The sequence below is a fragment of the Phyllobates terribilis genome, unplaced genomic scaffold, assembly GCF_046119375.1.
Source record: "Phyllobates terribilis strain yellow unplaced genomic scaffold, ASM4611937v1 Scaffold_2__4_contigs__length_985480577, whole genome shotgun sequence".
Classification (NCBI taxonomy): Eukaryota; Metazoa; Chordata; class Amphibia; order Anura; family Dendrobatidae; genus Phyllobates; species Phyllobates terribilis.
Window position 1 is genome coordinate 661,529,329 of NW_027362762.1, and position 72,089 is coordinate 661,601,417.

General features: G+C 43.7%; 1 protein-coding gene across 1 annotated transcript; it reads right to left on the bottom strand.

Moving 5' to 3' along the window:
* Nucleotides 1–2,305: 2,305 nt before the first annotated feature.
* Nucleotides 2,306–33,418, bottom strand: LOC141223199 (gastricsin-like). The gene is made up of 9 exons (XM_073666804.1): nucleotides 33,261–33,418; nucleotides 22,731–22,884; nucleotides 22,541–22,658; nucleotides 13,117–13,235; nucleotides 12,774–12,973; nucleotides 12,544–12,651; nucleotides 9,874–10,021; nucleotides 5,030–5,128; nucleotides 2,306–2,551 (listed from the first exon to the last, which is right to left on the bottom strand). Exons 1-9 carry the CDS (start codon nucleotides 33,314–33,316, stop codon nucleotides 2,399–2,401), a joined length of 1,155 nt encoding a protein of 384 aa, XP_073522905.1. The 5' UTR covers nucleotides 33,317–33,418; the 3' UTR covers nucleotides 2,306–2,398.
* Nucleotides 33,419–72,089: the final 38,671 nt, after the last annotated feature.

A 72,089-nucleotide genomic window follows, 5' to 3' on the forward strand; every position in this document is an offset into this window, starting at 1 on the left:
GCCGGCATACCTGGCATCTGAGCAGAGTCCTGTGAATCTCATCCTACCTGCCGGCATACCTGGCATCTGAGCAGAGTCCTGTGAATCTCATCCTACCTGCCGGCATACCTGGCATCTGAGCAGAGCCATGTGAATCTCATCCTACCCGCCGGCATACCTGGCATCTGAGCAGAGCCCTGTAAATCTCATCCTACCTGATGGCATACCTGGCATCTGAGCAGAGCCCAGCAAATCTCATCCTACCTGCTGGCATGCCTGGCACCTGAGCAGAGTCCAGAAAATCTCATCCTACCTGCTGGCACCTGACCAGAGCCATAAATATCTCATCCTACCTGCTGGCATATCTGACAGAACCCTCGTCCTACCTGCTGGCATACCTTGCACCTCACAGAGCCCTGCGAATTTCATCCTACCGGCATACCTGGCACCTCTTCTGATTAGTAATCCGAGAGCAACACCATGCTTGCGTTGCTCCTACTAATCAGAAGCTCCATGGATGCCACGAAGTAGGAAGAGGTACACATGGCTCTGATCAGGCAGCCACGAACCACTGACATTGCCACTGGATCAGGGTCCTGTGAATCTTTTTGTGTTAAGGGTATGGGGAGTCTTTCAAGTGGAAGATGCTTCAGGAAATGCCTGAGTTTTTTTCCTAAAGCCTCCTTTTTACCTTTTTTATCCATTCTTTTCAGAACGCTTTTTCAATTCTTTTGACCGTCAGTGGTTTTTTTTTAGCATTTATCCAGTTATTTTGTGGCATCTTTTTAACTAGCATTTTGTGAATGTTATTTTTTTTTACCTCCATTCAGCAAGGAAGATATGGCTAGTGGTTTTTCAAGCGAAAACACTCAAAAAGGCACATGGGCGTCTTCTGAACCTTCCCATTGACTCATAAGGTAAGAGTAGTAAGAATAGTCAGGTCTCTTTTTTTAAATGATTGGTGTTTTTAGAAACCTGAAGAGGTTAAAAAAACGCTCAAAAGTCTGAACATATGACCAGCAAGTCGTTTTTATATAGAAATACATCTGTTCATTCTTTTGAGCATTTCCTGGTTTCATTTCCATGTACCATGCCTAATTATAACCACTGCAGTCAATCACTAGCTTTAGAGTTTGCGTACTGCAGAGGCCAGTATCCATGGCTAACATTAGTCATTGGCTTTAGCAATCACAAGAAAGATGTGCAGCATATGATTACTACAGCAAGCGAGTGGAGACCAACAGGCACTGGCTCAGGAATGGTGCCGCTAACCCCAACCCCAGAACAAACAGCAGAGTAGGCCTTTTCTGGTCTGTGAAGTCCGCAGCCTGGTGGAGATGGCGCAGTACTCTGATGTCATTATACCTTCTGATCTGGGGCACTGATTGCATGCTTAACTTAATTGCCCACATCAATGCCTCACACATCATATACCATCCCTCACCTTGTCCCCGCTGAACTGTGCTTCCTGGTTCTGCCCTTGACACACTGGAAATGCCCGCTCAGCCAATCATCTGCTCCAGCGGGGACCCATCTCGGCTGCTAATTGGCTGAGCAGGTGGACATTTGAAGGCAAGTTGAGGACAAGGCCAGGAAGCACTGACCAGCTAAGGCCGATTGAGTGCTGGAACAGACCTGTTGTGAAGGAGAGTATCACTTTTAAAAGGAATCTGTCACCAGGTTTTTGCCACTTAATCTCAGAGCAGCATAATGTATGGGCAGAAACCCTGATTCCAGCGATGTGTTTATTACTTAGCTGCTTAATGTAGTTTTTAGAAAACCCCTGTTCTTTCGGCAGAAGACCATCATAAGAGGACTAGTTAACCTGCTTCCAGATAGTCCAACCACGTCCCCACCTCTGATTGGCAGCTTCCTGCCTATGCACACAAAAGCAGCCAATCAGTGGTGTGGACGAGGTTATACAGAGCTCAGCATTCAGAGAACTGCTAGATCTGCAGCAGGTAAAACCGTTTTGAATCAATACTGTAGCACCCAGTAATGTAAGTGGTACATCGCTGAAACAGGGTCTCTGTCCCTACATCATGCTGCTTTCTGATGGGTTGGCAAAAACCTGTGGCAGATTCCCTTAAACATTATTATATGTAGGGGTTCCTGCAGCAGGTATACGTATTTCTGCAAGCTCTATTCAGATGAATAGGATTATTCCTGACATATTATCAAGAAATGTACAGTGTGTGAACAGACCTTTATTGGACTTCTGTTAGTGAGCAGAAATTGCTCTGATTCTGTGCAGGCAGAATTGTAGATGTGTAGCTCACATCTAACCTTTTGTTGAGATTCAAATAAGGATAGATTTCAGAACATATTTCAATAAAACAATTTATTTGCATTCATGGCTTTTGTAAAATTTGTTGAAGGATTGAAACTTTCTTCTGAAGGATGTCAGTTCCTGGCTCTTTTATGCTGCCTGAGCGAAGCCCACCCTATTGTTGCTCATGTCATAGACAGAGTAGAATTGCCGCAGGAATACATCTCCCAAGATCCACAGGGGCTGACCATTCTGAGATGGTAGGTAGGTTTCCTCAACGTCAACGCTACAATAACCATTATACTAGAAAAGAAACAGAAAATGGTATGAGTTTCTCAGCCACTTGTGGTGACATGAGTGAATAATGCTGGCCATGCACTATATGGACAAACCCTACATGTGTATGGCCAGACTGATACAAGTGACCTACTCAGACACCATTAATGGTCAATTTCATTTAAAGAACCACTTATCTGTGAATTTAGTACAAGCATGATTTCCCTGATCATTTCTAAAGAAAATGTTCTTAGCAATTTTAAACAGTTCTTGAATCCAACGGAAAGACCTAATTTTTCATTCTTCAAACAACTGGGCCACCTGTAATACCGCTTGTGATATATGTTCTACCTCTCATTTCCCAGATTTCTGTTTCTTGAGTAGAAATACGGTACATCCTTCTAGCTAAGCATGTAAAATGGCTTTTACCCTGATTGCAGCCAAAAAATGTCCTTTGCGCTCAATAATATTTTTCTGGGTCTAGGTAACCAAAAATTGCCTATAAAGGCTCCTGTGCCAAAAAACTTGTGAAGTGTCGACAGGCAGCGGAATAAATCTGCATTGGGAGTGTGGCATTTAAAGCAGTTCGCTGTAGTATACAGCCCCCTTTAAAGGGGTTAAGTACGACTTATGGCACACTTTGAATCTCATTTCTAAATACTGAGATAAAGGAGATGAGCTTGGAATAAGGAATTAATTATTTTTGGGCAGGTAAGAACATATTCCTAATTTGCACATCTGTATGTCCATTGACCTTAGGTAATCTATTTCTTCTGTAACCTGATGTAAAGAAGCGCCACAGACAGAATATCCGTATAATATTATATATATATATATATATATATATACAGTACAGACCAAAAGTTTGGACACACCTTCTCATTTAAAGATTTTTCTGTATTTTCATGACTATGAAAATTGTACATTCACACTGAAGGCATCAAAACTATGAATTAACACATGTGGAATTATATACTTAACAAAAAAGTATGAAACAAATGAAAATATGTCTTATATTCTTGGTTCTTCAAAGTAGCCACCTTTTGCTTTGATGACTGCTTTGCACACTCTTGGCATTCTCTTGATGAGCTTCAGGAGGTAGTCACCGAAAATGGTTTTCACTTCACAGGTGTGCCCTGTCAGGTTTAATAAGTGGGATTTCTTGCCTTATAAATGTGGTTGGGACCATCAGTTGTGTTGTGCAGAAGTCTGGTGTATACACAGCTGATAGTCCTACTAAATAGACTGTTAGAATTTGTATAATGGCAAGAAAAAAGCAGCTAAGTAAAGAAAAACGAGTGGCCATCATTACTTTAAGAAATGAAGGTCAGTCAGTCCGAAAAATTGGGAAAACTTTGAAAGTGTCCCCAAGTGCAGTTGCAAAAACCATCAAGCGCTTTAAAGAAACTGGCTCACATGAGGACTGCCCCAGGAAAGGAAGACCAAGAATCACCTCTGCTTCTGAGGATAAGTTTATCCGAGTCACCTGCCTCAGAAATCGCAGGTTAACAGCAGCTCAGATTAGAGACCAGGTCAATGCCACACAGAGTTCTAGCAGCAGACACATCTCTTCAACAACTGTTAAGAGGAGACTTTGTGCAGCAGGCCTTCATGGTAAAATAGCTGCTAGGAAACCACTGCTAAGGACAGGCAACAAGCAGAAGAGACTTGTTTGGGCTAAAGAACACAAGGAATGGACATTAGACCAGTGGAAATCTGTGCTTTGGTCTGATGAGTCCAAATTTGAGATCTTTGGTTCCAACCACCTTGTCTTTGTGCGACGCAGAAAAGGTGAATGGATGGACTCTACATGCCTGGTTCCCACCGTAAAGCATAGAGGAGGAGGTGTGATGGTGTGGGGGTGCTTTGCTGGTGACACTGTTGGGGATTTATTCAAAATTAAAGGCATACTGAACCAGCATGGCTACCACAGCGTCTTGCAGCGGCATGCTATTCCATCCGGTTTGCGTTTAGCTGGACCATCATTTATTTTTCAACAGGACAATGACCTCAAACACACCTCCAGGCTGTGTAAGGGCTATTTGACCAAGAAGGAGAGTGATGGGGTGCTACGCCAGATGACCTGGCCTCCACAGTCACCAGACCTGAACCCAATCGAGATGGTTTGGGGTGAGCTGGACCGCAGAGTGAAGGTAAAAGGGCCAACAAGTGCTAAGCATCTCTGGGAACTCCTTCAAGATTGTTGGAAGACCATTTACGGTGACTACCTCTTGAAGCTCATCAAGAGAATGCCAAGAGTGTGCAAAGCAGTCATCAAAGCTAAAGGTGGCTACTTTGAAGAACTTAGAATATAAGACATATTTTCAGTTGTTTCACACTTTTTTGTTAAGTATATAATTCCACATGTGTCAATTCATAGTTTTGATGCCTTCAGTGTGAATGTACAATTTTCATAGTCATGAAAATACAGAAAAATCTTTAAATGAGAAGGTGTCTCCAAACTTTTGGTCTGTACTGTATATATATGTACAAGTGACCATTTACCTGGCTTATGTATCCAGAGGGTGGAATAGAAAACTGGTTTCCATTGATGGTAAAGCTGATAGATGGCAGGTTTTCCACATTATTACAATCAACCAGGAACTGAGAAGGACAAATATGGGAGATTTTTAGACAATTCAGTAATCAGGAAATTGTTTTTTTTAAGGATATGCACACATTTGACAAAAAATATATTTGTATATGCTAGTGATTACCTTAAAGGGGTTTTCCAGAGAAAGCATCTTATTACCTAACCATAGTATACTGTGCATGATAACTTGCTGATTGTTGGTTCCCAACGCTGAGACTTACACCAATCAGCTTAATGAGGAATTTTTATCCCTGTTATAAAATGGAGCGGCAGGTTGGACATCTGACAGCTGCTCCCTTCATTCTCTATGGGGCTGCTGAAAAAACATGTATAGCACTGCAGCCCCATACAGAATGAATGGGGCAGGACTTGAGCATGTGTACTACAGCTGCATTCTAACAAGGATTAAAGTTCTCCGTTCTGCGGATTGGTGCAGTTTTCCAAGCGTCAGACCCCCACTGATCAACAATGTTTTCACTGGACAAACCCTTCAAGTAAAAATGTTTGCACTCAGCTTCTTGCTTTGACAGATATTGTGCACACGTCATATTCTGATCAATGGAACTGGTGCATCATACCTAATAGTGTTCAGAAGACCAGGTAAGAGCCAACTGTAGGCACATCAGCAGCTCCTTTCACCTTCAAATGCTGATGTAAGAGCCACTGGATAAATTATTTAGAAGGGGATCGCACAAATAAAGTACATTTTAATTAATAGATCTTGGAACAATAAGTTTCACTATTGGATATTTTGGGGACTCTGGGTCTCCCGTGGGCTTAATACCACTCAGACAACACAGGGTGAGACAGACAATAAACATATAGAACAGTCCCAGCAAATACCCAAGTTGGTGCAAATTACAAAGTTTCACCCACTGACTCACCGGGATTAGAGAAGCTGCTACTTTGGGGCTTCCAGGGCAGACCACCCCCACCAGTGGCACTCTGCTATTGGCAGACACCCACAGAAAGGAGGTAATGACAAGCTTAGGAAGCTGACAGTTCATTGAGGTACGTGGCCAGGAGACCCGAGGGTCCCAGCCTGGCTTCTCCGAACATATCCATGGAACCAGGTGACCGGAGCATTCCAACCTGGCTTTCTCCGACCGTATCCATGGGTTCAAGGTGACCGGAGGGTCCCAACCTAGCTACCCCAAACATCTCCATGGGACCAGGTGATCGGAGGGTCCCAACCTGGTTTCCCCAAATGTATCCATGAATTCTGTGATAGTCAGTGGAGCAGATCTGTATTCTTTCAGCCAGGGCCATGGTCCCTAAAGCTGGAATCCTGTAGTATCCAAATCTGTGTCCATCTTGATGAAGCCATGTGTCCTAGCTGCTGTTCTGATGAGTCTCTCTTGGCTGTGGTTTTGTAAAGTACCCCCTGATACAGAGGCATATCCCTTTTATATAGTTCACAGGTGTCCTTCTTCAACACATCATCCACAGGTCCAGGATCAGGGATGATGGTCTTAACTCACATTACCCAAGTATCTACAGCTCAGCCCCCAATGTTGACTTGCAAACATTGAAGGCTAAACTATAACCACCCAAATAATGCAAATCAATAAGCTGCATAGACATATTCAATGGTAATCAGCATATTTAGCAAACATCCATTGTTCAAGGACCCTGAGTCCCTGTCTTACAAAGCTAGCTGACAATAAGTTGCCGTAAATATCAACTGAAGTGTCAACATCCAGGCTTATTCAAACAATAGTTTGTGTTGATCAACCAAAGAAAAACATTTAAGGCTATGTACCCACGATGCAGAAATGAAACAGAAAATTTCTGCAGCATTTCTGCATCTCCCTGGCAGAAAAAACGCATGCGGATTGACAAGTGCTTTCAAAGCGATTTTAGCATCACTTGGAAAGTGCTTGACAACTAGGTCACACTATATAAATCCATGCAAATAGCATGGATTTATATAGTGTGACCTTTAGAATGGTTAAAAATAAAAAAATAAACCTTGATACTTACCTTCCGATGGCCCGGCGTGTGTTGCTGCCCTCCTTCCTGGCTGCCAGCTGATCGCGGGACACTGCACTGAAAGACCTGCCGTCACATGACTGTGACGTCAGCGCAGGTCCTTCAGTCTGCTGGCAAGCACAGGGAAGTAGACCGGGGGCCGTCGGAAGGTGAATATAATCTTTATTTTTTATTTGATTCTTTTTTTTACAGTTTTTATGGTACCTGGGTGTGGAGGAGAGTCTTCTCTTCTCCACACTCGGGTACCATCCGCACATTAGAACGCGCCAATTACGCAAGTACAGATGCAGTCTTGCGGAATTGACGCATTCTAATGCAAGTCAATGGCGGCGAAAACGCAGCGCTTCCGCAAAATTAATGGACATGCTGTGGATTTTTGAGCGCAGCATGGGCATTGAAAGTGCGGAATTGCATAGGGGACCATGGCAGAAGGCTTACCATGCGTTTCCCAAGCGTTTACGCTGCGGAAAATTCTGCAGCAAAAACGCTTGAAAAACGCATCGTGGGCACACAGCCTAACAGTCAACATAAAGATAAAAGCATATGGCTCCTGACCTACTGAATTTATGTCTGGATAATTAAGATTAAATGCTGTGTTGTCATAGATATGTTAAAAAAAATTTAATGTGCTCGAATAACTTTATAAATGTGCCCGTGCTATGTACTGTGTAACGGCTGTGTCTGATAATACAGAGCTGCTCCAGTTGATGGTCAGCACATACCACATCTCCTGGCCAGGGAAGGACACATGAGTCACTTGTGGTAAGTGAGTAAACATACAGAACAGCAAGGACTCACACATGCTACTTTCTCAGGTAACACATTTCCATGTCTGTTATATCCCAGGAGTGAGTGTGCCTGCTGCATCTCCAACCCTTTGAGCTCATCATTAATTAAGTCAGTGATGTAGGATCTCCAGTGGCTATTGACCTTACATGTCACTTACTTGATTTGTGATGAGCTCAGAGGACTGTTGACTCTACAGAAACACTCACTTCTATTATATAACAGACAGGGAAATGTGTTACATCAGAAAATATCAGCTGCAAGCCCCTGCTATTTTGTCTGTATGCTCACTTATCATAAGTGACTTAGGCTTTCTTCCTCCCTGGCCAGGAGCTGTGGTATGTGTCGACTATCAACTGGAGCAGCTCTGTATGCTCAGACACAACCATTACACAGTACATAGCGGGAGAACATTTATAAGATTATCTCAGCACAGGAAAAATTGTTTACACATCCAATTGTGGAACTTATTATTGTTCCAAGATCTATTAATTAAAATGTACTTTGTTCATGGGAAAACCCCTTTAAGGACTGTGGATCCAATCTGTGGAATGATTTGTCATGTATATTTCCAGATTCCCTAGATGTCTTCAAGATTTTGCAGGTGCATCAATCTTGACATTTTAACCGATTCACAACATATGACGTACAGTTACCTGATTTGTCGTGTTCCTCACTTTGATGCGGGCTCGCACACTAAGCCCTCATCTTTCCCGGCAGATGATGGCTGATTTAATCAGCCATCATGTGCCTTTACCATCTCTGCTCCACCCACAGCTGTTAACTTGTTAGATGCCACTGTCAACATCTGACAGTGGCATTTTATGAGTGTCGGAAAAGGGGCACGTCATTCCGGTGAGATCATGATTTACACTATACATATCAGTGCTAATGCACTGCTATGTAGAGTACAAGCGATCAGACGATCGCAACTTCAAGTCTAGGTGCAGTAAAAAGTTTTAAAAAATATAAAAACAACACAAAAGTTAAAAAAAAAACTTTTTGCCCCATTAAAAATAAAACAATTTAAAAAAAAATACACATATTTGGTATTGTTGCGTTCATAAAAGTCCGATCTATTAAAATATAAAGTAAATGAATTCAATCGATAAATGGCATAATGAGAAAAACATCGAAACTCTAGAATTACAGGGTTTTTTATCAGCCGCAACATTGCAATAAAATGCAATAAGAGGCGATCAAAACATTGTATCTACCCCAAAATGGTATCAGTAAGACATAACCCCTCACACAGCCCCATATGATGAAAATTCAAAGCGTTACAGGTATGGCGACACAAGCAAAGGAAAGGTATTTTTTTTACAAATTTCCAAACTTTTTTTCACCACTTAAATTAAAAAAAAACTATACATGTTTGATATCTGCGTAATCATACTGACCTGAAGAATCATATTGCCAGGTCAGTTTTACCATATAGTGAACATGATAAATAAAACAAAAACAAAAAAAAGGTGAAATTACACTTTCTTTGCAATTTCAACGCACTTGGACTTTTTTTCTCACTTTCTGGTGCATCACATGATAAAATGAATTAAACTTTTTTCTCACTTTGCTTCCTTTTGCAACTTTTTCAATTTTTCCTGGGTAGAGGGGTGTTGCAGGCTACGCTATCCTGGCTGTCCAGAGCTATGGGAATCTCATGGAACTAACAATACATTACCATTCGAAAAATCCCATCAAAAGCAATGGGGATGGTAAATAAAACATTCCTATATTTTTCTGAGCAGCTGCAGAATGTACTTTATGGGGCAAAAATTATATTTCTGTCAAACTGGTGATGTGATGATCATATCCACTCTTGAACTTATGTCTTTTGCCAAGTACTGTAAGTTCGGATACATCAAAGTCAGACACATACAGTGCACATATTTCAGATATCTATTTAACATTTTTTTTTAACAGAAATCCATATTGACTTGGTAGAATTAACTATGTAAGTAAATTTATTCAATCTTACCTGTCCATTCTGCCCCTGCTCGGCTCCAAGGTTTTGGAGCAGAGTGCCCATATACTGCTGGGGAATTGTCAGTGGTGAAGTTCCTGTATCCACAATAGCCTGACAGCCGTCACTGCACCATCCTGTTGCTTGTCCATTGATTGCAAATCTGTAAGTAACAAGTGTTAAGAAGATTTTCCATAATTCTCCATACCTCACAACTCATAACCCTGCATATGCATGAATCTCTGCAAGCCTTATTGTATTTTGAAATCTAAGGTCTCATTCAGACATCAAATTTTTCTTCTACGCTAATAACGGACTGATTTTCATCAGTGTTTTATCAGTGTATCAGTCAGGTAACGAGTTCAAACAGGTGCAATTAATACAGGTAATGAGTGCAGACTAGGAGGGCTTCTTAAAGAAAAACTAATTGTAAGAGCCAGAATTCTTGCTGGTTGGTAGGTGATGAAATACTTATTTCATGCAATAAAATGCAATTTAATTATTTCAAAATCATACAATGTGATTTTCTGGATTTTATTTTTAGATTCTGTCTCTCACAGTTGAAGTGTACCTATAATAAAAATTACAGACCTCTCCATTCTTTGTAGGTGGGAAAACTTGCAAAATCGGCAGTGTATCAAATCTTATTTTTCCCACTGTATGAATTAATCCTATGTCGGAGTTGGAACATTTCTACTGAATCCAACTGAGCTCAAAACTGACTCTGACTTCATGGCTCTGATTTATAAAGCAATTTTCAATCTGCTTGAAACGTCCCAAAATTTTAGCACAACTTGAAGTTGCGGAAAAACTTTGCAGCTTTTAGCAGTTTTACTCCAATAGTGGCCATCTCCATCTATTTTTTTAAAAGTGGGTGAAGCTTAAGCGGGCTGGGATATGGCCTAGCACCCCAGACAAATTCATTACAATTTACCCCACAGAAGGGACATAAATTATTATAGAAATGTGCACACATTTCTAGCTGTGACACATGACTGTTGAAAGATGCTCCAAATTCTTTAAAGAGGCACTCGTTTCTTAATGAATACGGCGCATCTTACTCCAACGCTCCCTTCATTAAGAAGGCACAAAGCGCCAGTCTTAATGAATGGAGGCCTATAATTCTGAATATGCGTAGATTGCTTCGAGCCTATTCAGATGAATAAAAAGGAATCTAATTTAAAGGGTTTCTGGCACTAACTACTTAAATTCTTTATAACCATTCCTTAACAAGATGAAGTCTTGGTAGCATACTGTCAGTACAGCTTTTTTTTGCAATATTTCTGAAGTAGTGATCTGGTGAACACTTTCACGATTACCGTACGTGCGTGATCGGATATGACAAGCATGCATGTCTATTCACAAGGAGTAGGGAATTTTGGTGGGGGTATGTTAAAATCCAACATTTTTCCCCCAATGACAAGTGGTACTATTAGACTGCCTCCATACACATATGGATGTTAGCCAAACCCACTAAAATCCACCACATTGACCTTATTTTATCTAACTGTGCAAAGGTGCTTTTCTTATTAACGAGTAGAGGCATTAAACAACTGCCGATAGGTAAATGTTTGCTGATTGGTGTTCATTTAATAGCCTGTTCACACAGGTAGTCTGCGCTTAAGATATGCACTGTGTAATCCGTAATAGGTCGTTCAGCACACTCAGGCTGCCATTGTTCTCCGCAGCACAGGTCCTGTTTACATAGGACGATGTGATGCCGAGAACGATGATCTTTTATTCAAACCAATAGATCATTTCACCCATTGAGCAAGAGTTTTACTCGTTTGTCAGGTGATCGGCAGCCTGTTCAAACTGCACGATTATCATGAAACAAGACTTTATAGAAACGCTCATTCAAGATAATCATGGAGTGTAAATGGACCTTAAAGGGGTATATTAAAAATTGGGAGTTATCCCTTACGCTCATTCAAGATAATCATGGAGTGTAAATGGACCTTAAAGGGGTATATTAAAAATTGGGAGTTATCCTTTATCTATAGGACAGGGGATATCGTCCTGATTGCTGGATGATGACTTCTAGACCGTCACCGATCAAGAAAATCGAGGCTCTGAAGAGCACACTGCCGCTCCAGTCATTTTTAATGGGACCGCTGGATATTATGGTGTTCGATGTTCCTACATTGATAACCGCAATGTATCCATAAAAATCTGATGCTATACAGATGATCCATATGGGAAACAATGATTTTGCACAAGCATAGACTTGAAAGGGCGAATACGGAAGAGACTAGTGCATGGTACGATTTTTTTTATGAAACGGACTAAATGTCATCTGAACAGCTTGATCAGTGTGCTGTCCATGTGCCATCAGATTTTTAATTAGACAGCAAATGTCCATATAACACTCTCTTCTGAACGAGGCCTTAGGCTGCTCTTTTAATTGAGTGGCTGGGGTACTGAAAAATCTCCTGTGCCAATAAGCGCTCATTCAGACTGGGTGCTCTGTATGCAAAACTATGGGGTAGTTCGCACAAACATTTTTATACACAGATCAATGGTCTACTTGTAAAAAAAAATTGCAGCATGTGCTACTTTCATCTGTCTTCCGGATCGGACTCACCCATTATGAGTCAATGGGTGCACAAAAACAGGTCCCATGTGGGTTACCATCCGTATGTCATGCGTTTTTCACGGATCCATTACAATTATTAAATAACTTACTCATCAATTCCAATTTGCCAGTAAACTTGTTGAGTGACAGGAGCCCAAGCAATCTGTCCAGAATATAAACTGTTGTCCACTCCACCAAAGATCACCTCTCCAGATTGACTACAGAAAAATAAAAATATATTATTATTAATATTGCTCAAAATGTCACAGTTCCATTGACATTTGTGCAGTTTGGAAAGCACATTTATAATTTTGTAGTTATGAGTCCTGGTTTTATTTACCTGCTCATGTAGACACTAAAGATGGGGTAGTTGAGCAAGTTCTGCTGCAGCATTCCTTGCATAGCTGTAGTTGCGCCCCCTGCAGACATGGCAGGGTATGCCATTCCAAAGATCCCATCAAATTTAGAGTAGTAGAAACTGCTGCCACTCTCTGAATAGGTCAGGCCAAATTCCTGGTTAGAGATGGTTAGTCCTTGAACCTATATGGAAGAAACTTGTATTAGAAAGTTAGAGAATTATCACAATATATGCCACATTTACAGTAAGACCAAATCTAGTACTAAATATAATAAACTGCTAGCTACATAAAGTAAGTCATTAAAATCAATCTTGGTTTACTCACAGAAACGGTGTCATAGCCAAATACACCACTGACGCTGCCACTGCCGTAAGACATGGTGAACTGTTGTCCATTGGATGTGTAGGTAGAGGACTGGCTGGGGTTAAATACATTGTGATTGCCTGTATAAAAAAAGGAAATGAATTATACAATTTTGAAACATCTCAGAAAAATGCATTTTTATGAAAAAGATGGACTCTTCCACTAAAAGGGGTTTTAAGGCTTCAGAAAAGTTGTGTCCGCAGTTTGTTGTAAAAAACAAATTGTGCATCATTCATCCAGCGTCCAGGGCTGAGTCCGCGCCACTGTCCCAGTACTTGTTGTTAGTCAGAGCTGACGTCACATCGACAACGCTGCAACCAATGATTGTGCTCACCGACTTGTGCTGTCCACATTGGCATAGCAGATGACTTTGGTGATTGGCTGCAACTCAATCAATATGAAGGCAGCGCGGCAGACAAACAACAGAGTCCATGGCAACTGTGGAGACTTGTTGCCGGACCCGGGAAGGGTGAGTAAAGCAAAAGTTGCTTTTTACAACAAACTGCACCTGAGAACTTTTCAAGAACTTGAAAACCCATTTAATGAAAGTGTTTTTATTAGGGTTATTATCAAGTTCTTTAATGGTTAAAGGTAATTTGTCAGCATGACTTTAACCCCCTCTCCTCCAAACTATTTATATGCGCATGTAGCTCTTTCAAAGACAAATCCATCAATACCTTTACATGGTCAGTCCCTTCCTCCATTACTGAGAAATCAGTGTTTGAATAATTGTGCAAATGAGGCTGAAGTGCTATTATAGATCTAAAGCCTCTGTCACTCCAGCTCTATTCTCCACCCAGCGTCGCCTCTTCCTGACAGCTTCTTCACCTAAAGTCACACAGTTTAGACATCATCAGTCAATTAGGAGGAGGTGGCACTCGGCATGGAATAGCACTGGAGTGACAGAGACTTACATCTACCATAGTCCATCAGCTTCATTTGCATATCAATTAAAATGATGATTTCTCAGGAATGGACTGGCCATGTGAAGGTATTACTGGACTTGTCCTTGCAAGAGCTACATGCGCATATAAGTAGATTGGGGTGGGGGGAGGGGTGGGGTGAAATCCTGCCGACTAATTCACTTTACAGTTGCAAACTGCTTGTAAAAACAAGCTATTTTGCAATTTACTTGTTGTTAAAAATCCTCTCCACTCTTAAAAACGGAGGGATTTTTAAACCTATTTTGTACTGCTTGTTATCTAGGTTATCGACCACCACTGTTGTCTGACATCGTAGGGCGCCTCCTAGGAAAAGAACACAGCACTTAGAGACTTTTTGCTATAGAGTTTGTAAACTGCCTAGAAGATGGCCAGATTAGTGGATCTAGTCAAATCCAGTGTCCCTGTGCCCCTACAGTGCTGCGGAGGCAAAGCTGTCTCTGCTTGCAGCATTGTGGAGCGCACAGTAGTGCAACCATGCTGCTCGTCCGGACTGTCAATCAAGCAGGAGCGCACCTTTCCCCAGCAAGCAGGAAGCCAAGAGGCCAAGAAGTTCTCTTGCTTGAAGGTTTGAGATTTTAATACACCACAGATTTTTTTTTCAAAATTTTTTGGTGACTGTTCAACTGTTAAATCTATTTGCTGGCAGAAACAACCCCATTCAGCTAAATCTGAAACAGATTTTCAGTTTCAGAAATTTCTGAAACATTCCTGCCACATATGAATATTCCCTAATACAGAACTTGTTTAAGGCATATCTCTCATTTAAGATACCCTTTCAGAAAAAGCTATGATGTCCAATCGCCGCTGTTTAAGCCCCTTAGATGTTGATCACTGATAGCGGCAATTAAGTCACGCCAATCCGTTGTTTTGGGAACCTGTTGGCACTTTGAGGTTCTGATTGGTTGCTATGGCACAAACCACGGGCTGGGCTTCATAGGAGACTATATTGAAGCTTTGCACTATATAGTACCAGTGATCTAGCAATCTCAGGTTCAAGCCATCTATGGGATCTAAAAAAGTGTGAAGTTAAAAAATGATAAGGGAGAAAAGGCGACATCACTAGAGAGAAAACTTCAGATTATGCAAACGTGACTGAATAGGTGAAATTCATAATATAATATAAATAGAAAAACAGCCTTGGTGGAAGTATTACAAATGAACACAAGAAGGCGCTACAACATCAAAAGTGCAATGTCTGTAATAGCAGTAAATAACAAGTAATGAATGCTGGAAAAAATACAGATACAAGTCTCAAACCTTGCCACATGACTTAGAATATGAAGCCAAGCTAACCAGCTATTAGATGTAGACACTACCTAAGTGGCACTAGAGTTCCAGTCCTCTTCTTGTCTAAAGATGCTATTTGAATATTTAAATTCCCAGAGGAGTATTACATAGCCAATAAGTCTCCTTACAACAGTTTGTCACACTCCTCAAGAAGAAATGTTACTCCATAGACCCCATTTCAGAGGGCACTCACCTAGCCAGTTCAGATTTTTTGTTTTGCACTGATGACGAGCAAACACCCCAAACAAGTGTCTGCAAATGGAGTTTCTGGTTTGGCATCTTATCCTAAATCATGTGGCAAAGCTGTCATTCATAAGGTCACATTGGGAAATTAATAGGGATTATAGAATATTAAAACTGGTACATATGTATGTATGTATATATATATATATATATATATATATATATAAGAATAGCTTAAACCGCCCCAAAATGCACAGTAACGTGAGGAAATAGACAAGAACTGCCAGGAAATAATCCTTGAAGTCAAAGTAGAGTACATAGTAGAGCAAATCTTTTGAAATTCGAATTTGCCGACTTTACTGACTTTTCTCCTAAAATTTAATTTGCAGCAAATGGATTCTCGCCAATCTCAATACTAGTAAGATTATAACTGTTCGTAAAATACACATGTGGAAGAGGAGAGGAACAGAAACAACCCGCTGATCAAAATAAGAGATTACATTTTACAGGCAAGACAGAAAGAGGACACTGCTGACCATAGGAGTTTACACTCTACAGGAGAGAATGAAAGGACCCTGCTGACCATAAGAGCTTAAACTCTACAGGAGAGAATGAAAGGACCCTGTTGACCATAAGAGCTTAAACTCTACAGGAGAGAATGAGAGGACCCTGCTGACCATAAGAGCTTACACTCTACAAGAGAGAATGAGAGAACCCTGCTGACCATACGTGCTTACACTCTACAGGAGTGGATGAGAGGACCCTGCTGACCATAAGAGCTTAAACTCTACAGGAGAGAATGAGAGGACCCTGCTGACCATAAGAGCTTAAACTCTACAGGAGAGCATGAGAGGACCTTGCTGACCATAAGAGCTTACACTCTACAGGAGATGATGAGAGAACCCTGCTGACCATAAGAGCTTAAACTCTACAGGAGAGAATGAAAGGACCCTGCTGACCATAAGAGCTTAAACTCTACAGGAGAGAATGAGAGAACCCTGCTGACCATAAGAGCTTACACTCTACAAGAGAGAATGAGAGAACCCTGCTGACCATACGCGCTTACACTCTACAGGAGAGGATGAGAGGACCCTGCTGACCATAAGAGCTTACACTCTACAGGAGAGAATGAGAGGACCCTGCTGACCATAAGAGCTTAAACTCTGCAGGAGAGAATGAGAGGACCTTGCTGACCATAAGAGCTTACACTCTACAGGAGAGAATGAGAGAACCCTGCTGACCATACGCGCTTACACTCTACAGGAGAGGATGAGAGGACCCTGCTGACCATAAGAGCTTAAACTCTACAGGAGAGAATGAAAGGACCCTGCTGACCATAAGAGCTTAAACTCTACAGGAGAGAATGAAAGAACCCTGCTGACCATAAGAGCTTAAACTCTACAGGAGAGAATGAAAGGACCCTGCTGACCAAAAGAGCTTACACTCTACAGGAGAGAATGAGAGAACCCTGCTGACCATAAGAGCTTAAACTCTACAGGAGAGAATGAGAGAACCCTGCTGACCATAAGAGCTTACACTCTACAGGAGAGGATGAGAGGACCCTACTGACCATATGCACTTACACTCTACAAGAGGGGATGGGAGGACCCTGCTGACCATAAGAGCTTAAACTCTACAGGAGAGAATGAGAGGACCCTGCTGACCATAAGAGCTTAAACTCTACAGGAGAGAATGAGAGGACCCTGCTGACCATAAGAGCTTAAACTCTACAGGAGAGAATGAGAGGACCCTGCTGACCATAAGAGCTTACACTCTGCAGGAGAAGATGAGAGGACCCTGCTGACCATAAGAGCTTACACTCTACAGGAGGGGATGAGAGAACCCTGCTGACTATAAGAGCTTACACTCTGCAGGAGAGGATGAGAGGACCCTGCTGACCATAAGAGCTTACACTCTGCAGGAGAAGATGAGAGGACCCTGCTGACCATAAGAGCTTACACTCTACAGGAGGGGATGAGAGAACCCTGCTGACTATAAGAGATTACACTCTGCAGGAGAGGATGAGAGGACCCTGCTGACCATAAGAGCTTACACTCTGCAGGAGAAGATGAGAGGACCCTGCTGACCATAAGAGCTTACACTCTACAGGAGGGGATGAGAGAACCCTGCTGACTATAAGAGCTTACACTCTGCAGGAGAGGATGAGAGGACCATGCTGACCATAAGAGCTTACACTCTACAGGAGAGAGAGAGAACCCTGCTGACCATAAGGGCTTATACTCTACAGGAGAGAATGAGAGGACCCTGCTCACCATAAGAGCTTGCACTCTGCAGGAGAGAATGAGAGGACCCTGCTGACCATAAGAGCTTACACTTTACTGGAGAGAATGAGAGAACCCTGCTGACAATAAGAGCTTACACTTTACTGGAGAGAATGAGAAGACCCTGCTGACCATAAGAGCTTACACTCTACAGGAGAGGACGAGAGAACCCTGCTGACCATAAGAGCTTACACTCTACAGGAGAGGATGAGAGGACCCTGCTGACCATAAGAGCTTACACTCTGCAGGAGAGAATGAGAAGACCCTGCTGTCCATAAGAGCTTACACTCTACAGGAGAGACTGAGAGAACCCTGCTGACCATAAGAGCTTACACTCTACAGGAGAGAATGAGAAGACCCTGCTGTCCATAAGAGCTTACACTTTACTGGAGAGAATGAGAGGACCCTGCTGACCATAAGAGCTTACACTTTACTGGAGAGAATGAGAGAACCCTGCTGACAATAAGAGCTTACACTTTACTGGAGAGAATGAGAAGACCCTGCTGACCATAAGAGCTTACACTCTACAGGAGAGAATGAGAAGACCCTGCTGACCATAAGAGCTTACACTTTACTGGAGAGAATGAGAAGACCCTGCTGACCATAAGAGCTTACACTCTACAGGAGAGGATGAGAGGACCCTGCTGACCATAAGAGCTTACACTCTACAGGAGAGAATGAGAGAACCCTGCTGACAATAAGAGCTTACACTTTACTGGAGAGAATGAGAAGACGCTGCTGACCATAAGAGCTTACACTCTACAGGAGAGGATGAGAGGACCCTGCTGACCATAAGAGCTTACACTCTGCAGGAGAGAATGAGAAGACCCTGCTGTCCATAAGAGCTTACACTCTACAGGAGAGAATGAGAGAACCCTGCTGACCATAAGAGCTTACACTCTACAGGAGAGAATGAGAAGACCCTGCTGTCCATAAGAGCTTACACTTTACTGGAGAGAATGAGAGGACCCTGCTGACCATAAGAGCTTACACTTTACTGGAGAGAATGAGAGAACCCTGCTGACAATAAGAGCTTACACTTTACTGGAGAGAATGAGAGAACCCTGCTGACCATAAGAGCTTACACTCTACAGGAGAGAATGAGAAGACCCTGCTGACCATAAGAGCTTACACTCTACAGGAGAGAATGAGAAGACCCTGCTGTCCATAAGAGCTTACACATTACTGGAGAGAATGAGAAGACCCTGCTGTCCATAAGAGCTTACACATTACTGGAGAGAATGAGAGAACCCTGTTGACCATAAGAGCTTACACTCTACAGGAGAGAATGAGAGAACCCTGCTGACCATAAGAGCTTACACTCTACAAGAGAGAATGAAAGGACCCTGCTGACCATAAGAGCTTACACTTTACTGGAGAGAATGAGAGAACCCTGCTGACAATAAGAGCTTACACTTTACTGGAGAGAATGAGAGAACCCTGCTAACAATAAGAGCTTACACTCTACAGGAGAGAATGAGAAGACCCTGCTGACCATAAGAGCTTACACTTTACTGGAGAGAATGAGAGAACCCTGCTGACAATAAGAGCTTACACTTTACTGGAGAGAATGAGAAGACCCTGCTGACCATAAGAGCTTACACTCTACAGGAGAGGACGAGAGAACCCTGCTGACAATAAGAGCTTACACTCTACAGGAGAGAATGAGAAGACCCTGCTGACCATAAGAGCTTACACTTTACTGGAGAGAATGAGAGATCCCTGCTGACAATAAGAGCTTACACTCTACAGGAGAGAATGAGAAGACCCTGCTGACCATAAGAGCTTACACTCTACAGGAGAGAATGAGAAGACCCTGCTGACCATAAGAGCTTACACTTTACTGGAGAGAATGAGAGAACCCTGCTGACAATAAGAGCTTACACTCTACAGGAGAGAATGGGAAGACCCTGCTGACCATAAGAGCTTACACTTTACTGGAGAGAATGAGAGAACCCTGCTGACAATAAGAGCTTACACTCTACAGGAGAGAATGAGAAGACCCTGCTGACCATAAGAGCTTACACTCTACAGGAGAGAATGAGAAGACCCTGCTGTCCATAAGAGCTTACACATTACTGGAGAGAATGAGAAGACCCTGCTGTCCATAAGAGCTTACACATTACTGGAGAGAATGAGAGAACCCTGTTGACCATAAGAGCTTACACTCTACAGGAGAGAATGAGAGAACCCTGCTGACCATAAGAGCTTACACTCTACAAGAGAGAATGAAAGGACCCTGCTGACCATAAGAGCTTACACTTTACTGGAGAGAATGAGAGAACCCTGCTGACAATAAGAGCTTACACTTTACTGGAGAGAATGAGAGAACCCTGCTAACAATAAGAGCTTACACTCTACAGGAGAGAATGAGAAGACCCTGCTGACCATAAGAGCTTACACTTTACTGGAGAGAATGAGAGAACCCTGCTGACAATAAGAGCTTACACTTTACTGGAGAGAATGAGAAGACCCTGCTGACCATAAGAGCTTACACTCTACAGGAGAGGACGAGAGAACCCTGCTGACAATAAGAGCTTACACTCTACAGGAGAGAATGAGAAGACCCTGCTGACCATAAGAGCTTACACTTTACTGGAGAGAATGAGAGATCCCTGCTGACAATAAGAGCTTACACTCTACAGGAGAGAATGAGAAGACCCTGCTGACCATAAGAGCTTACACTCTACAGGAGAGAATGAGAAGACCCTGCTGACCATAAGAGCTTACACTTTACTGGAGAGAATGAGAGAACCCTGCTGACAATAAGAGCTTACACTCTACAGGAGAGAATGGGAAGACCCTGCTGACCATAAGAGCTTACACTTTACTGGAGAGAATGAGAGAACCCTGCTGACCATAAGAGCTTACATTTTACTGGAGAGAATGAGAGAACCCTGCTGACCATAAGAGCTTACACTTTACTGGAGAGAATGAGAGGACCCTGCTGAACATACTTGTTATTTACTGCTGCTATAGAACATTGCACTTTTTAATTTTGTACTGCCCTCTTGTGTCCATTTCTAATACTTTCATCTAGGCTGTTTTCTTTGCCAGTGATTTAAATCATAGTATCAATTTGACCTATTCAGTCATGTTTACATATCCTAATGTTTTCCCTCCAGTGATATCGGCTTTTCTCCCATTCATGTGATCTCATTTTAACATTTGCTAATGTTTTCATGTTGGCATTTCCATATATGAAATACATATTTTATGTCTCTTATTTGTATAGTTATACTTACCTGGTGTTGTATCTTAAATGGGTATTCTTGCGTTATTAAATTGATTTTTTTAGTTAGACAGCATGAAAATAAGCAAGTCTGAAATTTATTTGCTTTTTTTTCTATCTGCTGTCATTCTTCTGAAATATTTTTTTTCTCTTACATAGTGTACAGCTGGACTCCATGGAGCTCGGCCACCAGAGCCTGTCCGAGTGTGCACTGTAGTCATATTCCAGGAGAAGATTTTACTCCTAACATCTCAACCAGCTCCTACCTGACCATTGATTTCTATACTGCAGTTAGCTGCTCACCTCCCCTACCTTCACTTCTCTCTTAGCTCTTGACAAGCTGCTGTTATAAATCTTGCAAAATCACCAGCCCCAGCTGACTGCTCCCACAGCAGTTTTACTAATTAATGACTCTCACTGCCCTGAGCAGCATGCTTATTCAAAGGCCCTGTTATCTCTATATGTATTGTAAATTTAGTGATAACAGTGTAGACTCAGAACAAACCATCTATGTAGTTTAATGTGTTACAGCAGAACTTGTGCTGAGCTTTATATTCCTACTAATACTATAGTACTGCTTCTCACCAGAACTGTCTCTCAAGGAGGAGAGCCCACTAGAAACAAGGGCGTAAAGAGACTGAAGAGCTGTATGCTGCTCAAGAGACAACTTGAGAATGCCTCTTTAATGTAGGCTGAAAAGAGCTACACACTTATTATGGAGGGGTTGAATAATTCTGAGACTGCAGTAGTTATTAAAAGTAGCATTTTGTGTTGAATTTGGATAAACCACTGGTTTTATTATGTTCTTGTTAGATTGCTTATTGCAAACTTGATAAAGTTTGTACAGTTTTCTGATTAAACTTATTTGCTATGGAGTTGAATAATTTTGGTTGCAAGTGCATATAACATGATATGGTCTGCCAGTATATCTCATGAAGTCAATCCCTTTTTTAATTAAAGCCAGTCAAACAATCAGCTGTTTGGCTGGTCGGCTCCAGACCATTATTTACTGGCCAGCCGGGGGTCTCTTGACCCAAAATCAGCATCTTCATAAAAGCCTATGGAGCTGCTGTGTTCAAGTTATGAGACCCAAGGCCAGTCCAGAAATCACAGTCTGTATGAGGAATGTAAAACTGGGATGTGTTAGACTGGTCTTTGACGCAAGTCTAGCTTCCATACCCCAGTAATCAGTTTTATTACATATCATGCATTCACATAATTGGTCGACACATAATACAAAGGCAGACTGAGTCAACCAGAATTAGAGCCACCCTTTGTCTCACAATACAGGAGATTCTTATATGACCCCATCTATGATGTCCATGTCCACAGTGAGGCACATGGGAAGGGTTTGTCTTCATGAGCCAATCAGTTTAATGATTATCTACTAATTCTACTTAAACTGCATCAAAATCAAACATCTCTGTAACACTGGATTAGTATATGATAATTCTCACCGCAAGCTTCACTTTGACAGGATGCTGATGGGACCCAAAGGTTGGAAGATCCCGTATCAAAAAGAACCAGGAAGTTTTGGGCTGGTGTTCCTATGCTTATTTGTCCATAATAATATGTCTAAAATCAAAAGAAGTGTCAATGTATATATTTCTGTTAAAAGTATCCTTACGTATACCAATTTCAACTTACATCCATGTACATTGGTTCATAGGCTACGGCAAAATCAACATTTTGATTGAAGTATTTAAGTGCAGGGTCTCTTTTGTGCGTCTTCATGTATGACTCCAGAATTCCTTTCTCTCGCATAGTTTCTCTGGCAGACTTGTATCTTTTTAGAGGAACTCTAAAACGTAAGGTGAGATCTTAGCGATTTCACTTTGTCATCAGTTTCCTCAGGATCAGGGCCGGCTCCAGGTTTTTCTGGGCCCCGGGCGAAAGAGTCTCAGTGGGCCCCTTTAACACATACACGATTCATGATGCAGAGATACGGCGGAGAAATATAGATATATAATACAATGCAAAGATTTCACTTCTTACATTACATGAGTGATATCTATTGTAAATTCCACAATAGCTCAGAAACCGGTGAATCGCTCCACACAGAATACTGGCCCCCATAAAATGCTCCATACAGGATACTGGCCCCCATATAACGCTTCATACGGAATACTGGCCCCCATATAAGGCCCCATACGGAATACTGGCCCCCATGTAAGGCTCCATACGGAATACTGGCCCCCATATAACGCTTCATACGGAATACTGGCCCCCATATAAGGCCCCATACGGAATACTGGCCCCCATATAAGGCCCTATAAGGAATACAGGTCCCCATATAAGGCCCCATACGGAATACTGGCCCCCATATAAGGCTCCATGCAGAATACTGACCCCCATATAAGGCTCCATGCGGAATACTGGCCCCCATATAAGGCTCCATACAGAATACTGGCCCCCATATAACGCTCCATACAGGATACTGGTCCCCTTATAAAGCTCCATACAGGATACTGGCCCCCATATAATGCTCCATACAGGATACTGGTCCCCTTATAAAACTCCATACAGGATACTGGCCCCCATATAACGCTCCATACAGGATACCGGTCCCCTTATAACGCTCCATACAGGATACCGGTCCCCTTATAACGCTCCATACAGGATACTGGCCCTCATATAATGCTGCATGCAGGCTGTTACCCCCCCACATAATGCCCCATACAGGCTGTCCCCCCCCTTATAATGCTCCATGCAGGCTGTTACCCCCCACATAATGCCCCATACAGGCCCCCCCCTTTTAATGCTCCATGCAGGCTGTTACCCCCCACATAATGCCCCATACAGGCTGCCCCCCCCTTATAATGCTCCATGCAGGCTGTTCCCCCCCACATAATGCACTATGCAGGCTGCCCCCCCCTTTATAATGCCCCATGCAGGCTGTTCCCCACCTTATAATGCCCCATGCAAGATCTCCCCCCCCATATTATGCCCCATGAAGGATGCCACCCCCTCTCTTTATAATGCCCCATGCAGGATGCCACCCCCCCTCTCTTTATAATGCCCCATGCAGGATGTCACCCCCCCCCTTCTCTTTATACTGCCCCATGCCTCCATACATTAAAAAAAAAAATCAAATACTCACCTCCCTTCTCCTCACCTGCTGCCTGCTGCCTGCTGCCCTCTGCTCGGGTCTGGACTCCAGCGTTGTCGGCGTCTTCCCGCTCAGCGCTCCCTGTGACGGCTCAGGGGAGGGCGCGGTGTAAAGACGTCACCGCGCCCTCTGACCTGAGACGTCACAGGGAGCGCAGAGCAGGAAGACAGCTGATCTGCGGAGGCACGGGGAGAGGTAAGTATCCGCCTGCCAGGGCCCTGAGCAAGCGGTGGAGAAGGGCGGGCGCTGACACCGCTCTCCTCCGCCCATAGCCCAGCGGGGTGCGCGACCGCCAGTGGGCCCCTCTGCCTGCTCAGGGCCCCGGCATTTGCCCGGGTGCGCCGGGTGCTGACGCCGGCCCTGCTCAGGATAGAAACATAAATGTGAAAACACATGCATTACACACCACCCTGTCAGCATAGTCCAGTATTCGTCTATAAATCCCCCTTCCATACTCACTCATGTCTTAAATAATGTTGTCAATGCTTTTAAAAACAATTACCAGTAGGTACATTTTAGGTGCAGTGCTTCTGGGAAAAAGTTGGCTTTTTATTTATATGATTGGCAAGCTTAAATTTCTGATGAGAAAGTAAGGTTAGGCTTTACAGTACAAACTTGAAATTATAACACACTCAATCCAGATCCTCCTTAAAATCCAAATTCTTTAATCAAATCCAATGACATACAGCAGACACTTCAGCAGTAGGGCAGCATAACCTAGACATTTCAGTTTTTTCAATTTTTCGTCATGGTAGTTGTTTTCAAAACTAAGAACTGAAAAGTTTTGTATTTCATTGCATTTGAATAAAGAAAGATTTGGATTTTTAAGGAGGTGCTGGATTGTATAGAATTTAATTTACATTAAATTCTGCTGTCTCTTGTTCGTTTCCGAATATCAAAATACTAGGCAAAGTGATTCTTGGCCTGTTGAAACAATCCATCAATGCACTACATGACAACCAGTGATCCCTCATGGCCTTTGTTACTAGAGAGCAGAACAGTTAAAGGGAATCTGCCAGCAGGTTTTTGCTACATGTCCTGAGAACAGCATGATGTAGAAGCTTAGTCCCTGATTCCAGGTTTGTGTCACTTACTGGGCTGTGTGTTTGTGTTTCAATAAATTGAGTGTTTATCCAATAAAAGATTATCCCTATCTGACTAGCTGCCTTGTGCTTGCTAGTCCAACCACGCCCCCAGCACTGATTAGCAGCTCCCTGTCCATATACATTGTACAGAGAAAGCTGTCAGTAGTGTGGGCAGCGCTCAAAATCCCAAACTCTGCTAAGTCTGCATCAGAGAAAACTGTCACAACTGCTGCACCAAATAAAGTAAGTTATACATCGTTGGAATCAGGGTCTCAGCTCCTATATAATGCTGCTGTCAGATCACATAGCAAAGATCCCCCTTAAGGTTCCTAGGTGCTGTTCTCTCTCAGCCAGGCAATATGATACAGCAATAAATACTAAAATGTACCTTAATTCTATACTTAACGACTTTTAAATATTGACCTCTGCGAAATGGGATATTGCGGTGTGAAACGTGTGCTGCCAAATTTTTATTTACGGAACTATTGCCACCCCCCTCCCCACTTATTCTGGCAAGCGACAGCAGAATTAATCTCTGAACTCTGGAGCTTGGCATCACGGAAATAAAAAGGTTGGAGGAAGGGTATGGCCCCACTATCAGTATTTGGTCAGTATTTTTCCTCAGTATTTGTAAACCAAAACCAGGAGTGGGTGATAAATACAGAATTGGTGACTTGTTTCTTATATACTTTTTCTCTGATTGTTCCTCACCCGGTTTTGGCTTACAAATACTGAGGAAAAATACTGATCGAATACTGACCAAATACTGATAGTGGGTCCGTAGCCAAACTCTGATTTCTGGGAGGTTTCTGTGACTCTCTGAAGATTTGCCACCTCTTCCAGGAGTCCTGCTGGTTTTCCCTTTACCTAGGAGCCTCCTTTCTGGAAAAGTTGGCAAGTATGTCTAATGTACAGAACATATATAGCCAGATGTATAAGGCCACATAGCTAGAATAGCTTCTGAGATTAATAACCGTCTTGACCTGTTTACTCCCTTGGCTTACTCTGGTTGTGTAATCTGAATGGCATGGTGCATGAACCCTCTTGGTGTTTGTTAGTGGTGAAAAGTGCTGCTAGGTGGCTGCAAAATATGCAACTAAGACCTGAATTTTCACCTAATAAATGCATTGATCTGCATACTCTGTTCTCTTTAAGAGCTGGCCATTAACTGCAAATTGGTTTTTAAAGTCAGATCATCTTCAATATCACTATGAAATATAGAAAAATTAACTTCTTGCAGAAAATTTTAGCTATTTTCAGCCTAATAGTTTAATATAAGTGCATAGTGAGAATATTCACAGTTGATCCACCCTTTTGTATATGGAAAAACAGACACGTTTCAGCAATTTTATAGGATATAGAACATAATTCCATTTGTACCTGATTATATAATCATTCTACAGTAGTAGAAATTACAATATGTGCATTTTTTTGTTTGCATATTCTTAGTTTATTACATTTTCCAATCCATTCAAATAACCCTTTAGAGACCAATGACTAATTTAATTTCCCTTTTCCTACTTTTAGTTTTCATCTACATTTCTTGATAATTTCTTCGATTCTGTGGTCTCTACAGAATAGAACAGACTGTATTAGGAAGCTCATCAGTAAATCATTTCCTTATGATACATTCCAATAAAAGTACTCCTACAATATAACTGGTATACAGTCAAAAGGACATTAAAGGGAATCTGTCAGCACAATCCACTCCCAAACTGTTTATATGGTCAGATTGCTCTCTGAAAGATAATGTCCTCCATAACTTTAATGATACAATCTGTTGCTCCCTTATTTAAAAATCAACGTTTTAACTGATATGCAAATGAGGCTCAGGTGCTTTTTGGCATGTTAAAGCACTTCCAAAGCCATTGCCTCCCCTGTTCTATTCGCCTCCTCTGCTTGATTAACAGCTCACTGGCCTGACAATATTGCAAGTGAGTAGTCAGTCAAGCGGAGGAAGGTAGGGCTGGGTGGGGAAAAGAACTAGGGAGTAGTGTTGAGCCACCCCCGTAGTGTTCGGGTTCGGTTCGGTTCGTCGAACACCGGGATGTTCGAGGAACTGTTCGTCGAACTGTTCGTCGAACACCTTAGAACACCGTCGAACACCGTTAAAACCAATGGCAGGCAAACAAAAACACATAGAAACACATAGAAAACACCTGCAAAGGTGTCCAAAAGCTGACAAACTGCTCAGAAGACACTCTCTTTAAAAAAGCCGGCCGGCAAATTCAGCAGCGGCATACACCGGTACCCGACAATTTAGACAAGAAGGAATAGAGCATCACACATAGATTAGATAGATAGAAACATGTCAGTCACACATATAAGAAGCACAGTGACAGTGTTGCTTACTGCACTTGTCATTTAGTGTAAAGGATTTATTAAAAAAAATATTAGTGTTTTCATGCACCGTCTCTTTAAAAAAGCCGGCCGGCAATTCAGCATCTGTACCCGACAATTTAGAACAGAAAGAATAGAGCTTCACACATAGATTAGATAGATAGAAACATGTCAGTCACATATATAATAAGTACAGTGATAGTGTTGCTTACTGTACTTGTCATTTAGTGTAAAGGATTTATTTAAAAAAATAATAGTGTTTTCATGCACTGTCTCTTTAAAAAAGCCGGCCGGCAATTCAGCAGCGGTACCCGACAATTTAGAACAGAAAGATAGAGCATCACACATAGATTAGATAGATAGAAACATGTCAGTCACATATATATGAAGTACAGTGATAGTGTTGGTTACTGTACTTGTCATTTAGTATTAAAATAAAGGATTTATTATTAAAAAAATTGGCTTGGGGTTCCCCTTAATTTTAGGCTCTAGCGGAGGTTAAGCAGACGGCTGGGGCAGATGTTTGAAGCCTGGGAAGGGGGTAATACCCACGGAGCTTCCCAGGCTACTAATATCAGCCCCCAGCTGAATACATAGCCTTTACTAGCTATTAAAATGGGGGACCCCCCAAAAAAAATGACGTGGGGTCCCCCCTAATTTAATAGCTAGCAAAGGCTAGGCAGACAGCTGGGGGCTGATATTAATAGCCCAGGAAGGGAGCCATGAATATTGGCCCCCTCCCAGGCTAGAAACACCAGCCGTCAGCCGCCCCAGAAATGGCGCATTCATAGGATGCGCCAATTCTGGCACTTAGCCTCGCTCTTCCACGCTGCCCTGGTGCGGTGGCAGGGGGTAATAGGGCTGGGGTTGATGTCAGCTTATAATGCCAGCTGACATCAAGCCCAGGTTAGTAATGGAGAGGCGTCTATAAGACACCCCCATTACTAACCCCATAGTCAAAGTTAAAAAAAGCACAAACACCCAGAATAAAGTCCTTTAATTGAAATAAAGACACAATCCTTTATTGTTCTAAATTAAACCATACTTACCATCACGCCCATTCCAGCTGAAGCCAACGATCTCCTGCAATAAAAGAAAAATAATAAAGCAACCTCATCCTTACCTTTCCATGGTTCCCACGACAGCTTCAGCTCTGCTACATCGAGATGACAGGCTGGACCGCAGCAGAACGCTGCCATCCAGCCTGTCATCCCGCAGACACTGAGAAGCGCAGGCTTGCTTGCGCTGCTCAGCGTCTCTCTGTGACGACATCCAGATGAGCCGAGTTCATGTCCAATGAACTCGGCTCACCTCATGCACGTCACTGACAGCGTGGGAAAATTCTCACGCTGAAGCGCTGATTGCAGGAGAATTTTCCCACGCTGTCAGTGACGTGCAGGAGGTGAGCTGAGTTCATTGGACATGAGCTCACCTCATGCACATCACTGACAGCGTGGGAGAATTCTCCTGCACTCAGCACTTCAGCGTGAGAATTTTCCCACGCTGTCAGTGACGTGCATGAGGTGAGCCGAGTTCATTGGACATGACCTCGGCTCATCTGGATGCCGTCACAGCGAGACAGTGAGGAGCGCAAGCATGCCTGCGCTTCTCAGTGTCTGCGGGATGACAGACTGGATGGCAGCGTTCTGCTGCGGTCCAGCCAGTCATCTCGATGTAGCAGAGCTGAAGCTGTCGTGGGAACCATGGAAAGGTAAGGATGAGGTTGGTTTATTATTTTTCTTTTATTGCAGGAGATCGTTGGCTTCAGCTGGAATGGGTGTGATGGTAAGTATGGTTTAATTTAGAACAATAAAGAATTGTGTCTTTATTTCAATTAAAGGACTTTATTCTGGGTGTTGTGTTTTTTTTAAATACTTTACTAGAAATTCATGGCGGTCATGTCTAATACTGGCGTGACCCCATGAATTTTGGGCTTGGGGCCAGCTGATAATACCAAGCTGGCCCTAACCCCTTTATTACCCAGTGAGCCACCGCACCAGGGCCCTGGATGAGTTGGGTACAGCGCCAGAAGATGGCGCTTCTATGAACGCGCCATTTTCCGGGGTGGCTGCGGACTGCAATTTGTAGCGGGGGGGGGGCCCAGAAAGCTTGGGCCTCCCTGCGCTGCAGATTCCAGCCCCCAGCTGCCTAGTTGTACCTGGCTGGACACAAAAATAGGGCGAAGCCCCACGTACTTTTTTTTTAATTATTTCATGAAATTCATGAAATAATTAAGAAAAAAAGGGCTTCCCTATATTGTTGTGTCCGGCCAGGTACAAATAGGCAGCTGGTGGATGGGGGCAGCCCGTTCCTGCCTGCTGTACCTGGCTGGACACAAATATAGTGCGAAGCCCCACTTCAATTTTTTTTAATTATTTCAGGAAATTCATGAAATAATTTAAAAAAAATTGACGTGGGGCTTCGCACTATATTTGTGTCCAGCCAGGTACAGCAGGCAGGAACGGGCTGCCCCCAACCACCAGCTGCCTATTTGTACCTGGCCGGACACAACAATATAGGGAAGCCCTTTTTTTCTTAATTATTTCATGAAATAATTTAAAGAAAATTGACGTGGGGCTTCGCCCTGTTTTTGTGTCCAGCCAGGTACAACTAGGCAGCTGGGGGATGGAATCCGCAGCGCAGGGAGGCCCAAGCTTTCTGGGCCACCCCCGCTGCAAATTGCAGTCCGCAGCCACCCTGGAAAATGGCGCGTTCATAGAAGCGCCATCTTCTGGCGCTGTACCCAACTCATCCAGGGCCCTGATGCGGTGGCTCACTGGGTAATAAAGGGGTTAGGGCCAGCTTGGCATTATCAGCTGGCCCTAAGCCCGAAATTCATGGGGTCACGCCAATATTAGACATGACCACCATGAATTTCTAGTAAAGTATTTAAAAAAAACACAACACCCAGAAAAAAGTCCTTTAATTGAAATAAACACACAATTCTTTATTGTTCTAAATTAAACCATACTTACCATCACGCCCATTCCAGCTGAAGCCAACGATCTCCTGAAATAAAAGAAAAATAATAAAGCAACATCATCCTTACCTTTCCATGGTTCCCATGACAGCTTCAGCTCTGCTACATCGAGATGACAGGCTGGACCGCAGCAGAACGCTGCCATCCAGCCTGTCATCCCGCAGACACTGAGAAGCGCAGGCTTGCTTGCGCTCCACAGTGTCTCTCTGTGAGGGCATCCAGATGAGCCGAGTTAATGTCCAATGAACTCGGCTCACCTCATGCATGTCACTGACAGCGTGGGAAAATTCTCCTGCACTCAGCGCTTCAGCGTGGGAGAATTCTCACACTGAAGCGCTGAGTGCAGGAGAATTCTCCCACGCTGTCAGTGACGTGCAGGAGGTGAGCTGAGTTCATTGGACATGAGCTCACCTTATGCACATCACTGACAGCGTGGGAAAATTCTCCTGCACTCAGCGCTTCAGCGTGGGAGAATTCTCACGCTGAAGCGCTGAGTGCAGGAGAATTCTCCCACGCTGTCAGTGACGTGCAGGAGGTGAGCTGAGTTCATTGGACATGAGCTCACCTTATGCACGTCACTGACAGCGTGGGAGAATTCTCCTGCACTCACCGCTTCAGCGTGAGAATTTTCCCACGCTGTCAGTGACGTGCATGAGGTGAGCCGAGTTCATTGGACATGAACTCGGCTCATCTGGATGTCGTCACAGAGAGACCCTGAGCAGCGCAAGCAAGCCTGCGCTTCTCAGTGTCTGCGGGATGACAGGCTGGATGGCAGCGTTCTGCTGCGGTCCAGCCTGTCATCTCGATGTAGCAGAGCTGAAGCTGTCGTGGGAACCATGGAAAGGTAAGGATGAGGTTGCTTTATTATTTTTCTTTTATTGCAGGAGATCGTTGGCTTCAGCTGGAATGGGCGTGACGGTAAGTATGGTTTAATTTAGAACAATAAAGGATTGTGTCTTTATTTCAATTAAAGGACTTTATTCTGGGTGTTTGTGTTTTTTTTAACTTTGACTATGGGGTTAGTAATGGGGGTGTCTTATAGACGCCTCTCCATTACTAACCTGGGCTTGATGTCAGCTGGCATTATAAGCTGACATCAACCCCAACCCTATTACCCCCTGCCACCGCACCAGGGCAGCGTGGAAGAGCGAGGCTAAGTGCCAGAATTGGCGCATCCTATGAATGCGCCATTTCTGGGGCGGCTGACGGCTGGTGTTTCTAGCCTGGGAGGGGGCCAATATTCATGGCTCCCTTCCTGGGCTATTAATATCAGCCCCCAGCTGTCTGCCTAGCCTTTGCTAGCTATTAAATTAGGGGGGACCCCACGTCATTTTTTTGGGGGGGTCCCCCATTTTAATAGCTAGTAAAGGCTATGTATTCAGCTGGGGGCTGATATTAGTAGCCTGGGAAGCTCCGTGGGTATTACCCCCTTCCCAGGCTTCAAACATCTGCCCCAGCCGTCTGCTTAACCTCCGCTAGAGCCTAAAATTAAGGGGAACCCCACGCCAATTTTTTTAATAATAAATCCTTTATTTTAATACTAAATGACAAGTACAGTAACCAACACTATCACTGTACTTCATATATATGTGACTGACATGTTTCTATCTATCTAATCTATGTGTGAAGCTCTATTCTGTCTGTTATAAATTGTCGGGTACCGCTGCTGAATTGCCGGCCGGCTTTTTTAAAGAGACAGTGCATGAAAACACTATTATTTTTTTTGATAAATCCTTTACGCTAAATGACAAGTACAGTAAGCAACACTGTCACTGTACTTCGTATATATGTGGCTGACATGTTTCTATCTATCTAATCTATGTGTGAAGCTCTATTCTGTCTGTTATAAATTGTCGGGTACCGCTGCTGAATTGCCGGCCGGCTTTTTTAAAGAGACGGTGCATGAAAACACTATTATTTTTTTTGATAAATCCTTTACGCTAAATGACAAGTACAGTAAGCAGCACTTTCACTGTACTTCGTATATATGTGGCTGACATGTTTATATCTATCTAATCTATGTGTGAAGCTCTATTCTTTCGGTTCTAAATTGTCGGGTACAGGTGTATGCCGCTGCTGAATTGCCGGCTTTTCATGTTTCACTGTTGGCACTGTTCCCATCGATTTGGGCAATCACTGTAATGCCACAACCACCATGGCTGTGGCATTACAGTGAGTGGCAGACAATCCCTGCATGATTGGTGCTCTAAATAGCGCCAGACATGCAGGACACGCTTTTGGTGCACGAACAGTTATCGAACATAACCTCGAACAGCCGAATTTTTTGCAAATCGTTCGGGTTCGTCGAACAACTCGAACACCGCCCAAAACAGCTCGAATTTGAGATTGGCGAACAGTTCTAGTCGAACACCGCTCATCTCTACTAGGGAGGCCCAATCTTGGGAAGTGCTTTGACACACAAAGAGCACTTGTGCTTCATTTGCATATGAATTAAAACAACAATTTAGGGAGCAACAGATTGCATCAGTAATGGTGTGGATGTCATTATCTTTCTAAGATCAACATGATCATATAAACAGTTTGAGTGTGGGTTGGATCATTCTGACAGATTCCCTTTAAAAATATATTTCACATGTTAAGCACCATGGAATAAATGGCGCTATAATAATGAATAATAATAACAACATGTCGCTGGCACTCACCTTACCAGCCCCTCTGCCAATTGGAGGCAGAGAAAAGCGATCACCACCCACTTCATGTTCTCTGTCTCTTGTCCCTTTGTCAGACTGGAGTAGTATCATCTGAAATTCCCCTCTTATAGTATTTTGACAGTCCTATGGTTTCTTTGTTGTTCACTATTCTACCAATCATAGTCCTCATCTGGCTGGTATAGAAATTCCACTCCGGTGTCCAGCTGATAAGACTGATTTATGTGATAGCATTTGTGGAAACATTTTTGGAAGCTAATAATTACTTACAACTTCACCTTGAGGTATTTTAGGTACAACCTTGCTAGAGATTAATGGAGCATTTAAGTATAATGCTTCCATAGTTAATATCAAGATTGAAATCTATCAATGAAAAATGTTTGAATAGTGATAGCAAAAATTCAACATAAAATATTAGTAAGGCAGAGTATTTACCTGTGATAACCAACTGTGCTGGCTAAACTACCCTCATTTTATTTTAATATTGTAATCGTTTCTTTGTAATACATTCCCTTAAAGGAACTTTTTACAATTTATTTTTGTTAAGCAGGTCTTGCTGGATTTACATGGCACAATCTATATAACCCATTGATGGTTTTTTATCTATCTCTTTACTATATTTACAGCTAGAAATGTTTATCTCTCCCATAGTAATAGCTCTGCTTTTCATCACCTGTCTCATCTATTGCATTATTTCTGTGCCCTATTGTGCATAAATATGTGACTTCAGATTTTGGGTTATGTTAGCCTGATGAAAAGGCCTGAGTAGTCTCGAAAGCTTGCAATTTGTTACCATCTTTTCAGTTAGCCATTAAAAGGTATCAACCACTGAGGACTCTCAAATCTAAATATTTTTCAAGGACCAATGAACATTCTATACTCACAAAATGATAATTAATACTATAATTCTGTGCCCAACACATAACTTGCTTACATAGGGCATGTGCTCCCGATAGCAATGATTTTTAAGTCTGCTTAAAAATTATTGCATCCCACAAACGAGCATTTTACTTTTTTATCGGGTGTTTGCCAGCCTGTTTAGACAGGCCAATAGTCAGGAATGATTTCCTACAAATACTCGTTCCCTAATTAGTGGCTCATCTAAAAGGGGGTTTAGGTTGTTAAGACCCCCAGCCTTCAGCTGTAAAGCAAGTCAGCAAGTGTTTGGTTACCCCTGCAGCACCAACAGAGGGAAAAAGAAGCATTCTATGATGGCCACTCAAATCAATGTTCTGATTGTTCAATACATTGAGTCCTTTGGGACTAGAGAAAGTGTTGGAATAATACATATTAATCTGTATGTGTATTGCAACAACTACTATGCTGTTTCATATGTTGTGCATATTGTGAGGTTGTTAACAAAGTTGTGTTCTAAAAAAAAAAAAAACTCACACAGACAGGATGCCCCCTCCTTCTCTTCCTGTATTGTTGATATATGATTTGTTCTCCTCATGCTGCAGTAACACCAGACTCCATGCTGTGCCTATGCTGGATATGAATAAACCTACATTCTGTGTTCTAAACTCTGGATGTCTGCTAACAGGTTATGGGCCCAGATGTACCAGAGTCCCCAGAGTCACAGATCCCCAGAACACAGAGGAAAGAAAAGAAAGAAAGACAGCAAACTGAGAAGAAGCAAAGATGGCCACCAGCAGCAGCAGCTCCATGAAATTTACAGTGCCAAGTCTCACTAACCAGAATTATCAATCCTGGAAATTCAAAGTGAAAATGCTGCTGACAAGAGAAGGTACGTGGAAATACACACAGGAGCCTAAACCTGACCCAGTGCCACAGGAGTGGACAGAGATGGATCAGAAAGCACAAAGTACCATATCACTCAGTATAGATGATGACCAGATTGTGCATGTGTGTAAATGTAATACTGCAAAGGAAATGTGGGAGCAGTTGCAAAAGGTACATGAGAGGATAAATTTAAGCAATAAGCTCTATCTCATGAGAAAGCTGTACCAGTCTAAGCTACAGAAAGGTCAGGATATGCAGGATTACATAAGAAGTGTTCTGGAAGTTGTAGAACGCCTGAGAGTCATTGGGGAAGATCTAAAGGACTTTCATGTGGCCGCATTACTGCTTAGTGGCCTTCCAGAGAGCTATGATACGCTTGTAACCGCACTAGAAGCTCATAGATGAATATAAGCGAAAGGCAGAAGGTATGAACATAAGGAAATGCAACACAGAATCTGCTTTACAGACACAAAACCTAACTGATAACAGGAAGCACATAAAAGAAACACGTGAATGTTTTTGTTTGAATCAGCTGAAAAAGCAAAGCAGTCATCAAAGGGTTAAAAGTGCTGTATCTGGAGAAAATGAATCTGTGAATACTGAAACTGCATTTACTGTCAGTGCAAATACATCAAAGCATGCATGGTGTATAGACTCTGGAGCAACTAGTCACATGACTAATAACAGAGACTTCTTTTCTAAGCTTGACCAAAGTAAATCAGAGAAAGTGATTATGGCTAATGGTCAGTACATGACTTCAGAAGGCATAGGAGATGGCTATATTGATTGTCAAATCTCACCAAAACAAAGCAGGTAGATCCCAGTAAAGGATGTGCTGTATGTGCCTAGTCTTGAAAGTAATCTACTATCTGTGAAGAAACTCACAAAACAAGGAAATGAAGTTACATTTAAGCATGATAACTGCATCATCTCAAAGGAAGGTCACACACTAGCAGAGGGAAACATCACAGATGAACTTTATCAGCTGAAATGCAAAGAGTGTGTGTATACAGCGCAACAAGAAGAGCATAAAAACTGTATTCATGTGTGGCATAGGTGTCTGGCACACAGAGACCCAGAAGCAATAAGAAAGTTAGTCCAAAAGCAGCTAGCTGAGGATATTACAATTGATCTATGTAACCAGACAATGAAGTGTACTAGCTGCATCAAAGGGAAAATGTCTAGGAAAGCTTTTCCTAAGAGAATTAGTACAAGAACAGCACAGCCACTAGATTTAATACACACAGATGTCTGTGGTCCAATGAGCACTCTGACTCCAGGGAAGAAGAGATATTTTCTCACATTTATTGATGATCATTCAAGATATACAGTTGTCCACCTGCTTCACAGCAAGAAGGAAGTTCCAGAGAAACTTGAAATATACCTAGCTGAAGTATATAATAAATTTGGAAGAATGCCAAAGATTCTACGTGCAGATAATGGGACTGAATATACAAGTAATGAGACACAGAGCATTTTAAAGAAAAATGGAATCCTATTTCAGACCACTGTACCGTACAACCCAGAGCAAAATGGTGTCGCGGAAAGAAGGAACCGAACACTATGTGAAAGTGGAAGAAGCATGTTATTTGATGCAAATCTGCCCACAGCATATTGGGGTGAAGCAATCATGACAGCTTGCTATCTTCAGAACAGACTACCAGGTAAAGCTACAGAGAAAACTCCATTTGAGCAATGGAATAGCAGAAAGCCAAAACTACATCACATATGAATATTCGGAAGTAAAGCATTTGTACATGTTCCCAAAGAAAAGCAAACTAAGTGGGAAGCTCACGCTAAGGAAGGTATCCTGGTAGGCTACAGCAAAACCCAGAAAGGTTATAGGATTCTACACCCAGAAACAAACAAGGTCACAATAAGTAGAGATGTAGTGATTGATGAGAACTTTCTATCACCCAAGTTTTGTGACATCACGCCAGTAGTCCAGCTGAAGTCACAATTACAAGACAGCAACAAGGAGGATGTAGAGGTCTGGCTGGATTCTTCAACTAATGAAGGAACAACAGAAAAATCAGGTGAATCTGAAATCAGGAGATCGTCAAGATCAAACAAAGGTATACCAGCTAAACGTCTATCCTACATTGTCAAGACACTACCTGAGTCAGAGCCGCAGTCATGGGATGAAATGCAAGCACTACCTGTCCATGAAAGAACAAAGTGGATCGATGCCGCTAATGAGGAAATCAAATCGCTTCATCAACTCCAAACTTGGAAACTCACCAAGCTACCACAGGGCAAAAAGGCAATCAAGTGCAAGTGGGTCTTCAAAACCAAATATGACTCTGAAGGTAAAGTCCACAGATTCAAAGCAAGGTTGGTCGCAAAATGATATTCTCAAAAGTATGGCGAAGATTACGATGCTACATTTGCTCCAGTCGCTAAACAGACCACGTTCAGAGCTTTGTTAGCTGTAGCTGCTGTACAAAAGATGTATGTCAGACATTTGGATATAAAAACTGCCTTTTTAAATGGTGACATTGAGGAGGACTTATACATGACTCAACCTGAAGGTTATGTAAAAAGAGGTGAAGAGAATCTTGTTTGCAAACTACAAAAATCTCTCTATGGTCTTAAGCAATCAGCAAGAGCATGGAACACCAAGATGAATAAAGTCTTGTTGGAAGAAGGATTTAAAAGAGGTCAAGCAGATCCGTGCTTATACACAAAATATACAGATGGAAAGTGGTTGTATATTCTCTTATATGTGGACGACGTGATTGTTGTTCATCAAGACGACGCAGAAATTGGAAAAATGACTGAAATTCTGAATCAGCACTTTGAAACAAAAGACCTTGGAAGTGTGACATATTATCTAGGAATCCAAATCCAGAGAGGGGAAGATGGAAGTTTTCTTCTAAACCAAAGTGCAAAAATTAATTTGATTCTGAATCAGTTTAAAATGTCAGAGGCCAAAGGTATATCAACCCCAATGGAACCATCCTACCTGAAGCTGGAAGGAGAAGATGACCACTTCTATACATATCAACTATGACTCGACCGGATATCACAACAACAGTTGGAATCCTTTGCAGATATGTGGAAAAACCGCGCCAAAGAGACTGGAATGCTGTTAAGAGACTTCTCCGATATTTGAAAGAAACGCAAGATGTAAATTTAAAACTATCTGCAGCAGGAGATCTAGAACTTACCGGCTATGTAGATGCGGATTGGGCTGGTGATTCACGTGATCGTAAATCCACAAGTGGATACTTGTTTAAAGTTGGAGAAAGTTCAATCTCCTGGTCTAGTAGGAAACAAGTGTCTGTTGCCTTGTCATCTACAGAAGCGGAGTATGTGTCCGCAGCCTATGCAAGCCAGGAGGTTGTTTGGCTAAGACAATTGATGGACGATCTTGGCAAACCGACAACTCAGCCGACGGTGATTTATGAGGACAACCAAGGATGCATTAAACTTGCATGCAGTGAAAAGATCAGTGCTAGAACCAAGCACATTGACGTCAGACATCATCATCTACGTGATTTGATAGATCGTGGCATAATTCAGTTTGTCTATTGTGAAACTGATAAGATGGTAGCTGACATTATGACAAAGCCATTGCCACGAGCTAGGTTCCAAGAATTGAGAACCACAATGGGACTAAGAGGATAAGTAGTTGTTGAGTGGGGGTGTTGGAATAATACATATTAATCTGTATGTGTATTGCAACAACTACTATGCTGTTTCATATGTTGTGCATATTGTGAGGTTGTTAACAAAGTTGTGTTCTAAAAAAAAAAAAACTCCCACAGACAGGATGCCCCCTCCTTCTCTTCCTGTGTTGTTGATATATGATTTGTTCTCCTCATGCTGCAGTAACACCAGACTCCATGCTGTGCCTATGCTGGAGATGAATAAGCCTACATTCTGTGTTCTAAACTCTGGATGTCACGCGGATTAATACTCTGCTAACAGAAAGAGACTAACCTTTTTATAACTTTCTTCTCTGGCTAAGTCATAAAGATATTAAATGATAGATTTGTAAACAAGGCAACCCATTTTAACCCCTTAGTGACCGAGCCAATTATGTCCTTAATGACCAAGCCAAATTTTACAATTGTGACCAGTGTCACCTTATGTAGTAATAACTCTGGAACACTTCAACGGATCCCACTGATTTTGAGAATGTTTTTTCGTGACATATTGTACTTCATGATAGTGGTAAAATTTCTTCAATATGATTTGTGTTTAATTGTGAAAAAAACTGATATTTATGCCCTTAAATCAGAGAGATAAGTCACACAAAATCTTATATAAAAAAAAATGTAAATGTTCGTTTGTTCAAAATCTTAAATCTTCGAAAGTTCTTCACCGATTGCTTTGAAATTTTGACACAACGTTGCATTCGAATACATGCATATTTGTATATACCTACTATATTTTTATATGCCAGCTGTTGGATATAAAATTTTTATATACCAGCTGTTGGATTTAAAAAGGATGCGCAAGATTTACATGGAAACATCAGACCATTTGGGAACGCATTAATATTGCTTGCAGGAGATTTTAGGCAAACATTACCTGTAATTCCTCGATCGATACCAGCGGACGAAATAAATGCTTGCCTGAAATACTCTACTTTGTGGTGACACATATAGACTTTAAAATTAACTACAAATATGCATGTCCAGCTGCAAAACTCGGTGAATAACGGCGATCACGTGACAGGGAATGGTAAAAACTGGCCCTGATCATGTTCTCCAGGGTCTCAGCTATCCCCCATAGTTAAGACCCCAGAGATTTTCCGACACTGGGGGGGCGCTACAATGTTATTCCTCAGCGCCTTTAAATAAGTACCTTTAATGACTGCCGTAAAAAGGCATGTTGGCAGTCATTAAGGAGTTAATATGTGATTTGTTGTCACATTGTTCCTTAAAATGATATTTTCATCTTATACATTTTTGCAAAACTCTATAAATATTTGATAATGTATAGTATGCCTGCTCATAAAGGCTCCCTATGACAGACTTGGGACTAGCCACTCCATCTAGCCGGTCCCTGACTGGTTGCTGGATGAGAGCCTTTGAGTCAGGAGTGGTCATGGGTGGAGGGATGGAACCAGTGTCAAAGTTAGGAGACAAAACTGTAATCAAAGAAACAATTGGATCAGACAACAGGAGATTAGGTAAAAGTGAAATCAAACAAGCCGAGGGCAAAGACAATATAGATTATGAAGCAAATGATGACGGGATAAAGCTTGATCATGAACAGGATTGCAGCAGAGATTTATAGGAAAGCCAAACACAATAACTGGCAACTCCTAGGAGACTGTGGGAGTATAAATAGGGTGTGGTGTTGTGCTCTAGATCTCAGGAGGATGCTAATTACTCCTGCTTACTAGCTGAAAAGTAGTAACATACACACCCACATGTGCACAGAGAACTAGTCTGGGCGGTACCACAAATCCCAGAAAGTAAAACACCTAAGGCCACGGCCCCACTATCAGTATTCGGTCAGTATTTTTTCTCAGGAGTGGGAGCCAAAACCAGGAATGGAACAATCAGAGAAAAGGTATAATAGAAACAAGTCACCAATTCTGCATTTATCACCCACTCCTGGTTTTGTCTCCCACTCCTGAGAAAAAATACTGACCGAATACTGACCAAATACTGATAGTGGGGCTGTGGCCTATAGGTAAGTGTGCAGTCCAGCACAGAAACTTGTACAAATTCCTGCTAGGATGGCACCCGAGCCAGACTTTGCTGGAAAAGAACCAGGATAGGGTATAATAGATAAGTAAGAATCACTCCTTTGGGACAATGTGTGCACTTTAGTGCAAAGTCAAGCCAAGTTTGAGAATTGATTACATAAATTCTTTGCTATTCCCCTTTATATGTCTGTGACACTAGATTCTTTTCTAAATGATGACAAGTGACACGATGATAAGGTGACAACTTTTTAAACAAGGTGCATGCTTATTCATTTGAACCTGTATGTCTAGTGTAAAGCAATGGAAAAGAAAAGATAGACTAGATCACATATGGTAATAATGTTCGATGCAAGTGGGTAGGATGTGAGAGAGATGCCCACCTGGTTGTATTGTGTGAATCGCAACACCAACAAATACCTATAGTAAATAAGCTGCTGCAGTCACGTCTGCGGATAGATTTCCTTCTTCTGCATATAACGTTGAGAAGTGGATGACATTGAGAAGACGTTGATGTTTTCAAATACAAATATATTTGTATAATCTGTCGTTTTGTTGCCATAAAAAGAGAGGGGCGCAGACACACTTCTTGCCCAGAAGCCATAAGCTTTTCAGTGTCTACCCCTGACATAAATCATCTTATTCATTCAAGTCAATGGGGCTGGGTTGCAGTTCTGACGCTACTGTGAGTTGAGAGTGTTGAGCTTTCAGAGAATATTATCAGGGATGGATCAGTGTGCTCCATTAACTACCACAACCCTTTTAGTAATCAAACCGATGGTAATTAACAGCCTATTGAACAACACCACACAGTAACAGACTTTTTTGGCTACTTAAATTAGAAAAAAATACCTCTTTAGGGGCAGATGCCTGATTTGCTAATGCTTATTATTATACCTGTTTGGGGGTAATCACGAGTATTTCTCTTTGCTAAATGAAAAAGCGATAGCTTTTTCACAAGACGTTCAAAAATTACCAATTCTTAATGGCTTTTCAACTAGAAGTGAAAAAAAAGTATTCCTTCTTTTGGGATCCACAACAGGTTTGCTATACTCTAAGTTAGGGTATGTGCGCACGGTAAGTATTTTGTGCAGAAATTTCAGCACCTCTTAGCAGCAAAAACTGCGAAAATCCCATGCGTTTTTTGTGAATTTTTGCTTCCGTTTTTGGCATGCATTCAATATAAAAAACGCAGGCTAAAACACACAAAGAATTGACATGCTGCGGATTTAAACGCACATGAAATTCTGAAAGGAAAAATACTGATCATGTGCACAGCACTTCAGAATTCTCAAAGACATTGCTGGCATAAGGATTCCCTTGCGTTTTTGGGACCAATTCCGCTTGGAAAAAACGCATTAAAAACGCACTGTGTACACACAGCCTAATTAAGCAGTTGCAAATGCTTTTTATCAAGACCTCCAAACATTATCCTTGAACACGGAAACTGTTCAAAGTGAAAAACAATGGCTTGTCAACAAGCCATGAAAAAAATTATCCCTATTTTGGGAGCTTTTTCATGTTGGTGTACCCTCAAGAGAGTATGCTTCTCAGCAACAATACATTATAGTGTGCAACACACTGGACAAGCCAAGCGCAGGACATGTACGAGTGGGTGTCTAGCGGCAGTGGTAGCAGCAGAAGCCCCACGGCAGACAAATAAGATGGGTCAGGCATGGAGATGTCTGGCAGTGTGGGGCCAGCAATGGCAGCCCTGTCAACAGCAGTGGTACAGTATAGATGACACGCATGATTCATTCTGACAAATGTAAAATTTTTGACTTTTGTGGTGTATAGCCTGGTCCACTTGGGTGTGATAAAGCCACTCACATGCTGAATACCATTTATGACAGTGCACTGGAGGCTGGAAATGACAGTACACCCATATCAAACTAGGCCAGTTCTTGCCACTGGTCTAATATGATCCAGAAGTCCATGGGATCGGGGCACAGAGTAACTGTTTGAGAAAGGACACAGTTGTGTTCACTTCAGCCATTGCTCTCTGATGAAGTACATCAGATTGGTGCACTGGCAGATAAAACATCTGGTCCATTATGTTATATACCATATTTTGCGGACTATAAGACGCACCGGACCATAAGACGCACCCCAAATTTTGGGGAGGAAAATAGGTAAATTAAACCTTTTAATAAAATGGGGGCCCGTCTCATATTCCGAATTTACGGTAGCCTGCAGGGGGGACGGCAGCAGTGGAGTGGGGACACCGGAAGCAGGGTCACTGCTTCAGAAAGCATGCGGTGTAGGACTAGGGCGATGCTGCCGTCCCCGGGCTGGGAGGAGGGGTTGTCCCGGCAGTGTGAGGTTGCGGGCTCTGGCTTCAATAAGATGTCAGTGGTGAGGCAGAAGCGGAGTCCCCATTCTGCCCATTGATTTCCCGGTGGTGGCTTTAAGGAAATTGGCCACTGGATGTGGTGCATGCGCAGATTTAGATCTCGCCTCATCATTGAGCCTTAATCTAAATATGCGCATGCGCCACCTCCGGGGGCCATTTTACTGAAGCCCACCACCTGCAACTCAATGGCCCACAGGGCCCATAGCCTTGCACTGCCAGGACAACCTATCCCAGCCCAGGGCCCGCAGCATTGCCCCGCTCCTGCCGCTGCCGGCTTCCTGCAGCAGCGACCCTGCTCCACAGCTGCCGACCCCCCCTGTAAGCTACATTTGGACTATAAGACGCACCCCCATTTTCCTCCCAAATTTGGGGTGGGGAAAGTACGTTCTATAGCAGGGTTCCCCAACTCCAGTCCTCAAGGCCCACCAACAGGTCATGTTTTCAGGATTTCCTTAGTATTGCACAGGTGATGTAATTATTGCCTGTGCAGGTGATGTAATTATCACCTGTGCAATACTAAGGAAATCCTGAAAACATGACCTGTTGGTGGGCCTTGAGGACTGGAGTTGGGGAACCCTGTTCTATAGTCCAAAGAATATGGTATACTGTAATCACTGCTGCTGCCTTGGCTATTTGTTGTAGCTGTAGTGCTGACTTGCAGGGGGAGTTTTGACTCTGCAAGGAGCAGAGAGGGATTACCTGGTCAAACATGAGGTTAGTAGCCGTCTGTTGTGCAATACCTTCTCCGAGCAGCGAACTAGCTTATCCTGGTAATACGACAATTTGAACTTCCTTTTGAAAGCAAAAAAAAAAATTCCTAATTTTTCTTTCATAGCGATGATGATATAAAAGCATGGCTATCCAATAGTCATTATTGTTTTGCTTGATCGTCTATAATCTCACAAACATTTCAGCATACAGTTTGCCATGCTTTCCAGTATGGCGGAGAGCATTACTGGTTCACTTTCTGCACCCTGCTGCGAGATTTGGTCATCATGACCAGCATCTTCGTTGTCATCATCATTTTCACTCTTATCAGCCTCGTCCCCTGCCTTTGCAAACTTACTGTTCCCTTGCTGCTGCTCCTCCTCATGCTCCACATTCTGCTGCATGTAACATGGACCTTGTGTGTTAGGGCAGGAATCCAATTCCAATATGGAATCCTGTTCTATCGGAAAACTTTACCTACCCAAAATATTATTTTCAATTTAGACAAAAACACCTATGTGTAATGTTATCTCAGTACAACTACAGCAGTTCTATTTAGGCCTCAGAGGTTTGTTTAAGAACATTAAGGATCAAACCACATCATGAAAACCAATGAACACACCCGTCAGGTCAAGGATAAAGTTTTGGAGAAGAGTAAAGCAAGGTTAGGTTATAAAAAATAGCGCAAGCTCTGGATATCACATCATCCAAAAATGGAAGGAGTATGGCACAACTGAAAACGTACCAAAACATGGCTTTCCACCAAAGCAAGGAGAACACTAATTAGAGAAGCAGCCAAGAGGCCCACGATCTCAATAGAGGAGCTGCAGAGATCCACAGGACAACTCAACACTTAGGCCACAGCCCCACTATTAGTATTTGGTCAGTATTCAGTCAATATTTTTTCAGGAGTGGGAGACAAAACCAGGTGAGGAACAATCAGAGAAAAGGTATAATAGAAACAAGTGCACCAGTTCTGCATTTATCACCCACTCCTGGTTTTGGCTCCCACTCCTGAGAAAAAATACTGACCGAATACTGACCAAACACTGCTACTGGGGCTATGGCCTTAGTCGTATACTCCACAAATCTGGTCTTTGTGGAAGAGTGGCAAGAAGAAAGACATTTTTGAAAGCAAGGCATAAGAAGTCCCATTTTCAGTTTGCAAAAAGCCATAGAAGGAGACATAGCAAGCATGTGCTTTTGTCAGATGAGACCAAAGTAGAACGCTTTGGTCTAAATGCAAAATGCTATGTGTGGCGGAAACCTAACACTGCACATCACCCTGAAAACACAATCCCCACCATCAAACATGATGGTGGCAGCATCATGATATGAGGATGATTTTCTTCAGCAGGGACAGGGAAGCTAGTCAGAGTTGATGGGAAGATGGATGGACCTAAATAAAGAGCAATCGTGGAGGAAAACCAGTGAGAGGATGCAACTTGAGAATGGTGTAGGTTCACCTGCCAGCAGAACAACGACACTAACCATAGTAACAGAGCTACAATTGAATGGTTTAGATCAAAGCTTATTTATGTGTTTGAATGGCCCAAAGTCCAGACCTAAATCCCATTGAGAATCTGTGGTAAGACTTGAAAATTGCTGTTCATAGACACTCTGTCCAATATCACTGAGCTAGAGCTAGTTTACAAGGAAGAATGGGCAAAAATATCAGACTCTAGATGTGCAAAGTTGGTAGAGACATATCCCAAAATACTTGCAGCAGTAATTGCAGCAAAAGGTGGTCCTACAAAGTATTGACTCAGGGGGCTGAATACAAATGCACGTCACAATTTTCAGATTTATGTTTTTAAAATATTTAAAAAAACGTGTCATTTCCTTAACAACCCGAACTTGAAATTTCGGGGTTTGTACCCGACAGTTAGTGTCCAGTGCTAAATGCCGAATACGGACTTCTCCCAGAAGTCCATTGCAACATTTGGAGTTCTGGGGGAAGTGAGAGAGAGAGATTTTTTCCGTCTTTAAAGTCCGGGTCCCCATTGCATTCTGGTTCAAGTTCAGGTACAGTTCTGGTACCCAAACCGAACTTTCGAATAAAGGTACCAGAACCCAAACCCCCACAGGTCCACTCATCTCTAGTGAAGAGCTCACTGGGTATGAATACTTTATCAAGCCATTGTATGTTAAAAATGATGTTGAAGCACAGACTTTATAAAAATTGGGAGTAACTGAAGTCAATTTTTTTTTTAAATCTATTTTTACTATTTCCATCCCATCCTGCCCTGCGCAAACCTGTTCAGGGTCCAACCTGTGGAATTCACCCCAGATGCAGTCAGAAAAAAAATAATTTCACTTAAAATGATAAAGAAGCTGAGACATACAAAAAATTTGATGCATGCAACATATTACATTTTGTTTTGGAAAAAATCTGCATTTTGTGTCCACACCAACCAGGAACGGATTTTTTCCAATAAATAATGGTGGCTTGGATTCTTCCATTGTGGTTGAGCGCATGTAATTCTTTTGTAAATGGACCACTGAACGCATGTTTTTTTGCACACAAAAGGAGAACTAATGATTCAATGGAGGTAGGAAAGGAAGAGTGCAGAAAACAGTAAATCAGGATGATGATTTGGGTGATGACAACATAAGGTACGTATTGATTACCAGAAAGACGATCACAAGGAGAAGAAGAACGACTGCTTGAGCCTTGTTCATCTTGCTGGTCAGTTTGCTTTCCCCACATGGGCAAGTGATGCCATTTCATGTGCTGACAGATTGACATAGTTTCTAGTTGATGCCAACCAGAATGTACATTCCAACAGCATCAGCTCTGCTCTATAATGCCAACTCCACCACCCTTCCCCCTCTAATGACATCACCTTCTTGGCATTCAGATTTGGTTCCCAATCATCATCAACATTAACCATAACTTGGCTGACAGTTGCTTGTTGAGTGGAAAATGGCCTGATCTCCTTGCCTCCCCTCCCACCCCGACCTTTTTCCTTCTATTAGATTTGCACTGCTCGCTGCCAGTGCCCCTACCAGAGGCCAAGGAAGCCAAGTATTTACCGTAGTACATTTAGTAGTAATATTGGTGGAACAGTTGCTGCCAGCAGTTATGGTGGTGCTTCTGCTATCGGCTCCCACGTTTTTTTTTCTGTGGTATGTTTTTTTTCTCTCTCATGCTGTAAGAATTGCCACTTTTTCGTTTAACATACATTTTTGACACAATTCTAATATTTACGTTGTTTACAAAATTATTTTCTCACACTTATCAAAGCCCGAAAAAAATATGGAATCAGCCAGAAATGCTGGACAGGGTACACATGATGGGCAAAAAGGCTAATACAACAAAAGTCTGCCTATAATATCGATGTCTCGTGTTTGTGTCTCCAATTTTACAATTTAAACAGACCTGCATAGTTAAATATCCTAATTTAGTTCAATCATTTCTTTTTAGATTTTTGGTTTAAGCAGATTAATTTCCCTTGCCCCAAAAAAGACTAGGCAACAACAAATTCCAGGAGATAGGAACACTGCAATAAAATGCAGCAAAATCCCACAGTATTGTTGTGGGGTGAATGGTTGCTAATTTGAAATATAAAAACAGGTAAAGAAGTAAAACGTATATAATGTTTTCAAATTATTTTTAGTATTAAAAAAAAGACTATTATCCCCAATAAAAAAAATCATAACCAAGAATGCTGATGTTGATTAATCCTTGGTGTGTACACATGGAAAGGAACTTGCCGCACAGACATCAATATTGGCACATATGCCTGTTAAATTGAACAAGTGAAACAGTTGCAAAATTTTAATCTATTTATACTTTTTTATTTTATGTTTAAATTATTCTTCCCTTGACAAAAAATATAACATAAACCTAAAATACTATGTGGGTACGTAGCTATATACATGTTCACGTCCGTAAAGTAACATGTGCAACAGCATGCGTTATGGTCCTGGGGTGTACGATTGAGAAACTGGACTATTAAGACAGGTATAAAATTAGTACCACCTCGCAACCTTTAACAAAGAGGATGGGACAAGATAAGCTAGGTTGGTTCACATCGCCAAAACAAGCACCTGCAAAAGGCCGCTGTATTCGAATGGCGTGTACGGGACTAATATTGGACTATTACAACAAGGAAGTGGGAAAAAATATTTTATTTTACAGCGCACACACACACTTTGTGATGTAGACAGTTGCATTTGAAATTCTGGGATGTAGAGATTTTCCTTTTGTCATTAAAAATAAATAAATGAAATTATGGCTTGTCCATCTCGCATGCAAGGAAGCACACTATCTCTAACACAAAATATTTGGTTTCAGGATATTTCTTTAGTAGAAAAATTAGGACTGATTAAACTGACCTTCCTGTTTGCAGTGTGAAGAATAAAAAAAAAACAGTATTATTAAGGTGCTGTTACTGCATTAAATCACAGATCAATCAAATCACAGTCACACTAACTCTGCAGGTCCTGTACCTCCCTATCACTTGAACCTTTGAATTATTATGCACAGACTGAGACTAACACTTCCAATTTCAATGTATTTCAGCTCTATAGTAGTACAGCACCATCACATTTCGGCCTTTTTATCCCTATGTTTAATGAACTGTGCACTCTGACCTCCTATCCCTAGGCTACAAAATCTCAAAATGGCCACTGCTTGCCCTTCCCTCAAGTCCCTGTGATAGTCCCCTCTGATCAGCTGTGCTAGGCATTATGAGGTGGCTCCTTTTGTCATGAGCCCGCTATTTGGCTGCTTTAATCTTCCGTACTGTGTGAAGTGACACCAGTCACCTTTTTTTTGCGATCCCCACAAATCGAATCACAAATTTACAATTTTTTACTCAAAGTCAATTCAGAGTGGATCTATCTCTGGTTTCAATATGTTCCTTTGTTTAAGCAATGATTGTTATAGATATTTCTTCCAAGGACTTCATTAAACTCAGTTTCTTCTGTTATGTTTTTTCAAGCTAGTACTTTTGCTAACCACACACCGTTATCTCAAATGCTTTCAAAGTGTTTAATTGAGCGATAATACAGCAATTAAAGCACTGTATACTTCAATCAAATACTTCATTGACCAAACACTTGCATATGGTCACCTCGGGGAAAATGAATAGGGTTTGTGCAGCTTACAAAAAATTTAATTATTCTCATAGTTCAATCACCCATGACTCCTGCAACATCGCTCCAGTGGTCTCTGCCAGGCCCAGATATGACATGGTTGCAGCAGTCAGGTCACTGAAAAACGGGATGTCACACTACTAGAAGTAATGATGTCTTGTTTCAGTCACTTGACTGCTGCAACCCAAACAATTGGCCTCAGCAATCAGACACTACAGTCAATTCATCACCTCCTATACCAGCAAGAACCACTGGGATAATGGCACTGAAGCGATGAGAGGTTGAATCAGTAAGTATACTATAGTGGTATTAGCTACAGGTGCTTCTCACAAAATTAGAATATCATCAAAAAGTTAATTTATTTCAGTTCTTCAATACAAAAAGTGAAACTCATTATATTATATAGAATCATTACAAACAGAGTGATCTATTTCAAGTGTTTATTTCTGTTAATGTTGATGATTATGGCTTACAGCCAATGAAAACACAAAAGTCATTATCTCAGTAAATTAGAATACTTTATAACACCAGCTTGAAAAATGTTTTTAAAATCCGAAATGTTGGCCTACTGAAATGTATGTTCAGTAAATGCCCTCAATACTTGGTCAGAGCTCCTTTTGCATCAATTACTGCATCAATGCGGCGTGGCATGGAGACGATCAGCCTGTGGCACTGCTGAGGTGTTATGGAAGCCCAGGTGGCTTTGATAGCAGCCTTCAGTTTGTCTGCATTGTTGGGTCTGGTGTCTCTCATCTTCCTCTTGACAATACCCCATAGATTCTCTAAGGGGTTAAGATCAGGCGAGTTTGCTGGCCAATAAAGCACAGTGATACTGTTGTATATAAACCAGGTATTGGTACGTTTGGCAGTGTGGACAGGTGCCAAGTCCTGCTGGAGAATGATATTTCCATCTTCAAAAAGCTTGTCGGCAGAGGGAAGCATGAAGTGCTCTAAAATTTCCTGGTAGATGGCTGTGCTGACTTTGGTCTTGATAAAACACAGTGGACCTACGCCAGCAGATGACATGGCTCCCCAAACCATCACTGATTGTGAAAACTTCACCCTAGACCTCAAGCAGCTTGGATTGTTTGCCTCTCCACTCTTCCTCCAGACTCTGGGACCTTGATTTCCAAATAAAATGCAAAATTTACTTTCATCTGAAAACAACACCTTAGACCGCTGTTCAGCAATCAAGGTCTTTTTCTCCTTGGCCCAGGTAAGACGCTTCTGGCGTTGTATATTGGTCATCAGTGGCTTGACACAAGGAATGCGACACTTGTAGCCCATGTCCTGGATACATCTGTGTCTGGTGGCGCTTGAAGCAATGACTCCAGCAGCAGTCCACTCCTTCTGAATCTTCCCCAATATTTTGAATGGCTTTTTCTTAACAATCCTTTCAAGGCTGCGGTTATCCCGGTTGCTTGTGCACCTTTTTCTACCACATTTTTTCCTTCCACTCAACTTTCCATAAATATGCTAGGATACAGCACTCTATGAACAGCCAGCTTCTTTAGCAATGACCTTTTGTGGCTTACCGTCCTTGTGGAGTGTGTCAATGACTGCCTTCTGGACATCTGTCAAGTCAGCAGTCTTCCCCATGATTGTGGAGTCTACTGAAACAGACTAAGGGACCTTTTTAAATGCGTAGGAAGCCTTTGCAGGTGTTTTTGTTTAATATTCTAATTTACTGAGATAATGACTTTTGTGTTTTCATTGGCTGTAAGCCATAATCATCAACATTAACAAAAATAAACACTTGAAATAGATCACTCTGCTTGTAATGGCTCTATATAATAGATGAGTTTCACTTTTTGTATTGAAGAACTGAAATAAATTTACTTTTTGATGATATTCTAATTTTGTGAGAAGCACCTGTAATTTAGTGATGCAACACATTCAAAGAGTTTTTGAGCACTTAAAGATCAATTATGATGAAGAAATTGTATGAAATGAAGAAATAGTACTCATTTAATGCTTCACTGCCTCCAGTGTTGCTGCTTCTTTGGTCCATGACAGTCTGTGTTTACTTCCTGCAGTGATGATGTACTGACTACTGCAACCAGTGTCGGACTGGGGTGCCAAGGGCCCACTAGTAACCAAATCCAGGGCCCTGCTTTTCAACTACATGCAGATGTGACATTATCCTCAATCACAAATGTATTTAATAATGGACTGTGTAGATTGTTACATGAATAAGATGCTGCTTTTGTCTGTACATAGTGATTCAAGTATATTGTGCCAAGTACTGCTCATATAAGAGGGTGGTGGCCAACTCTTACACATGGGCACCCCGGAGGATTCTCCTGTTCTTTTGAGGTTGCAGTCAGGCTTGGCTGGCCCTATCACTGACCTCAATTACCACAAGCTGTACATGCTGTCCTCACTGATAATGCCAGTGTTATGGCTCTGATGAAGTTTTTTTTTACAAAGCTGTAGGTCAGGATGGCCAGCAAAGTATTTGATGTAGCATAGCTAGACTAATGAACATGGAGCAGTGAGAATGACTAGAGCTGTATAGGGAAAATATATATTCTTGTACCGTGTTAGCCAGTAGATAGAAAAATATTTAGATTTGAGAGTCCTCAGTGGTTGATACCTTTTAATGGCTAACTGAAAAGATGGTAACAAACTGCAAGCTTTCGAGACTACTCAGGTCTCTTCATCGGGCATCAGATTTTGTGTTATACTATGCCTGCCAGCGTTGTCACCGTATAAAACATATAAGGAAGAACAGAGGCCACTAGGAGACTCCATGTTAAACAACTGTACTGGACTGCAGAGGATCAAGGAGATGCCACCTGACAAGATATGTAAGGTGGTGGCACCTACTTATTCAGGTCCTAGACTGGAAAAACCTTGTGATGCTCTTTTCAAACATGTGAGTAAAGTGAATATTAATGAGACCCACGGAGCAGCTGAGCACAGCTATTAATGGGGAGCAGAAACAGAAGTTCAAGGAAAGATCATCTGCTATGGGGAATAATTCAAATACTATATCTAGTTCCGCAAAGGAGTTTCCTCATATCAGACAAGAAGAATAGTAGGGAAACCTCTTCAGATAACCCACAGAGAACCTGGGCATCTATTTCAAATGAATCAGACACTGAATCAGAGGATAGGAATTATGAGGTATATAATAACACCGTTAATAGGGAGAACAATTCTGGAGTGAATCCTGCTATAGCACAAAAAGCCACAATACTGCACAGTTCTAATGGGAGCAATGGAGTATAAATAATGAATAATATGCGGAGATTAAGTATTAATGGGATGGATTTAGTAGCTCAAGAATCTAAAGATATATTTCTCTGCTGGAGACAAGAGGTTTTGGCAGCTCTGCTTCCCAAATGCTATACTCAAAATGAGAAGGTACAAGTAGAGAAACAGACAGGTTTTATTGACACTAAAGAGAAGCTCAGAATCAAAAATAAATGGAGAATTCTCTTTGCTATCAGAGGTGTATGGCACAATGCAAAAAGGGTTAAGTGAAATGATTTTCTGTCAAACGTTAGTTACAGAAGAACAGGAGGGAGGCAAAACTTTCTTAGACAATTTAAGAGGATCTCATTTCGCAAGATGATGGAATACGGTATATACAGATGAGTTCCGATGATTTTGTCGCAACAGAAGATGTGTGTGTAGTAGAGGCAAGAGAGCCTTTAAGAGAATTCTTACAGGATGCTTCAAAGATGGAGAGAGATTGCCATCTGCTGGTCAGACACAGTCAAGCAGAACCAAGATGTGCAATGGAAGTTGAAGGGGGAGTAGATTTAGACGCTGGACCCAGTCAGGTGACTTCCAGGAAGGAGTTCCTGGATATAAAAGGCCAGCGCGCCAAGCCTGAGGTGGTTTTGGTGCCAAGCAGCAGAGAGGAGCAGACATGCTCCCTACGTGCTGAGAAGCCCCACTTGGCAGTCCTAAGCCAGAGGCCTGCGAGGTGCCACAGCCGGACACCGGTGGATGAGCTCCGGATCCCTCACAGATGTGCCCCGAGTGCTGTGCCTACTGAGGAGAGTCAGAACCTGCTTGCGGTGCTGAGTGAGTTCGCGGGACATCGCCCGCCGACAGACGAGGTCTGGACCCCCCTATCCACGGCTTGAGAGACTGCCTCCAATGGCCAGGAAGAGAGGAGTTGGGAGACGGCTGCACCAGGAAAGTCACGCCAGTGAAAGCTGAGGAGCTGCATACGTGAACAGGGCGGTCACTTCTACTGTTCACTCACGGTACAGGGGCCAGTTGGGTTTAGGTACTCAGGTTGGGAGGGGAACGGTTGGGGCGGAAGAAGCTAAACGTGGTTTAATTGACTTTGTCCGGAAAAGACTTTCGGCCTAGCGGGAATAACCGGTGACCCCCGCTAGGGCCATATACAGAGTTAAAGAACTGACATGGTGACTCCCATGATTGTGTGCATCACACTACCTTGAGAGACTTCGCATTTTATTAATATTTCAAATTACTGTTCATTACCCCTGTTGCCATTCCCTTGTTCAGAATACCTGTTATATCTATATATAAACTGTTTATATTCATCTCTGACTGTCTTCGCCTTGTGTCTCTGTGTGTTGCATTCCGGCACCTGCTTTACATGTGTCCGCAGGATCCTGGGGCTGTGGGAAAGGGACCTGTTCCTGCCGGATCAGGGTTCATCAATGGACCGGGTCATTTTCTGGGCCCGGTACATTGATGATATTTTCCTGATCTGGCGAGGTGCTTCAGCTCAACTTGATGAGTTTTTCCAGATGTTGAATTCCAACGATTTAAACATTAAACTCACTTATAAATCTGACTATAATTAAATAGAATTTTTGGATGTACTTATCAAATGCGATAGCTCTGGCTACCTTCAATCAGATCTATTTCGCAAAGAAACAGCTGTCAAATCTATATTACATGCGTCTTCTTCCCACCCAATACATACTATCAATGCTGTACCTGTGGGCCAATTCCTCCGCATAAGGCGTATTTGTTCAACAGAGGTTGACTTTGAAAGGAGAGCGGAGGAGCTGAAACACAGATTTTTAGATCGTGGATATAGTAAAAGAAGTATCAAATATGCCTATAATCGTGCCAGGAATAGTAACCGCCAACAATTAATGTATTCCAACCAAACCCATAAACGAGAGAATTGTGTCAGAATGGTAACACAGTACCATTCACAATGGCGCAGAATGTGTGATGTGTTTAAGAAACATTGGCCCATACTACTCGCTGATCAGACTTTGCGCCAATATCTATCTACTTACCCATCGGTTACAGCCCGCCGATCTCCCAGTCTCCAAGATCACTTTGTAAGGAGTTCCCTTACACCTAATACTCAGAGGAAAATTGGCAAAATAGGGCTGGCTGAGAAAAGACAAACGTGGGGTTGCACCCCATGTGGTTCATGTATCTCGTGTTCAAACATTGAACACACGAAAAAGTCCCTCTCATCTAGTGAGAAAGAATTCACTATTCTACATTCTATTACGTGTACCACACGTAATGTTATTTATCACGCTACATGTCCCTGCTCTTTGGTCTACATAGGTTTAACCACAGGTATGTTAAGGACCAGAGCGAGGGAACATGTACTCGATATTATGGCAGCAGCTACCGAGGACAATTTGGAGTTGTTGAAAACAATCCCTAGACACTTCAAAAAATATATTAACAACAAAGTTCCACACTTGGAATCCTGAAAATTGTTATTGGTTATTTAACTCAATTCGCATAAACACACCTACTCTTCTCAAATGGGACACGAGTCCCTCGAGAAAAGAAAACGAGTATTTAAACCTTAAAAAATCAATGTTTTATTGAGACAATATTAAAAACATGATAAAACAAATCACAGTGCTTCACATATAAGAACGGGCTTATGAATATACAACCACTGTTGCTGCAGCTATGGGGTTGCAAATTTGCAATATGCTGCTCACGAATGCGACTATATTGCTTGTTCAAAAATATAAGTGAAATTAAATATAGTAGTGCCAGTAAAGTTATCTATCATTGTAAAGTAATTGTCGCTGGCAGAAAGAATGTTATAGAATACTATGCAAAGAAATGCAAGAAAAGCCCATAAGCATCAAAGCATAGACAACAGTGGAAAAAACCTAATTGGGTCGCGCCAACAGGGTAATACTGAATGAAGTTACCTGAATCTGTATATTGACGCTAAAGCCCGTCTGTCGCCCCGACGTACGTTTCAAATATCTTTCCTCAGGGAACTTCAAAAAATATCATGCTTGTGATCCATCAGGCCTCCGTGTTAAAGGTATTGATAATGTGTACAGTACATTACGTGGAGGTAGTGCTAGCCGCCTACTTGCCCAGAAAGAATCTAGATGGATTTGGCTACTACAAACATTACATCCTCAGGGCCTTAATGAATCTCTGAGTTTTTCACCATTCCTGTGATTGCTCCTATCTCTCCCCCTTTAATCTCTGCATCCGCCTGGTGTATCGGTATTTTAATCATGTTTTTAATTCCTCAATTTTTAATTTTTGTTTTCTAATGCGTATTTATTTTTCCCTTAGTATATATTTTTTGTCCTTGTTTTTGGCTGCTTCCTGTTTCCCTGTTCATGTGTTATCCGCATTGAGGGATGGTTGTGGATGATGTATATACCTTGATTAGACGAAGTCCTCCTTGGACCATAATGGACATGCCATGGAGACTCTATGACTCATTGGGATAAAGAAAAGCAACACAACAAACAGATTCACTTAATTGCTGTATGTATTTGATATCCCTGTCACACTGTGTGGCATGCTATGTGTATGTTTGTAACCTTATGTATTAATTATCATTTTGAATGGTTATGCGACTCATTTGTCATTGCATAATGCATTGTACGTTGTATGTATATGTTATTTCGTATATGTGTCTTTTATGTTTGTATATTATTTGAGTTTTTGACTTTGGGACCCTTTTCTCTACGTTATGCACTCCTGTTTATCGATCGTGGCTCTCCGTCGGGGCAAAGGTACCATGCCCTCATGGACAGTTGTTCTTTAACAATGCTTGATTTTATTTAACTACAACTCTTTAGTAATATTTGATATACTATTTATGTGAAGAACCTCTTACTAATAACTGGTTACGGTAATTGCGTGGAGAGGAGGGTCCCACTGTCATATGCATGTAGGGTTTCTGCTTTGCTCTTTAAACTTTGTGAGCTGCTTTGTGATCTGTTTGTTATTTTCACTTACCACTCATGCGATTGCTTTATTATTGTGCTAGTTAGACATTTTTCTAATCAAGTAGTCTGGTTCAACTACGACCCCTCATACTAGAGTCGATTGCTTTAATTCTATTCTTTGTTCCCATGTGCTTGTACTGTGGTCAGGTGGATATAGTATATACTCACCGTATTATATCGCTATGCCCCCAACTAAGGGTTTTCCCCGTCAGTCTGGGTATGATGTCACAGTGTCTCCCGTCCATGTGACTTGGTAGGCGTGACCTCTACTTATGTGCGATGAGAGGTAGATGTCAGCGTCCTGACACACTATCACAACCCCCGCTCATGTGATCTGGTGGGCGGAGCTTGGCATCACGTGAGTTTATGGGCGGAGAATCGCACTCCGATATGAAAGGATAGCGTCCTGTTATACTATAGCAACCCCCGCTGATGTGATCTGGGAGGCGGAGCCTGGCATCACGTGAGCTGAGGGGCGGACTCTGATGTAAAGAGACTTGTCTACACTTACGGATGGGAGTGTCAATACAGGGACACACATGATTTTTGTGTATGTATCATGGTGAGCGGTTGGCTACTTTCAGTAGCTGTGAGCTGTCTCACCTTCACCTATTGATCAATCAGTGTTATTTAAGGGATACCGGTTTTAGACACACTATATGCCCCCAGAAGAAGGCACAGCGCCGAAACGCGCGTAGGGGGTGACGATATTTGGACTGATCAGCAATATATATGTGAGTTACATCTTATTGTTATTTACTTTCAAATGCTCAATGGATTTGTTTGTATATGCACTGTGCACCTTGGCATCTGAATGTAGCTTTTGATACTTTACATGTGAGCGGCTGGGATGGGACATGTGGCCCATATGCTCATATTTGTACCCCAGTTGCTAAATGGACTTATTTATATATGCACTGTGCACTTTAGCATCTGAATGAAATATGTTGATGGCTGGGATAGAACATGCGGTCTACATGCCCATACTTACATCTGCTTCAAGTGTCTAATTTCAATCGTGTCATTATATGATTGCTCTTTTCCTTATATCTTCAGTTTTGCTCACCATCTATGTACTTATGCAAACTTTTTAATATAGATGTTTTCTTATGTGTATTAAATAAAAGTATGGAGTTTTTGTTTAATTATGTTCTTTTACGTCATTTTTTTGTATGAACTGCTATCATAGACGTTGAACAAATATCTTATTGTCCCATTATAGTGAATTTATACATGTGACCTTGGTGGTCAAGTAATTTGCTTCATGTGTCCACAGGATGTAGATGTAGAAGGCTTCCCAGGCAGTGACTCCGATTCTACAGACCCCACATCAGACAGTTTTAGCTCAAATGGAGACACTATAGGTCAATTTATAAATGGAGAAGAGGATGTACTCTCTAATGGGGAGGATCAGTCCCCAAATAGTAATATAGAATCGGAAAAGGAATATCAAGCCCAGACTCAGGCGCATGACTTGAGGGATGCTTACCATTATTCCTGGGGCTTCTCCCCACCCTGAATATTACGGGGATGTCCCTATTTTAGTCGCGACTCTACATGCCTCTGGGGGACTTCTTACAAAAGAATTCATACTGAAAGCTTCCAATGCATTACTCACATCCTTAAACTTCCCTCTTATTACACATGAAGAGGAAGATCTGGGAACCTACCTATGGATTACCAAGAGGACCACCGTATTAAACATGCAAGAAATTGTGAAGATTCCTCCACAAAGGATACGACAGTGACAGAACTAGTTATCAAAAATATATTCAAAGAAATTATGCTTTCCATACAAAAATCTCTCACCCTTAAACCTGATGCCTCAAACTCAACCATGCCAGAAATACACAACTCAAACACTGGACATATCAAAACTATGGATACAACCACAGATTTAAGTTTAAATCTCATTGAGCTATCTTTCTCCTTTAAATTTTACAAACAGAGATTTCTCCCCTAAAATCTCAAATGGCACATTTCGAAGACATATCTAGGAAAAACAACTTAAAGGAGTTGTCCACTACTTTCACATTGATGCCCTATTTCAATTTTACCACTATCATAAAGTACAATATGTCACAAAAAAACAATCTCAGAATCAGGGGGATCCGTTGAAGCGTTCCAGAGTTATTACCTCATAAAGTGACACTGGTCAGAATTGTAAAAATTGGCCTGGTCATTAACGTGCAAACCACCCTTGGGGGTAAAGGGGTTAAATCAACATTCATTGTTTCAGAATTAAAGAGGAGACAAAAATCATGTGTGAGGCAGTGACCGGGATCGTATACGAGGGACGTTATATATCCCCCAGAATGTGTACAGAGACCTATTAAATCCATTGGAGTGCATTGCAGTCACACACACAGCTGCGGCTGTAGCGCTGGCGTCCCTGCCCTCTGCTAGGCAGGGACGCTGCTCCCCTCACCGCTCTGCTCCGTGCCCGGCGTCCTCTCCCCGCTCTGCTGTCAGCGCGCGCTCCTTCCCGGCGTCCTCCTCCCGTTCTGCTCTCAGCACGCGCTCCTTCCCGGCCCCTGTGCTTAGGGCGCGCGCGCGCGCGCTCCCCTCCTCTTAAAGGGGCCGCGCGCGCCGTCCTAAGGAGTCCCCGGCCAATGGCCGGAGGACTTCATCATATATAAGGCACCTCCTCCAAAATGGAGGTGCCCGAGCAATGTTGTTTGCACCTGTGTCTCACCTGTGCTTCAGCCCTCAGGTCCCGTTGCCAGTTACCTGCCAGTTACCTGCCAGTTTCCTGCCTGAATACTTGTTACCTGTCTGCCAGTCTGAGGTCCGACGGTCTGCCTTACTACTCCTGTCAGTCTGTCTAAAGGACCAGCCTGCCCGCTCACCTGGGAGCGCATATCAGCTACCTGCCTGCTTGCCTGAGGTCCGACGGTCTGCCTTACAACTCCGGTCAGTCTGTCTATGGACCAGCTTGCCCGCTCACCTGGAAGCGCTTCTCCGTTATCTGCCTGCTTGCCAGCCCGGAGGTCCTGTTGTCACGTGCGGTGACCACCAGCTATTCCAGAGACTCTTGCCCGCTCACCCGGGAGCGCTTCTCCGTTACCTACCTGCCTGCCAGCCCGGAGGTTCCACCGTCACGTGCCGTGACCACCTGCTATTCCAGAGACTCTTGCTTGCTCACCTGGGAGCACACGTCTACCATCTGCCTGCTTGCCTACCCGGAGGTTCTGCCATCACAGGTCGTACCTACCCCTTACCCAGAGACTGCCCTGATCACTTGCCGTAACTCCCTGTCCGTTCACCCAGAGACTGCCACCCGCTCCCTTACAAGGGCCGCCCCCTTGTTTAGTAGCTCAGAGGTTCCGCCTCCCGGACCCGTTACAGTTTGCTCGGGCCATGGAACCCGGTGGCACCCAAGCTCCCTCGCTCTCGGACCTCTGTCTTGAACTGTCCCGTCAGAGGTCCCAACAAGAGGCCATCCTGGGTCACCTGCGGAATGTTAATACTCGCCTGAACACTCTGCCTGATCCACCTGCAACTACGGCCAGTACCATGGTATCCTTTCCCGGACCCCGGCTTTCTGCACCTCCTCGCTTCGGAGGCGACCCCGTCCAGGCTCGGGGCTTCATAAATCAGTGCACCCTGCACTTTGAACTTTTGTCCCATCAGTTTAATTCCGACCGGGCCAAAATTGCCTTTATCATGTCCCATCTCACCGGGGAGGCCCTGGCCTGGCTAAATCCTCTATGGGAGAGAGGAGACCCCCTGGTGTCCAACTTGCCTGCTTTTCTCTCGGCTTTCCGGAAAGTCTTCGACGAACCCGGACGGAAGACCTCATCCGCATCCTCTCTGCTACGCCTCCGTCAGGAGGGTCTCACCGTGGGCCAATATGCCATACGGTTCCGCACTCTTGCCTCGGAGCTGGTCTGGGATAACGACGCTCTGGTATCCGTCTTCTGGGAGGGTCTGTCCGGTCGTATTAAAGATGAACTTGCTGGTCGGGACATTCCTACCTCTCTCGACGATCTAATAACCCTTGCCACCCGGATTGACCTACGGTTCCAGGAGCGTGCCAAAGAGGTCACCCGTGAGAGAAGGATTCCACGTTTAAATCCTACTTCCCAGAAACCCGTTATTCCCTCCATCTCTCCCCAGGTACACTCTCCTGAGCCTATGCAGGTCGACCAGACCAAGATGGTCAAAACCCGTCAGGACTCACGCCGTGCTGAGGGGAGCTGCTTCTACTGTGGTAGTAAGGAGCACCGGATCCGTGCCTGCCCGGAGAGGTCGGGAAACGCCTGTGTCTAGGTTCGCTCAGAGAGGTCCACCTAGACAAGAATAAATCCTCTCCATCCCTGCTGTTGTCTGTTTCGATCATCTACGGGGAGAACCGTTATTTCGAACTAGCCCAAATTGACTCTGGAGCAGCCGGGAACTTTATTTCACAGTCCCTGGTTGAGAAATACCGCATCCCCACCAAACCTCTGGCTGTACCCTTGTCTGTCGCTGCCGTGGATGGGGGCCTCTTACCTCGCCCCATTCAACTCATCACCGAATCCATTACCCTGCAGGTGGGAATGCTGCATTCTGAAAGTATCTCCTTTCATGTTCTGCCTGGACTCTCTCACGCCCTCTTGCTAGGTCTGCCCTGGCTCCAGAGACATGCACCCGTGTTAGACTGGCAAACCGGAGAGGTCCTTCGCTGGGGACAAGACTGTCATAAAACCTGCCTTGTTCCCGTCCATCCCGTCCGTCCCTCTCCTACCCCAGCTAATCTACCTGGACTTCCGATTCCTTATTGGTCTTATGCAGATGTCTTTAATAAAAAGGAGGCAGAGACATTACCACCACATAGACCATACGACTGTCCCATCGATCTGCTACCCGGTACTACTCCTCCCCGTGGGCGTATCTATCCTTTATCCGCTGCTGAGACCCGGTCAATGTCCGAATATATTGAGGAGAATCTGGCCAGAGGATTCATCCGGAAATCTACCTCCCCGGCGGGAGCAGGCTTCTTTTTTGTCAAAAAGAAGGACGGCTCTCTCCGTCCCTGTATAGACTATAGAGGCCTAAACCTGATCACGGTGAAGAATAAGTACCCCCTTCCGCTCATTCCAGAATTATTTGATCGTCTGAGGGGGGCTAGGATCTTCACCAAATTGGACCTTCGTGGGGCGTACAACCTGGTTCGTATTCGTCAGGGGGATGAATGGAAGACGGCATTCAACACCCGGGACGGCCACTATGAATACCTGGTAATGCCCTTTGGTCTCTGTAACGCTCCTGCCGTCTTTCAAGAGTTGGTCAATGACATCTTCCGGGACCTTCTCTACTCCTGCGTAGTGGTGTACCTGGACGACATCTTGGTCTTCTCTCCGGATCTCCAGACTCACCGGAGGGACGTTCGTCAGGTCCTGCTCAGGCTAAGGCAGAACCATCTCTACGCTAAATTTGAGAAGTGCCTCTTTGAGCAGACCTCGCTTCCGTTTCTGGGCTACATTATCTCTCAGACCGGCCTACAAATGGATCCTGAGAAACTGTCTGCCATCGAGAAATGGCCCCGACCGGAGGGGTTGAAGGCCATTCAGCGATTCCTGGGCTTCGCCAACTACTACCGCCTCTTCATACCACACTTCTCTTCCCGGACGGCCCCAATTTCTGCGCTCACCCGTAAAGGTACTAATCCCAAAGAGTGGCCACCCGAAGCAGAGGAGGCCTTTCTTTCCCTTAAACAGGCCTTCTCTTCCGCCTCGGTGCTGCATCGCCCAGATGGCAACAAACAGTTCTTCCTGGAAGTTGACGCCTCCTCCTCTGGAGCCGGAGCGGTACTTACTCAAAAATCATCTTCCGGGAGGATGGTAACTTGTGGCTTCTTCTCTAAACTCTTCTCCTCCTCTGAGCGCAACTATTCCATAGGAGACCGAGAGTTATTGGCCATCAAACTGGCATTGGAGGAGTGGCGTTACCTGCTCGAGGGGGCTCTTCACCCGGTAATAATTTACACTGACCACAAGAACTTGGCTTACCTTCAGCATGCCCAGAGACTTAACCCGCGCCAAGCCCGGTGGTCCTTGTTTTTTGCTCGTTTTGATTTTGTCCTTCATTTTCGCCCGGCTGACAAAAACGTCAAGGCGGACGCCTTGTCTCGGTCCTTTCTGGTGTCTGATCTCGAGGAGGATCCGAAACATATCATCGATCCCGCCAGAGTAATGCAGGTGGCTCCCGTGAGTCTAAATCGTCTTCCCCCTGGTAAGACGTTCGTACCAGTACCTGATCGGGAGAAGATCCTACACTGGGGTCATTCGTCTAAACTAGCTGGCCACGCCGGTCAGAAAAAGACCCTCCAGCTTATTACCCGGCACTACTGGTGGCCTAACTTGCACAAGGATGTAATAGACTTGGTTTCTGCCTGTGTGTCCTGCGCCCGCAACAAAGTTCCGAGACACCTGCCGGCCGGCCGCCTCCTACCTCTGCCAGTACCTGCTGCCCCCTGGCAGCATATAGCGATGGACTTCATTACTGATCTACCCGTCTCTGCCGGTTGTACGGTCATTTGGGTGGTCGCTGACCGCTTCTCCAAGATGGCTCACTTCATTCCACTGCCAGGTCTTCCGTCTGCACCCGAGCTGGCTAAAGACTTTATCCGCCACATCTTCCGTCTTCATGGCCTGCCCCGTCACATCGTGTCGGATCGTGGGGTACAGTTCACTTCCCGTTTCTGGAGAGCCACTTGTAAATTGCTGGACGTCACCCTGGACTTCTCCTCCGCTTACCACCCACAGTCTAATGGTCAAGTGGAGCGGATCAATCAGAACCTGACCAGTTACCTTCGGCACTTCATTAATGCCCACCATTCTGACTGGGTGGATCTCCTGCCATGGGCCGAATTCTCGTACAACAATCACGAGAGCGAGTCTTCCTCCAAATCCCCGTTTTTTGTAGTCTACGGTCAGCATCCTCGGATCCCGTTTCCCGTCTCCACCTCGGCGGACAATCCGGCTGCGGAATCTCTTGTTAACAAATTTTCCTCCATATGGAAGAGTACCCGGTCCGCACTCCTTCTGTCATCCGAGCGTATGAAAAGACACGCTGACAAAAAACGTCTGGACCCTCCTCAATTCCGCCCTGGGGATAAAGTCTGGCTCTCGTCCAAATATGTCCGGCTCAAGATCCCTTCCTATAAGTTAGGGCCTCGGTTCATCGGCCCACTGGAGGTCATCAGTCAGATCAACCCGGTGGCCTATAAATTGAAACTCCCGGCCAACTTACGGATCCCTAACTCCTTCCATGTGTCTCTCCTCAAACCTGTGGTGCTTAACTCTTTTTCCAAGTCTACAGGTACGCCTCCTGCTCCGGTTTCTGCTGAGGACGAGTTTGAGGTAGAGAACATTCTTGCCACCAAAAGGGTAAGAGGAAAGACCTTTTTTCTGGTAGATTGGAAGGGGTTTGGTCCTGAGGAGAGAACGTGGGAGCCCCGGGAGAACATCCATGCCCCTCTCATCCTAGCTAAATTTCTGTCTGGCCTAAAAAAGGGGGGGCCTAAAGGGGGGGGTACTGTAGCGCTGGCGTCCCTGCCCTCTGCTAGGCAGGGACGCTGCTCCCCTCACCGCTCTGCTCCGTGCCCGGCGTCCTCTCCCCGCTCTGCTGTCAGCGCGCGCTCCTTCCCGGCGTCCTCCTCCCGTTCTGCTCTCAGCACGCGCTCCTTCCCGGCCCCTGTGCTTAGGGCGCGCGCGCGCGCGCTCCCCTCCTCTTAAAGGGGCCGCGCGCGCCGTCCTAAGGAGTCCCCGGCCAATGGCCGGAGGACTTCATCATATATAAGGCACCTCCTCCAAAATGGAGGTGCCCGAGCAATGTTGTTTGCACCTGTGTCTCACCTGTGCTTCAGCCCTCAGGTCCCGTTGCCAGTTACCTGCCAGTTACCTGCCAGTTTCCTGCCTGAATACTTGTTACCTGTCTGCCAGTCTGAGGTCCGACGGTCTGCCTTACTACTCCTGTCAGTCTGTCTAAAGGACCAGCCTGCCCGCTCACCTGGGAGCGCATATCAGCTACCTGCCTGCTTGCCTGAGGTCCGACGGTCTGCCTTACAACTCCGGTCAGTCTGTCTATGGACCAGCTTGCCCGCTCACCTGGGAGCGCTTCTCCGTTATCTGCCTGCTTGCCAGCCCGGAGGTCCTGTTGTCACGTGCGGTGACCACCAGCTATTCCAGAGACTCTTGCCCGCTCACCCGGGAGCGCTTCTCCGTTACCTACCTGCCTGCCAGCCCGGAGGTTCCGCCGTCACGTGCCGTGACCACCTGCTATTCCAGAGACTCTTGCTTGCTCACCTGGGAGCACACGTCTACCATCTGCCTGCTTGCCTACCCGGAGGTTCTGCCATCACAGGTCGTACCTACCCCTTACCCAGAGACTGCCCTGATCACTTGCCGTAACTCCCTGTCCGTTCACCCAGAGACTGCCACCCGCTCCCTTACAAGGGCCGCCCCCTTGTTTAGTAGCTCAGAGGTTCCGCCTCCCGGACCCGTTACAGCGGCTGCAATGCCGGAATGAAGGTGAGCATTGACCTGGTCAGGTTATCTGGCTAAGGCAGATTAGTAAAACCTGGCAGGGCCTTCATTTCTTGGAGGAGGTCACAGGAGGCAGTGGGGCGGCCTCCTCCCTCCAACCCGGGTTTTCCAGTGGCTCTTGCCACAGGTCCTTTAAAACTCCTGCACTAACTATTAGTGTTGTTCTATGTTGGGACCTGCTAGTCGCATAGCAGGAAAGTTTGGCGGGCCTGTGAGTAGCTGAACCCACGCCTGGGAAGACTCTGCACCTGTCAGGCTCTGAGCGGCCCGGCGCCGCCGTTGCCCATGGCAACCGTTGTTTATAGACTCATGTTAACCCGGCTGCGAACCGGAGGACTTTCTGTTTACCCGTCAGTTGCTGAATAAAAGCTGTTTATGTTGGACCTGCTTTGGTCACTGCCTCAGTTACTGCATGGTGTGAACACCGCCGCCTTACACATGGTTATACAAATACTGGTCTGTTCTTATTGACCAGGCACATATATACACATACATTCACCAGTCAACAGAAACACAATAGTGTATTTCTCTTGGATTAACAAATCTAAACGTCTGGCTTATTAAGATTAAAGGCTGTGTTGTCACTGGAGCTTAACATACATTCAGTTCATGATGTAGGAGAAGGCAGCATAGAATAATTTTAACCCCTTCACCACATTGCGATTTTCCATTTTTCCGCTTTCTCTTTTTGGTCCCCTTCTTCTCAGAGCCATAACTTTTTATTTTTCCATCAATATATCCATTTGAGGGCTTGTTTTTTGCGGGACGAGTTGTTCTTTTGAATGACACCATTGATTTTACAACATATTGTGTACTGTAAAATGGGAAAAAAATTCCAAGTGCGGTGAAATTTTTTATTAACCATGTTCACTAAATGCTAAAACTGACATGGCAATATGATTCCCCAGGTCAGTGCAAATATGCGATACCAAATATGTTTAAGTTCTTTATTATTTAAGTGGTTAAAAAGAAATCCGAAATTTGTAAGAAAAAAAAATTGCTTATGTCGCCATATTCTGAGACCCATAGCGTCTCCATTTTTTGGGATCTGGAGCTGGGTGATGGCTTGATGTTTTTATTGATATCAATTTGGGGACGTACCCATAAGTCAAACGTCGTGAAAAGGTTAAGAGTGTTTGTTTATTCAGCATTTTTGGGAAACAAGCGTGCGTCCAGAGCTGGTGGATGAGATGCTCATGCGCTACCACAAGCTTGGGGCAGTGGCATACCGCCAATGGCAGCAGACCACATGGCTGCTATGGGGCCCGTGAGCTGGGGGGGCCCATAGCCGTCCAGGGGCGGACATACCCCTGCTGGTGCAGCGTCTCCCTGCTCCGCTGCTGACAGGACAGAATTGCAGCAGAGCTGCAGAGATCCGTCCTTTGCTTCCTGTCCTCCGCTTCCTCCTTCACACAGGCACGCGCTGCTTGATGACATCATCATGCAGCGCGGGCCTGTGTGAGGGAGGAAATTGCAGACAACAAGGATGCTGCGGCCTGCGGGGGAACCGGCAGAGAGGTAAGTGTTTTTTATTTTTTATTTTTACTGAAACGCTGGGGATAGCAAAAATGGGGCTGATGGAGCTGGAGAGAGCAATAATGGGGCTGATGGGGCTGGGGAGAGCAATGGTGGGTCTGGGGAGAGCAATCTTGGGGCTGATGGGGCTGGGGAGAGCAATGGTGGGTCTGGGGAGAGCAATCTTGGGGCTGATGGGGCTGGGGAGAGCAATGGTGGGGCTGGGGAGAGCGCTGATGGGTCTGGGGAGAGCAATGGTGGGGCTGGGAAGAGCAGTGATGCTGCTGCTTGCGGGGGAACGGGTGGAGAGGTAAGTGTTTTTTTTTTATTTTTACTGAAACGCTGGGGAGAGCAATAATGGGGCTGATTGGGCTGGAGAGAGCAATAGTGGGGCTGAGGGGGCGGGGGAGAGCAATGGTAGGGCTGATGGGGCTGGGGAGAGCAATCGTGGGGCTGGGGAGAGCAATGGTGGGGCTGATGGGGCTGGGGAGAGCAATGGTGGGGCTGATGGGGCTGGGGAGAGTGCTGATGGGTCTGGGGAGAGCAATGGTGGGGCTGGGAAAAGCAGTGATGCTGCAGCTTGCGGAGGAACGGGCAGAGAGGCAAGTGTTTTTTTTTATTATTTTTACAGAAACGCTAGGGAGAGCAATAATGGGGCTGATTGGGCTGGAGAGAGCAATAGTGGGGCTGATGGGGCTGGGGAGAGCAATTGTGGGGCTGATGGGGCTGGGGAGAGAAATGGTGGGGCTGATGGGGATGGGGAGAGCGTTGATGGGTCTGGGGAGAGCAATGGTGGGGCTGGGAAGAGCAGTGATGGGGTTGATGGGGTGGGGAGAGCAATGATGGGGATTAGTAAACCAATGACGGGGATGGGGAGAGCAATGACGGGTTGCTGGGAGAGAGCAATGATGGAGATGCTGGGAGAGTAATGACGGGGGTTGCTGGGAGAGAACAATGATGGGGGTGCAGGGAGAGAGTAATGACGGGGGTGCAGGGAGAGAGCAATGACGGGGGTGCTGGGAGAGAGCAATGATGGGGGTGCTGGGAGAGAGCAATGATGGGGGTGCTGGGAGAGAGCAATGATAGTGGTGCTGGGACAGAGCAATGATGGGGGTGCTCGGAGAGCGCAATGACGGGGGTGCTGGGAGACAACAATGACGGGGTGCTGGGAGACAGCAATGACGGGGATGCTGGGAGAGAGCAATGACGGGGTGCTGGGAGAGAGGAATGACAGGGGTGCTGGGAGAGAGAAATTACAAGGGTGCTGGGAGAGCAATGAAAGGGGTGCTGGGACAGAGCAATGTTGAGGGTGCTGGGAGAGAGCAATGACGGGAGGTGCTGGGACATAGCAATGACGGGGGTGTTGGGAGAGAGCAATGATGGAGGTGCTGGGACAGAGCAATGATGGGGGTGCTTGTATATTTTCCGTGTGCACAGTTAATTGGGGAGAGTCACAGAGACTGAATAATTTATATTATTGGCAGGTGGAGATTATAGTTAATGGGGGGCACAGTGCTGCTTTTCACTTTATATTTTGACTACTAAGTGGCTAATAGTATATTAATGGGGGGTTACAGATCTGTATTCAGGGACGCAGTGCGGGGGAGACACATGTATATATACAATATATGTGACCTTGTTATTATCTAGGCTGGAGATCATCGTGACAAGACGAATCGTGAATGGGAGATGTCGACATGAAGGTCTGACCAGATGGAGAAGAAGCAGCAGAAACCGACTCTGATCAGGCGAGACATCAGCGGTAAGTGCCTGGATGTAAATATTATTCTGTATCTGTGCTGTATGACTTGGAGTGATAATGTTACATGTGAAATCCCTTAGGCTGCATTCTCACATTTGTGTGAAATGTCAGATTTTTTTATCGGATGGTCCACGGACTTGTAGAGTTTTATAGATCCATTCACACATCCATGAAAATCACGGAACTGAGAATGAGATCTGTGAGGGTCAGAGAATGTCCTGTTATGATCCGATTTTGAGGATTAGAATAGGACATGCGCAATGCGTCTGTAAAACAGGGCAGCACACCGACACTGCACACAGATGCAGGAATGTAGCCGTATTATGTATAGCACAGTCCCTTAGTACATAGTGTACTCACTTATGTATAGCATACGCCCTTAGTATATAGTGTACTCGCTTATTATGTATAGCGCCGTCCTTAGTTATATAGTTTCATCTTTTATTATGTATAACACCCTCCCTTATTACCTACCATCCTCTCTAGCTCTAGGGCTCACAATTGGGGGATCATACTGTGTTGGGGTCAGCAAACTTTGCCCTGGGAGTTGAGGTGAGGTACAGTAGGGTCATTATACTGCGCATGTGGAGGAATTCACCATGGGGGTATCGTACTGTGTTTGGGGGACACTTTTGTTGGTATCACACTTTATGGGACAATGAAAGAGGGGCCCAGGACATCAGCAGGAGGAAAATTACTATGTAAAGGCAGGAAGGTTGTGTGATCTGCTCTTCTGTGACCCTGACAATTATTTACTTTTTTTGGGGGGGGGGGGCCCAATTTGAACTTCTGCTATGGGGCCCCATGAATCCTATGTATGCCCCTGGCTTGGGGTACACATGTCTCTGAAGATTCACTTTCTCCATTCCCACCTTGACTTCTTCCCAGAGAACTGTGGAGACGTCAGTGATGAACACGGTGAGAGATTCCATCATGACATTGCTGCCATTGAGAAAAAGTATGAAGGGAAATGGAGCCCAGCAATGTTAGGAGGCTACTGCTGGACAATCAAGAGAAAGCACCCAACTTGAAATTGCAATAAATGTAGTTATTTAGTTATATTATGTATTTTAACCCATATAATGATACAGTAGTTTGTCATAAAAAAAAAGAATTGTGTATTTCATTAATTTCATTGCCTCACATCTCCTATTTTAAAAACTAGAGCTAATGATTTAGCGATATGGTAATATTCTGTTCCCTTATGGTCAGAGAAATGCAGTTAACCTCATTTGAATGCATTTACAAAGAATTCATGAAAATTTGTTGAGCAGTGTAATCAATGTAACTGTCATGGCAGCTCCCAGAAAGATAAACAAAAAACCATTATGACATCATGGCTCCTAACTGCTGAAGGTCTTCATGGTGACATGTTCAGTGTTCCATCTAAGCAAGCTTTTTTTCCTGGAGGCTACCATTTTGAATTAAACCTGACCTGGGTAACATCAACTATGTCATCTTGCAGTCTTTAAAAAGAAGACAATAGTATGGAAAACAGAAATACTATGCAATCCTGTATCAATTAATAAACAATCTAACTATCATGGCAGCTCCCAGAGAGATAAACTGAAGCCCATTATGACACAAAGGCTCCTGACTACTCAACCATGCCAGAAATACACAACTCAAACACTGGACATATCAAAACTATGGATACAACCACAGATTTAAGTTTAAATCTCATTGAGCTATCTTTCTCCTTTAAATTTTACAAACAGAGATTTCTCCCCTAAAATCTCAAATGGCACATTTCGAAGACATATCTAGGAAAAGCAACTTAAAGGAGTTGTCCACTACTTTCACATTGATGCCCTAGGGCATACATGTATGATCGGCCGGGGTCCCACACACGGCACCCACGACGATCAGCTGTTATCGGTGGCGGCGGCCACGGGCCGGAAGTGCTTATCTGCGGTGGTTGTAGTGGCTGGCGCGGCTACTACAGAGTGTGACCACTACAGATGGACAGCCAAGCACCGCAGGTAAGCACGCCGCCGCCGGCACGGATGACAGCTGATCGGCGTGTTTGGCGCGTGCGGGACGCCGGTTGATCATACATTGATGCCCTATCCTATGGATAGGGCATCAATGTGAAAGTAGTGGACAACTCCTTTAAAAATAAGTGGCTTGCCAGAAACGATTTCATAATCACTATTAAAAGATCATACCTCTGAAATGGTATCGCAGTTAATAACACTGTTCAACAACAACATTGTAAATTGAACAAAAGTTGCTAATTCGTATAGATTTGATTTTGCTAAAAAATGAAAATGACAGATAAAATTGATAAATCGCTCTAGTTTTTATTTTACAAGTGTCAATTGTGGAGAATTGTAATGCAGTAAATGTACAGAAGCGAATACATTTTTTCATATTAGGTTGCCAATATCCGGGAAGAGAAACACTTCAGACTGGTGCAAAAAATTTACAAAATGATCCACTGGTTGATTCTAAGAAAATTTTACTCCCTCCGCTACATATCAAACTAGGACTAATGCAAAACTTTGTAAAGAACAACATAGTGAAGATTTTAAATATTTGACATCAAGATTTCCTTGATTAAGTCATGCAAAGTTGAAAGAGAGTGTCTTTGTGGGCCCACAGATTAGGGAGCTGTGAAGACACGGGGTCTTCCGTGGGCGTAACACTACTCAGACAACACAGGGTGAGGGTAAAACAGTGTGGCAATACTTTATCGAACCACAAAACGGACAATAAACACATAGAACAGTCCCAGCAAATACTCAAGATGGTACAACATTACACAGTTTCACCCTTCCGCTCCGCCCGCCTGGGATAGAACAGCTGCGACTTTGGAGACTTCCAGGGCCGACTACCTCAACCAGTGGCCTCCTGCTTCTGGCGGGCCCCCAAAGAGAGAAAGTACCGGCAAGCTTAGGAAACTAGCAGTCCATCGAGGTACAGGGCCAGGAATCCTGAGGGTCCCACTCTGGCTTCTCTGAATGTCTGCATGGGTTCCAGGTGACCGGACGGTCCTTCCTGGCAACCCCCAACAACATATCCATGGGGCCAGGTGACTTCATCGTCCCAACCTGATCTCCTCAAGCGTATCCATGGGCTCTCTGATTGACAATGGAGCAGATGGGTATCTTTCCAGTCAGGGCCAAATACCCTTAGGCTAGAATCAGGTAGAATCCAAATCTGTGTCTCTTTGGGTAAATCCATACTACCAAGTCTCTTTTCAGCAGAATAGATAAACCTTTTTTCTATTTACATATAAAGGTCATCACAGTCACAGGTTGGGTTAGAGGTAAATATGCAAGGCTCACTCATCTCTCATTCTTTGAGCTAATCAATTTACATAGCTGGTATAGCAGGGGCTTTTTAACCCCTTTCCGACGACATCAGTAATAGTACATAGCTGTGCCCTAGGACTTATGGACCAGCTACATACTATTACGCATAATGCGATTGCGCCTGTACACAAGGGGTGCGGGCGATCGCCACCGGGTGTCAGCTGATTGTCACAGCTGATACCCGGTGCTATGTGCAGGGAGCAGTGTCCCGCACCGCTCCTTATACATTAACCCACGCAATGCTGCGATCAAAGTTGATCGCAGCATTGCAGGGACAAGGGGGAGGTAAGCGCTTGTACTCACCTCCTCTCCAGGCCTCCAGCGATGTCTGCGGTGGCTCCCGGATGTTGTCATGACGACCCAATGTCGTCAAGACAACACCCGGGTCACCAGGAGGCAGGACGTTACTTTGGTCATGCGCAGTGCATGACCAAATTAATGTCTCCCTGTGTGCAGCGCTGACAGGCTGCATGGCATAGGGAGCTGCTGCTCTCTATGCTATACAGCCGATTAGGCTGCAAAAAGTGAAAGTCCCATAGTGGAACAGTGTGCTAAAGTAAAAAACAGGGTAGGAAAGTGGAAAAAAAAATTTTGGGGAAAAATATATAAAAAAAAATTTAAAAAATAATCCCCAAAAAATAAAAATATATTGTGCCCATATTTATATATTCTGAAAAAAAAATAAACCAATAAAAGTACACATATTTGGTATTGCCGCGTCTGGAATGACCTGACCTATAAAACTGTCCCACTAGTTAACCCCTTTAGTGAACATGGTAAAAAAAAGAAATAAAAAACGAAGCAAAAAACAATGCTTTATCATCATACCGCCAAAAAAAAAATGGAATAACACGCGATCAAAAAGACGAATATATATATAAATGGTACCACTGAAAACGTCATCTTGTCCCACAAAAAACAAGCCGCCATACAGCTCCATCA

Excerpts from the sequence above, each read along its gene's own strand:
- LOC141223199 (XM_073666804.1), bottom strand. The coding sequence starts at position 33,316 with ATGAAGTGGGTGGTGATCGCTTTTCTCTGCCTCCAATTGGCAGAGGGG. Across the intron at positions 12,652-12,773 it reads TTTAGTGTCTACATGAGCAG|TCAATCTGGAGAGGTGATCT; the intron begins GTAAATAAAACC and ends ATTTTTCTGTAG. Across the intron at positions 5,129-9,873 it reads AGCAGGGGCAGAATGGACAG|TTCCTGGTTGATTGTAATAA; the intron begins GTAAGATTGAAT and ends TGTCCTTCTCAG.